At 35.5% G+C, this 53,069-nt stretch overlaps 1 protein-coding gene across 1 annotated transcript; it reads left to right on the top strand.

Moving 5' to 3' along the window:
* The first annotated feature begins 5,740 nt into the window (after nt 1-5,740).
* Nucleotides 5,741-24,488, top strand: LOC146995534 (uncharacterized). Its single transcript, XM_085824289.1, has 2 exons — nt 5,741-5,876; nt 14,143-24,488. Exons 1-2 carry the CDS (start codon nt 5,822-5,824, stop codon nt 24,165-24,167), a joined length of 10,080 nt encoding a protein of 3,359 aa, XP_085680415.1. The 5' UTR covers nt 5,741-5,821; the 3' UTR covers nt 24,168-24,488.
* Nucleotides 24,489-53,069: the final 28,581 nt, after the last annotated feature.

Consider the following 53,069-nt stretch of genomic DNA (forward strand, 5'->3'; position numbering starts at 1 on the left):
TTCCATTTGACTCAAATAAATGTTAATGGAAGGCACCACGCGTGCTTAATAAAAACAGCCAACCGTTATGACTAAAGTCAAAGATAAAGAATTTGACTTGACTAAGTAATAGTAAGTTAGCCGTCAGCATGTCTTATAAAGTACCATAGAGGCAGAGAATATAGTGTAAAACAACCCTTTCCATTTGACTCAAATAAATGTTAATGGAAGGCACCACGCGTGCTTAATAAAAATAGCCAACCGTTATGACTAAAGTCAAAGATAAAGAATTTGACTTGACTAAGTAATAGTAAGTTAGCCGTCAGCATGTCTTATAAAGTACCATAGAGGCAGAGAAAATAGTGTAAAACAACCCTTTCCATTTGACTCAAATAAATGTTAATGGAAGGCACCACGCGTGCTTAATAAAAACAGCCAACCGTTATGACTAAAGTCAAAGATAAAGAATTTGACTTGACTAAGTAATAGTAAGTTAGCCGTCAGCATGTCTTATAAAGTACCATAGAGGCAGAGAAAATAGTGTAAAACAACCCTTTCCATTTGACTCAAATAAATGTTAATGAAAGGCACCACGCGTGCTTAATAAAAACAGCCAACCGTTATGACTAAAGTCAAAGATAAAGAATTTGACTTGACTAAGTAATAGTAAGTTAGCCGTCAGCATGTCTTATAAAGTACCATAGAGGCAGAGAAAATAGTGTAAAACAACCCTTTCCATTTGACTCAAATAAATGTTAATGGAAGGCACCACAAGTGCTTAATAAAAATAGCCAACCGTTATGACTAGAGTCAAAGATAAAGAATTTGACTTGACTAAGTAATAGTAAGTTAGCCGTCAGCATGTCTTATAAAGTACCATAGAGGCAGAGAAAATAGTGTAAAACAACTCTTTCCATTTGACTCAAATAAATGTTAATGGAAGGCACCACGCGTGCTTAATAAAAACAGCCAACCGTTATGACTAAAGTCAAAGATAAAGAATTTGACTTGACTAAGTAATAGTAAGTTAGCCGTCAGCATGTCTTATAAAGTACCATAGAGGCAGAGAAAATAGTGTAAAACAACTCTTTCCATTTGACTCAAATAAATGTTAATGGAAGGCACCACGCGTGCTTAATAAAAACAGCCAACCGTTATGACTAAAGTCAAAGATAAAGAATTTGACTTGACTAAGTAATAGTAAGTTAGCCGTCAGCATGTCTTATAAAGTACCATAGAGGCAGAGAAAATAGTGTAAAACAACCCTTTCCATTTGACTCAAATAAATGTTAATGGAAGGCACCACGCGTGCTTAATAAAAATAGCCAACCGTTATGACTAAAGTCAAAGATAAAGAATTTGACTTGACTAAGTAATAGTAAGTTAGCCGTCAGCATGTCTTATAAAGTACCATAGAGGCAGAGAAAATAGTGTAAAACAACCCTTTCCATTTGACTCAAATAAATGTTAATGGAAGGCACCACAAGTGCTTAATAAAAATAGCCAACCGTTATGACTAGAGTCAAAGATAAAGAATTTGACTTGACTAAGTAATAGTAAGTTAGCCGTCAGCATGTCTTATAAAGTACCATAGAGGCAGAGAAAATAGTGTAAAACAACTCTTTCCATTTGACTCAAATAAATGTTAATGGAAGGCACCACGCGTGCTTAATAAAAACAGCCAACCGTTATGACTAAAGTCAAAGATAAAGAATTTGACTTGACTAAGTAATAGTAAGTTAGCCGTCAGCATGTCTTATAAAGTACCATAGAGGCAGAGAAAATAGTGTAAAACAACTCTTTCCATTTGACTCAAATAAATGTTAATGGAAGGCACCACGCGTGCTTAATAAAAACAGCCAACCGTTATGACTAAAGTCAAAGATAAAGAATTTGACTTGACTAAGTAATAGTAAGTTAGCCGTCAGCATGTCTTATAAAGTACCATAGAGGCAGAGAAAATAGTGTAAAACAACCCTTTCCATTTGACTCAAATAAATGTTAATGGAAGGCACCACGCGTGCTTAATAAAAATAGCCAACCGTTATGACTAAAGTCAAAGATAAAGAATTTGACTTGACTAAGTAATAGTAAGTTAGCCGTCAGCATGTCTTATAAAGTACCATAGAGGCAGAGAAAATAGTGTAAAACAACCCTTTCCATTTGACTCAAATAAATGTTAATGGAAGGCACCACGCGTGCTTAATAAAAACAGCCAACCGTTATGACTAAAGTCAAAGATAAAGAATTTGACTTGACTAAGTAATAGTAAGTTAGCCGTCAGCATGTCTTATAAAGTACCATAGAGGCAGAGAAAATAGTGTAAAACAACCCTTTCCATTTGACTCAAATAAATGTTAATGGAAGGCACCACGCGTGCTTAATAAAAACAGCCAACCGTTATGACTAAAGTCAAAGATAAAGAATTTGACTTGACTAAGTAATAGTAAGTTAGCCGTCAGCATGTCTTATAAAGTACCATAGAGGCAGAGAAAATAGTGTAAAACAACCCTTTCCATTTGACTCAAATAAATGTTAATGGAAGGCACCACGCGTGCTTAATAAAAACAGCCAACCGTTATGACTAAAGTCAAAGATAAAGAATTTGACTTGACTAAGTAATAGTAAGTTAGCCGTCAGCATGTCTTATAAAGTACCATAGAGGCAGAGAAAATAGTGTAAAACAACCCTTTCCATTTGACTCAAATAAATGTTAATGGAAGGCACCACGCGTGCTTAATAAAAACAGCCAACCGTTATGACTAAAGTCAAAGATAAGGAATTTGACTTGACTAAGTAATAGTAAGTTCGCCGTCAGCATGTCTTATAAAGTACCATAGAGGCAGAGAAAATAGTGTAAAACAACCCTTTCCATTTGACTCAAATAAATGTTAATGGAAGGCACCACGCGTGCTTAATAAAAACAGCCAACCGTTATGACTAAAGTCAAAGATAAGGAATTTGACTTGACTAAGTAATAGTAAGTTAGCCGTCAGCATGTCTTATAAAGTACCATAGAGGCAGAGAAAATAGTGTAAAACAACCCTTTCCATTTGACTCAAATAAATGTTAATGGAAGGCACCACGCGTGCTTAATAAAAACAGCCAACCGTTATGACTAAAGTCAAAGATAAAGAATTTGACTTGACTAAGTAATAGTAAGTTAGCCGTCAGCATGTCTTATAAAGTACCATAGAGGCAGAGAAAATAGTGTAAAACAACCCTTTCCATTTGACTCAAATAAATGTTAATGGAAGGCACCACGCGTGCTTAATAAAAACAGCCAACCGTTATGACTAAAGTCAAAGATAAGGAATTTGACTTGACTAAGTAATAGTAAGTTAGCCGTCAGCATGTCTTATAAAGTACCATAGAGGCAGAGAAAATAGTGTAAAACAACCCTTTCCATTTGACTCAAATAAATGTTAATGGAAGGCACCACGCGTGCTTAATAAAAACAGCCAACCGTTATGACTAAAGTCAAAGATAAAGAATTTGACTTGACTAAGTAATAGTAAGTTAGCCGTCAGCATGTCTTATAAAGTACCATAGAGGCAGAGAAAATAGTGTAAAACAACCCTTTCCATTTGACTCAAATAAATGTTAATTAAAGGCACCACGCGTGCTTAAAAAAAATAGCCAACCGTTATGACTAAAGTCAAAGATAAAGAATTTGACTTGACTAAGTAATAGTAAGTTAGCCGTCAGCATGTCTTATAAAGTACCATAGAGGCAGAGAAAATAGTGTAAAACAACCCTTTCCATTTGACTCAAATAAATGTTAATGAAAGGCACCACGCGTGCTTAATAAAAACAGCCAACCGTTATGACTAAAGTCAAAGATAAAGAATTTGACTTGACTAAGTAATAGTAAGTTAGCCGTCAGCATGTCTTATAAAGTACCATAGAGGCAGAGAAAATAGTGTAAAACAACCCTTTCCATTTGACTCAAATAAATGTTAATTAAAGGCACCACGCGTGCTTAATAAAAATAGCCAACCGTTATGACTAAAGTCAAAGATAAAGAATTTGACTTGACTAAGTAATAGTAAGTTAGCCGTCAGCATGTCTTATAAAGTACCATAGAGGCAGAGAAAATAGTGTAAAACAACCCTTTCCATTTGACTCAAATAAATGTTAATGGAAGGCACCACGCGTGCTTAATAAAAACAGCCAACCGTTATGACTAAAGTCAAAGATAAAGAATTTGACTTGACTAAGTAATAGTAAGTTAGCCGTCAGCATGTCTTATAAAGTACCATAGAGGCAGAGAAAATAGTGTAAAACAACCCTTTCCATTTGACTCAAATAAATGTTAATGGAAGGCACCACGCGTGCTTAATAAAAACAGCCAACCGTTATGACTAAAGTCAAAGATAAAGAATTTGACTTGACTAAGTAATAGTAAGTTAGCCGTCAGCATGTCTTATAAAGTACCATAGAGGCAGAGAAAATAGTGTAAAACAACCCTTTCCATTTGACTCAAATAAATGTTAATGGAAGGCACCACGCGTGCTTAAAAAAAATAGCCAACCGTTATGACTAAAGTCAAAGATAAAGAATTTGACTTGACTAAGTAATAGTAAGTTAGCCGTCAGCATGTCTTATAAAGTACCATAGAGGCAGAGAAAATAGTGTAAAACAACCCTTTCCATTTGACTCAAATAAATGTTAATGGAAGGCACCACATGTGCTTAAAAAAAATAGCCAACCGTTATGACTAAAGTCAAAGAAAGATAAAGAATTTGACTTGACTAAGTAATAGTAAGTTATCCGTACGGCTACAGATTTAAAGTAACGCACAAGTTGGCTCTGGCCTAAAGGTCAGTGTGACAAGCCTAATAGCGAGATATTAACGCAACGCCGCAGGATTAGTAACTTGCTAAAGAATCAAATTGGTAACGTAGCCGTCAGCAGGCAGAGCACGCTCTGATTCTGCCCTCTAAAACTTCCCTTTAAATACTATAGCGTGTTTACCTCATCACGCGAAATAGAAATTTACATTTTGGCAGGAAAATGATACCGGTTAATAAACTAAACGAGACCTTATAAAGTAGAAATGTAGAATTGGAAAAAAACTGCTAAGTATATGGATATGTACTTATCATGTGTAAAATAAAATTTTGTGCTTGGTATACTGTAATGATCTGTGTGTCTGCGTTATGTAGTCTACTTTCCCACGTAATAAAAGCTAATAACTTACAGTGGAACATCTACATATCCCCTGCTGTACTTTACAGTAATACAGCATAATTCAGTTTCCATATAAAATTCCTCCATTTTGTCAGAAAAAATGGAAAATTTCTCAAAGATCTGGTCTAAAAATTTCCTCTAAAGAATAGATTTAAACAACCATATTTACGTTATTGGAAACGAAAAACGAACAGCTGCAGAATCTGAATATATTTGTTTTTTACCCTCATTTTCTATAGACGTAATTTCCAAGGATTTCCGAAATATGGCCGCTGGAATGTTCAAGCACATTCTTTTCTTCCAATCGAATTAAAATGCGTATAAGTTTACAAATCGTTATGATTATTATCTGAAACACAATGCAAAAGAATTTAAAAATCGTGCCCATTAAAACCTACATTGCATCTAACTATGTTTGAAGATCTACCTAATAAGTTGATTTATCGTTAATTAGCCTTCGCTATTTGCTCTCATGCGAAAACGCAAACAACGTTGAGGCTTTGGAAAAACACTTTAAGGAGGATTTAGTCAATAAGGTTTGAGGTATAAATACGTTTAGAAACGGAGTTGGTTTCACAGTCATCGCATAGCTGGATTATCAGTGGCAGCTTCACTGGACATCTGCAGCAACTGGTATCCAATCTCTGAAATGGAATATCGCAAGGTAGCCTTGCGCCTTGCATTGCTGTGTTCCCTTTTTCTCGGTAAGTTATATGCTTATTCGAAAAGATATGTATTTTACCAGTGCAACATTTATTTATGCTTTCTCAATGCATATTCTAAGTACTTCTTCCCTTCTTCGTTAATGTTTTCTGGATAGCACTGGAGGCTTTGTTGTAAAGGTTACATAAAGGCTTTCCAATTTGCGTATTTGATCCTTATTCTCCACTAGCCGAGTTATAATACCAAGGAACGCTGGTAATTTGACCTGATTACCGGTTGCTTGTATGGACTTTTGTGTGTTTTCGCATGCGTATCATGAGTACAGAAGAGTTTCGTGTTTTAGAAAGTCCTTCCACAAGGCATATCTCTCGTTAGAGAGTTGTAATGTGCTTTACCATAGTCCAGAGAGTCCTAATGTCCAGAGCGTCCCAATTCCAGAGAGTCTTAATGTGATTTACAATAGTCTAAATAACATAACCCAACCCACTGGATCCTCATATCCATTGCCAATATCCTATCATAATTCGATATTAATAGTATTACAATTATTGGATATTAATGTTATGAATTATATTTATGTTACGGTGAAACACCGAAATCTGGAGAATGTCGACTTTCACCGGTGAATGTCAACATTCACATAGTCGCTTGGTGTATATCCGAAATATTTTCCAAATACTCTTATTTCTGAGTTACACCGGTGAATGTCGACATTCACCATGTACTAATGGTGAATGTTGAACATATAAGAATATTATATTTCCTTCTCCGTAATTCATTCGCGGAAAAACGCACTTGAGACTCAGAATAAGAACTTAAAACACAGAGTACATTCAAAATGAGAAAGAAAAATAATAGAAGTTATAAACTTACCAAATTATGTGATTTAAATCTTATTTATTGCAACAACTTAAACTATTATGACACTTTGAATTGCACAAGAGGCCCTTGCTTTTACAACTGCATTTATTTGTGGAACACTTCCTTTTGGAATGGCAGCGTGTACATACGAAAAGAGAGGACTCGTATAATCCTCTCTTTTCGACCAACACCAGAGCATATCTGTGATTGTCGACATACACCGGTGAAGGTCCGAATGTACAAGAATGTAAAGAAATATTCGATCTTTCACCGACGTATTTGGTGAATGTTGACATTCTCCGGTGAAAGTCGACATTCTCCAATTTCGATCTTTCACGGTAACATTTATATGACACCAGTTAAAATATCTGGGCATTTTTATTCTAATTTTAGTGTTTATTTAATGATACGAAATCAATAACCAACAGTCTCAATATCGTATTCTCGGGCAAGAAGATACATAAATATTCCTTTTGTTATAACCTATAGTTGTCACGCCAGTTCCAGAGAATTTTTTATTTTAATAAAACATTGTTGTTGTATTCGTTTATTTTAAGAAAACAAGTAGTACTTATGTTGTATTCGTTGAGTAGATAAAAAGGACTTTAGTCTTGCGTGAATGTGTCATATCTTCTTAGCTACCATTCTCCCAACTAATTACTTATGTGTCTTCATTTTGGGTTTCCACCTTTAACAGGGAACTGAAGTTATTCAAGTGCTTCGAAACAACTTCTTGGAGATTATACGCGAAATAGTGTACTTCATGAGTAATTCAAGAAAATCCTTAAGCTGAAAATCCTGTACAATACTTTCATAGTATAAGTGAATAATTCCTCATTAAAGTTAGGATTTGTGACACCATCGTTACTAGCAGGATCTCGATTACAATATACTATTGAACGTTTTATGCTGTTTGCCTGCTCAACTTTCCATGGTTTTAAGTGCAATTAATGTACAGTAAGACCCCGCTTAACGCTGTTTCGTTTAGCGCTGTTTCGGTTTAGCGCTCTTTATTTCAACGAAATCGCTCGCAGCATACGGGGATTCCACGAAATATTATGCAGCGATATTGTTTCAAATACATATCCGAAAGACTGTACTTGTATTTTTTGTTTGGTGCGGTATTGTACAGACATATTTTGAAGGGGTAAATATGGAAGATGTCGAAGAAATAATTCAAGAAGCAGCGGCTAGTCTTTCTAATGATGAGCTCAAGGAATTAACTGAACAAGAAGAAAACAAAAATGTTCACAGCAGTGATTCAGAAGAAGAGCAAAAAGAATTTTCGATGTCGTTTGTAAAAAGGAGTTTGTCTACCATAACTGAAATAATGGATCAATTCATTGAAAATGATCCGAATTTTGACAGGAGTTCAAAAGTAAGGCGTGGTGTTAGAGATGCTCTATCCGTTTATGAAGAACTTTTAAGAGAACAACGCAAAAGAAAAAGGCAAACAACATTAGATGCTTTTGTCACAAAAAGGCAGAACACGGAAAACGCGGAAGGCTAACTAAATATGACTGACTGACTTAGAATTTTATTTGTTTTTTTTTTTAAGAATATTCGTTTTGTTATTTATATTTTGTTTTTATTTTTGCAAGAAATAATAATGTGGTATTAATTTGGGCTTTAAGAAATAAATGTTTGGTTTTATTTTTATTAAAAAAACATACTTTTTAAATTTAATACCTAACCAATTTCCTAGCCATCTTCCCCTAACCCCAATATTTACATGTAAAGATAGCCTCGTTTAGCGCTGTTTCGCATTACGCTCTACTTTGATGGAACGTATCCCCCGCGTTAAGCGGGGTCTTACTGTATTAGAAAATATTCCATTTTCTTCCTTCAGACACCTGCCTTCTTCACTTCCAAAATTCCAGCTCTTCTATTGTTTTAAACAATTCAAATTCCTGATATTTCACTGCGAGAACTTTAATGAATTCTACTGAATTAACCAAACTGGGCTTTTAGCTGTAATCTTACATGACAGATGTACATCAAAATATGACAAGTGCTTGAAATACTACACATGTGCAGTTTGCAGTAGAAGGTTGTAATATTAAAGATCATTCAAGAATTAACAAACGCACGTAATGCTAATCACTATTTCAGTTAGCAAAGTATAAGCTTCGAAGCTGCCATATTAATTGCAATTTAAATGCTAAATATATAATAAAAAATATTATTATTTTGTATATGAAAGTAATGCGTTAAATGTAATGACAAGCATGTTCTAATCTACACTAAATTTATTCTTTGAAAGCGTTTAATGAAATGATAAAGAGAGAACGTACATCCTATAATTTGGTACAAGGCGTGGATTTTATAATACATGTTCTGTATCAGAAACATTAAATTTAACTTCACTTCGCAATCGTTTCCCAAAATTACACATTATCTGTTTGAGCGAATGAACAGTCAGATTTAAGAGCTCATTCATGATAGCAGTTTTCAAGTAGATACTATCAGTTTTTCTTTTATGCATCTGTAATAACAATGATGTAATCGCAATCTTTCTTCAAGGCGATCATCTATTTTCAAAGCATGAGCATCTATTGAGTCGAAATTTCAAATTTGTGAATGAGGTCGTAGAGACTTCTCTTAAAAGGAAAATTTTGTTCCGTTTCTTGAACAGATTAAAGATTTCTAACTCATAGATTATAGTTCTGAACTAAAAATATGCATATTTTTTTTCCAATATATGTTTTTTTTTCTTTTTTTATCCTGAAAAGTAAAATCTTTTTACCTCAGTTTAAAACTTTGGAAGGAAAAGGAAATCATCCGAGCGATTAAAAAATTCCTGTTGTGCTTAATTATTGAATATTAAGTCAACAGTATTTTAATCAAACTAAAAAAATATAGTAAAACTGAGTGAACCAATTTTTTTTAATATTTTTATTCTGAAATCGAACTTGTTAACTACCACACTACCAACCCGTAGCATTTCTTCATGCGATCCCATTGGAATGTAATTAAAGAAATCCGCAAACTTTCAGAAAGCTTTTACCATTTCATAATCTGGTGAATAGATTTGTTCTATATTTGTCCTGTTATGTACTATATTGTCCTATTATTTACTATATTTATATTCTGAAACCGAACTTGTTAACTAGCACACAACCAACCCGTGGCATTCTTCATATGATCCCACTGGAATGTAATTAAAAAAATCTGCAAATTTTCAGAAAACTTTTACCATTTTATATTCTGGCGAATAGATTTGTCCTATATTTGCCCTATTATTCACTATATTGTTCTAATAATTTATAATTATGCAGCTAAAGTGTTGGATACAGTTATCATAATTTCTTGCTTTATTAGCATCTAACCATCAGATTTTTTTTTTTTTTTTTTTTTTTTTTTTTTTGTCTTAGTTAAAAAAAGGTATTTGATGTAGACACCACGTGACTTCCTTCTGTAGCCTATTAAATTCTATGCATTTTTTCTGCACTTCATTTGAACTTATTTCCTCGATTTTCATTAGAGATATATTTCTTATTCAATTTATTCAGTTCTCAGTTCTCGGCAAAGGAAAAATACATAAAACCTCAGAACATCATCATTAAAACTCTAAAATACGGAAAAACTAAAAACATCAAATAGAATTAAAAATAGTTACAAAACACAATTTTTATCATTAAAATTAAAGTTTCTTTGCAAAAACAAACAATTCGGTGAGCGGGCAGGCAGCCAGATTTTTCAGTGCACAAAATTTAAAAATTTTGCTTCCACTCGGCAAAAATATACTGAAGTTTATGATCAGACTGACTTAATTCACTGTTCTACTAGAGTTCCAAATGTAAACAAATGGCAGGCTTGTTAGGCTTAGCATCACTTAACTTTTAAATTGTTGATAATTCTACAACTGTTCCATGCAGATTAACTAAAGGCAGATTAACCTTAGCCGGAACAACATTATTCCCTTACTTATAAAGCAAAACATGTACAGTTTATCAACATATAAAACCTGAGCTCACCGAACCGGTTAACGGAGTTGGTATACATAGGTGTCCCATATCTGTCCAATTCAATAAAATTAAGGTTTCAGTAAACATGAAATATGATATTTTGACTTTTCAACAAAACATTTTGCAATAAATGTTGCAGTGCTCTAGTTCAGACAGAATAGATACGTATTTTACCGGCATCTATGCATACAGTCGTGTAAATTATTATATTATATTTTTAAAAAATAATTGTAGGCAAAAATGGTAAATTCTGCTGCTTTATACGTACTGGTAGCTTATGTAAGTTATTTATTTGAGCGAGAGCTTTATATGAAAATCATATTATATGGATTAATTTTGAAATGAAGCATTTTAGGGAAATATATTATGAGCAATTAACTATTTTTAGAACAGAAAAATGTTAAGTGTGGTGTTGTGGTGTATTTAATTATGGCAAAGCACACTAGGGCTATCTGCCTAAGGGAAGGGATGCCTTCGTGGAAGGCTTTCTGAGGGAAACTGGCTCGTATACACGTTACACATGGGGAAAACCACGAAAACGCCCATGCAGCCAACCCGTTCGCGGGATTCGAACCTCGGACCGAACTACCAGTGTTCAGCGACTTCGGCCCACCAGCGACCGCTCGGCCGCTGGTGGGCCGGAAAAAAAAAATGTTAAGAGTTAAAGGACTATTTTAAATTAGGCTTAACACTTTGACTTGCTTTACTAGTTGCTTGCTTTAATTCAATTTAATTGCTTGCTAATTTAATCAATTTTTTACTTTATTTGTACATATATGTATGTATATATATATATATATATATATATATATATATATATACGAGTAAAATAAAAACCAACAAATAGATAGATAAATATGTACAATAGATAAATATCTAATCTATGATATATATATATATATAGCATTGCATTTGTAATTTTTTACCATTGTAATTTAATACAATAGATAAATATCTAATCTCTAATATATATATATATAGCATTGCATTGTACGAGAAGCAATATTTTGATTTTAAACAATCTTGTGCTTACAATTGCAATAAAGGAATAGTAACTATAAAAATTTTCTTGGAAGATTTAAAACACTCAAACATACAAACTGCTTTTATTTAGATTCTAGAGAAGAAATGCAAATCGAATATTATTGTTAGTACTTTCATATCATATTTCCGGCAATTTTCGCTTGGAATTTCGTAAAATGTTTCTGGGTTTTTAATCTTTTAATTTCCGTGCAGTCTAGCAGTGATACACAAGAATAGAATTTTTTTAAACTCTTCGAGAAAGTCGACACAAGCGTAAAAATTCAGAAAACGCTGTTGAAGCTTGCTTTTTATGGAGTTGTTTTAGTAATTCTTAAATGAAATAGTTGTTTTAACAAACATAATATGCATATGCGTACGAATGTAACATAAAATTAATGCTACGTAGAATATGATGCTGCTTCATGATGATCTTAATAACAGGCTGTCGTGAATATTTTGAAACTGTTCTTTATTTGAGTATAGTTCTCCACAGCATATAAGCATAAACACCTGAATTAGCGCAAGAGGCAACGCCCAGAGTTTTTAGCATTAAGTTTCACATTATCGTTACACATACAGCTGGCAGAAAAGAAAATTTTGTAAAATACTAGTTCATTTAGAGAGTAAATATCAGAAGAAGAGAGATAATGTTACTGACAAATTGCGAAATTACTTTACTTTTCGGTAGACACATTTTATCTTTTTTCATTATTGTTTGCTAAAAGGTTTGGTATGAATAATTTCAATGGTATTAATCATTTCATTTTCACTTACGTTGTTATGTATGAACGTCATCTACATTACGCAAAGCTTCTTTACGTGATGCAGATGATTAATGTGATGCAGATAGGTGATTTTTAAATCGTAAATGGTCCAAGCTTGAGGTGGTTTTAAAATCATAAGTGGTCTAAGCCGAGTTTCGCTGCTAGGCAATCAGACCTTGCTATATCAGAAAAAGTGGATTAATAATTTTTCATAAATAGTCTAACATTTCAACTAAAACAGCTAACCAATCACAGCGAAGCGAACATCAGTCGACGGTTTAGTTCAGCTACACATTTACGCATGCCCTGACGCTTTCTGATTTCCTGTGGCTTAAACCCTGCTAAAGAGGTGTGATTGGGCTGAATGACTTTCATGCGTTAAACTACAAATTTTTATGACTATAAAACAGTCGTCTGAAGCATTAAACCTCAATCACATTATGTTTCAGCTAAGAAGGACCTGACGTCGAAAGGGACAATTCTCAAAACCTGCAGAATTCCAGGAAACCCACGTAGCTAGGTTACCATTTTCAGTTACTACAAAGACTTGAACGCCAAACACTAATCGATTATCGCTCAGATTGAGATCACGTGATACTTCAGAAGCAGAACTTTCGTCTGATTGGTTGTGTCTACCCGGGACCCGACACATTTTCGGTGAGGTTTGAAAAAAATCCCGCGTAGCCGCAACATTGCTTCCGTAGCTAGGCGGGACTTCGCTTCAGGCGAGGTTCTTTTTTCTAGGAATCCTTCCGTTTAAACCAGAATCTCATTTTCCAGAAAAGTCCCGTCTAGCAGGGACTGTAGCCATGTGTGATAACTTCTTTAGAATCATGCAAACTGTGAAGCATTAATTCTAAAAAAATGCTCTTGGGAAAGTTTTTTTAATAAACATTTTGCTATTTTAGAACAGAAAAGGAAAATAACCACTTTAGAAGATCATAAACTAAAATTAAAATTTTATCTAGTGTGTATATAATTTTTGTAATAACCGTTCCAAAAATGCAATTTATTCTTTAACTGAAAACACAACAGACGCCATCTTTGTGCAAATATGCTTATGTCTTGCCTACTATGAACCACGGAATATGCTTTAAAGATTTTGTGTGCGTACATAACGCTTGCTGCTGATGTTGTTGTGACAAATCTCGCTTGTCTGACATTAGAACAAACCCACAAAATTCATTGCGCCTAGGAGTACATGATTACGTCTGTCGTTGGCAAGAGCCTTGGGTACCATATAGGCTACAGTATGGTTTTTCCGTAGTTCCACATCAATTTTGAGGGAAATCCACTTCAATTCAAGAGTGGGTCCGAGGGGCTCTCATCCCTCTTCACTTGCCACCAAATCTACACGAGAGGACTTTCGGCTCGCCATATATTTACAGTGCCCCCATGCCACAGAGACACTATAATATCCATACCTTCTTCGGGATTCAAGCCCTTCGGCATGCCAGTCAGAGTCACTAACCACTATCCGTTTGGGAAAGCTTACATAAGCCTTAAACTAATAAAACATATTTCTGAATGTAATACTAAATTAACATTAAAGCATATACTAAGTAAGTTAACAATAAGCAATTGGCATTAAACTTCACGATATGTTTAAACTATCTCTTGTAAACGTATAAACGTACGTTAAACTAACGTAAAATCTTATACTTTTAACAACAAATTCTTTTAAATTCTAGCCTTGTCTACAATTCAAGGAGTGGCAGCAGAAACATCAAACTACAATGAAGGGGAAAACTATTCGAGGCAAGATGTTTCTTACAGCGAAGAATATGATGCAAATAGGCAGTCGAAATATGATATAAGTGAGGAGGTGGAAAAAGAGAACGAAAACTCGGACGATGATGACTCGGAAGGTAATTTTTACGGTTCTGAATATCAAGAAAGTTGGGACTATGAAACAGAATATAGCGGCAGCAGCAGTAGAAAGAAAAGTAGTCGCAGAAGTGGCTACAGTTACAATTACAAAGAAGGAGGAGGCGACGGGGGTCGATATTCATCAACCGCGAAATCTGAAGGACGGACTCGCCAGCAAACCGACAGTCAGGATGAAGACGAATACAGAGATGGATCGGAACAAAATAGGATACAATCTGAGGAAAACAGAAAAGCCTCAGAAACGAATGACAGCGACACGTCAGACAAAAGCCCTTCAGGTTCAGACAATCAAGATACTGATGAACAAGGCAGCGGAAATAAATCCACCCAAGAAAATCAAGAAGACGAAAACAGAAGCTTGAGAGAAAGCACTGATGGTAAAAATAGTCAAACTTCTGACAATACAAAACCAGAGGATGGCTTAAAAAATTCAAAAGGCCGAGATGAAGGACATAAGAAAAATGATAATGAAAAGCAGTCTGGAGATAAAAATGATAGAAAAGAGTCAGAAGGAGTAAGTCAAAAGAAGGAGAATGCCAAACAGACCGGCGACAAAGAAGACGCTAAACAGGAAAGCTTAAATGAAAGCGATAAAGGAAGTAAAGATTCTCAAGGAAATGAGAATGGGAACAAAGCAAACAAAGAACAGGAGAACAAAAATGAAGAACTCGAAAAAAAGGAAAAGAACAATGATGTAACTAAATCACAAAATGCGGATGGACAAAATACGGGACAAGAAGGAACAGGGCAGAAAGAGGAGAGCAAGGCAAACAAGTCCGGAAATAAACCACCAAATGAAATTTCCGAGAAGGAACCTCAAGGAGATTCTTCAAACAGGGAAGAAGCTGAAAAACAAACCGGAGATAAAGAAAAGAATTCAGGGGGAGATGCCAAAGGCGAAAACATAAATGCCAACGAAGGTCCATCTGATGATGTGAACAAAAAGCGTACACAAGATACGGACAAACCAGATGAAGGAACCAATAAAGACAATAAGGAAAAGAAGTCTACAGAGCAACAAGAATCCTCTCCAGATAATGGAAATCCGGAAGTATCAGGAAAACCATCAAATGAAAAAAACCCAAAAGATACTGATGAGCCCGGAAGAAATCCAGAAGGGGAAAATAAACAAAATGAGGAAAGCCCGAATGATACCAAGAAGCCAGAAAAATCCCAGACAGATGCATCTCCAGGAACGGACCAAAAACCTCAACAAAACGAAAACCAAACTGAAGAAAATCAGAAAAACACTTCTCCATCAGAAGATAACAAAGACACAGAGTCTCCTAATCAAGAACAAAGCAACAAAAAACCTGAAAAAAACACAGGAAAGAATGGAGATGAAGATCAGAAAAAACAACAAGAAAGAGAGGATGCGAAACGAAGACATCCAGGAAAAGAAGTTAAGGGAAAGAAGCCTAAGGAGCATAATAGCGTCAGTGAAAAAGAAACCAGTGAAGAAAGCGATTCCAGTGAATATGGAAACCAAAGTTCCGGCCATAGAAGGCGTCATCACAAAGGTAGTCGATATTCGAAACACCAAACAAAAGGTGGCGAGGACGAGAACGAGCCTAATGAAGACGACGAATCTCCCAGTCATCCAAAGAAAAAACACCCTCACGGAAATAAGCATAAACACAGTGGACAATCCGGAAAGCCCGGAGAGGATACTGATGAAGAAAAGCCAGGAAAAGGAAAAGCACACGGAAGCAAACACGGTCCAGAAAACGGTAGCAATGGTAAAAAAACAAACTCACATGGAAAGCCTGGTCGCCGTCACGGAGGAGAAGACAATGAATCCACTGAAAAGACCAATAAACACCCCGGTCAAAGACGCCATACGCATCACCGAGGCCAGCCAGAGGGATCTGAAGAGACACCAAAAGGAAAACAACCAAATGAAGAAGATGATTCCGCCAGAGGAAGAAATAAAAAGCCGTCAGAAGAGGGCAAAGGAAGCAACAAAAAGACTAAAGAACACACGGGGAGGAATCGAGGGGAAGACGAAAAAGATGAGACTGGAAATAAAAAAGAACAAGGAAGAAAGGGTGGGAAAGGAAGACATTCGGTAAAGAAAGGCAAAGGAGAGAAGCCTAACGAAGATAGGAGCTACGAGAATTCAGAAAACAGTGAAGAAAGCGATTCCAGTGAATACGGAAATGATAGTTCCGGCTACAGAAGGCGTCATCATAAAGGTAGCAAGTATTCGAAACACGGATCAAAAGGTGGCGAAGACGAGCCTAATGAAGACGACGAATCTCCCGGTCATCCAAAGAAACAACACCCTCATGGAAATAAGCATAAACACGGTGGGCAAACCGGTAAGCCCGAAGAGGATAGTGATGAAGAAATGCGAGGAAAAGGACACGGAGGAAAACACGGTTCAAAAGGTGGCAAAGAGGAACCTAATGAAGACGACGAATCTCCCAGTCATCCAAAGAAAAAACACCCTCACGGAAATAAGCATAAGCATGGTGGACAATCCGGTAAACACGGAGAAGACACTGATAAAGAGAAGCCAGGAAAAGGAAAACCACACCGAGGCCAACACGGTGCAGAAAAAGGTAGCAATGGTAAAAAACCAAATTCACATGGAAAGCAAGGTCACCCTCACGGAGGAGAAGACAATAACTCCAGTGAACAGCCGAACAAACACCCCGGTCACAGACGCCGTCCGCATCACCGAGGCCAGCAAGAAGGATCTGAAACGACTCCAAAAGGAAAACAACCAAATGAGGAAGATGACTCCGCCGAAGGAAGGAATAAAAAGCCATCTGAAGTAGGCAAAGGAAGCAACAAAAAGCCTGAAGAAGACAAAGGGAGGAATCGAGATGATGACGAAAATGATGAGACTGGAAATAAAAAAGAGAAGGGAAGAAAGGGTGGGAAAGGAAGACATCCGGTAAAGAAAGGCAAAGGAAAGAAGCCTAACGAAGATAGGAGCTACGAGAAATCAGAAAACAGTGAAGAAAGCGATTCCAGTGAATACGGACATGACAGTTCTGGCTACAGAAGGCGTCATCATAAAGGTAGCAAATATTCGAAACACGGATCAAAAGGTGGCGAAGACGAGCCTAATGAAGACGACGAATCTCCCAGTCACCCAAAGAAACAACACCCTCATGGAAACAAGCATAAACACGGTGGACAAACCGGTAAGCCCGAAGAGGATACTGATGAAGAAATGCGAGGAAAAGGACACGGTGGAAAACACGGTTCAAAAGGTGGCAAAGAGGAACCTAATGAAGACGACGAATCTCCCAGTCATCCAAAGAAAAAACACCCTCACGGAAATAAGCATAAGCATGGTGGACAATCCGGTAAACACGGAGAAGACACTGATAAAGAGAAGCCAGGAAAAGGAAAACCACACCGAGGCCAACACGGTGCAGAAAAAGGTAGCAATGGTAAAAAACCAAATTCACATGGAAAGCAAGGTCACCCTCACGGAGGAGATGACAATAACTCCAGTGAACAGCCGAACAAACACCCCGGTCACAGACGCCGTCCGCATCACCGAGGCCAGCAAGAAGGATCTGAAACGACTCCAAAAGGAAAACAACCAAATGAGGAAGATGACTCCGCCGAAGGAAGGAATAAAAAGCCATCTGAAGTAGGCAAAGGAAGCAACAAAAAGCCTGAAGAAGACAAAGGGAGGAATCGAGATGATGACGAAAATGATGAGACTGGAAATAAAAAAGAGAAGGGAAGAAAGGGTGGGAAAGGAAGACATCCGGTAAAGAAAGGCAAAGGAAAGAAGCCTAACGAAGATAGGAGCTACGAGAAATCAGAAAACAGTGAAGAAAGCGATTCCAGTGAATACGGACATGACAGTTCTGGCTACAGAAGGCGTCATCATAAAGGTAGCAAATATTCGAAACACGGATCAAAAGGTGGCGAAGACGAGCCTAATGAAGACGACGAATCTCCCAGTCACCCAAAGAAACAACACCCTCATGGAAATAAGCATAAACACGGTGGACAAACCGGTAAGCCCGAAGAGGATAGTGATGAAGAAATGCGAGGAAAAGGACACGGAGGAAAACACGGTTCAAAAGGTGGCAAAGAGGAACCTAATGAAGACGACGAATCTCCCAGTCATCCAAAGAAAAAACACCCTCACGGAAATAAGCATAAGCATGGTGGACAATCCGGTAAACACGGAGAAGACACTGATAAAGAGAAGCCAGGAAAAGGAAAACCACACCGAGGCCAACACGGTGCAGAAAAAGGTAGCAATGGTAAAAAACCAAATTCACATGGAAAGCAAGGTCACCCTCACGGAGGAGAAGACAATAACTCCAGTGAACAGCCGAACAAACACCCCGGTCACAGACGCCGTCCGCATCACCGAGGCCAGCAAGAAGGATCTGAAACGACTCCAAAAGGAAAACAACCAAATGAGGAAGATGACTCCGCCGAAGGAAGGAATAAAAAGCCATCTGAAGTAGGCAAAGGAAGCAACAAAAAGCCTGAAGAAGACAAAGGGAGGAATCGAGATGATGACGAAAATGATGAGACTGGAAATAAAAAAGAGAAGGGAAGAAAGGGTGGGAAAGGAAGACATCCGGTAAAGAAAGGCAAAGGAAAGAAGCCTAACGAAGATAGGAGCTACGAGAAATCAGAAAACAGTGAAGAAAGCGATTCCAGTGAATACGGACATGACAGTTCTGGCTACAGAAGGCGTCATCATAAAGGTAGCAAATATTCGAAACACGGATCAAAAGGTGGCGAAGACGAGCCTAATGAAGACGACGAATCTCCCAGTCACCCAAAGAAACAACACCCTCATGGAAACAAGCATAAACACGGTGGACAAACCGGTAAGCCCGAAGAGGATACTGATGAAGAAATGCGAGGAAAAGGACACGGTGGAAAACACGGTTCAAAAGGTGGCAAAGAGGAACCTAATGAAGACGACGAATCTCCCAGTCATCCAAAGAAAAAACACCCTCACGGAAATAAGCATAAGCATGGTGGACAATCCGGTAAACACGGAGAAGACACTGATAAAGAGAAGCCAGGAAAAGGAAAACCACACCGAGGCCAACACGGTGCAGAAAAAGGTAGCAATGGTAAAAAACCAAATTCACATGGAAAGCAAGGTCACCCTCACGGAGGAGAAGACAATAACTCCAGTGAACAGCCGAACAAACACCCCGGTCACAGACGCCGTCCGCATCACCGAGGCCAGCAAGAAGGATCTGAAACGACTCCAAAAGGAAAACAACCAAATGAGGAAGATGACTCCGCCGAAGGAAGGAATAAAAAGCCATCTGAAGTAGGCAAAGGAAGCAACAAAAAGCCTGAAGAAGACAAAGGGAGGAATCGAGATGATGACGAAAATGATGAGACTGGAAATAAAAAAGAGAAGGGAAGAAAGGGTGGGAAAGGAAGACATCCGGTAAAGAAAGGCAAAGGAAAGAAGCCTAACGAAGATAGGAGCTACGAGAAATCAGAAAACAGTGAAGAAAGCGATTCCAGTGAATACGGACATGACAGTTCTGGCTACAGAAGGCGTCATCATAAAGGTAGCAAATATTCGAAACACGGATCAAAAGGTGGCGAAGACGAGCCTAATGAAGACGACGAATCTCCCAGTCACCCAAAGAAACAACACCCTCATGGAAATAAGCATAAACACGGTGGACAAACCGGTAAGCCCGAAGAGGATACTGATGAAGAAATGCGAGGAAAAGGACACGGAGGAAAACACGGTTCAAAAGGTGGCAAAGAGGAGCCTAATGAAGACGACGAATCTCCCAGTCATCCAAAGAAAAAACACCCTCACGGAAATAAGCATAAACACGGTGGACAATCCGGTAAACACGGAGAAGACACTGATAAAGAAAAGCCAGGAAAAGGAAAACCACACCGAGGCAAACACGGTGCAGAAAAAGGTAGCAATGGTAAAAAACCAAATTCACATGGAAAGCAAGGTCACCGTCACGGAGGAGAAGACAATAACTCCAGTGAACAGCCGAACAAACACCCCGGTCACAGATGCCGTCTGCATCACCGAGGCCAGCAAGAAGGATCTGAAACGTCTCCAAAAGGAAAACAACCAAATGAGGAAGATGACTCCGCCGAAGGAAGGAATAAAAAGACATCTGAAGTAGGCAAAGGAAAATCAGAAAACAGTGAAGAAAGCGATTCCAGTGAATACGGAAATGACAGTTCCGGCTACAGAAGGCGTCATCATAAAGGAAGCAAATATTCGAAACACGGATCAAAAGGTGGCAAAGACGAGCCTAATAAAGATGACGAATCTCCGGGTCATCCAAAGAAACAACACCCACACGGAAATAAGCAAAAACACGGTGGACAAACCGGTAAGCCCAAAGAGGATACTGATGAAGAAAAGCCACACCGAGGCAAACACGGTGCAGAAAAAGGTAGCAATGGTAAAAAACCAAATTCACATGGAAAGCAAGGTCACCCTCACGGAGGAGAAGACAATAACTCCAGTGAACAGCCGAACAAACACCCCGGTCACACACGCCGTCCGCATCACCGAGGTCAGCCAAAAGGATCTGAAACGACTCCAAAAGGAAAACAACCAAATGAGGAAGATGACTCCGCCGAAGGAAGGAATAAAAAGCCATCTGAAGTAGGCAAAGGAAGCAACAAAAAGCCTGAAGAAGACAAAGGGAGGAATCGAGATGATGACGAAAATGATGAGACTGGAAATAAAAAAGAGAAGGGAAGAATGGGTGGGAAAGGAAGACATCCCGTAAAGAAAGGCAAAGGAAAGAAGCCTAACGAAGATAGGAGCTACGAGAAATCAGAAAACAGTGAAGAAAGCGATTCCAGTGAATACGGACATGACAGTTCTGGCTACAGAAGGCGTCATCATAAAGGTAGCAAATATTCGAAACACGGATCAAAAGGTGGCGAAGACGAGCCTAATGAAGACGACGAATCTCCCAGTCATCCAAAGAAACAACACCCTCATGGAAATAAGCATAAACACGGTGGACAAACCGGTAAGCCCGAAGAGGATACTGATGAAGAAATGCGAGGAAAAGGACACGGAGGAAAACACGGTTCAAAAGGTGGCAAAGAGGAGCCTAATGAAGACGACGAATCTCCCAGTCATCCAAAGAAAAAACACCCTCACGGAAATAAGCATAAACACGGTGGACAATCCGGTAAACACGGAGAAGACACTGATAAAGAAAAGCCAGGAAAAGGAAAACCACACCGAGGCAAACACGGTGCAGAAAAAGGTAGCAATGGTAAAAAACCAAATTCACATGGAAAGCAAGGTCACCCTCACGGAGGAGAAGACAATAACTCCAGTGAACCGCCGAACAAACACCCCGGTCACACACGCCGTCCGCATCACCGAGGTCAGCCAAAAGGATCTGAAACGACTCCAAAAGGAAAACAACCAAATGAGGAAGATGACTCCGCCGAAGGAAGGAATAAAAAGCCATCTGAAGTAGGCAAAGGAAGCAACAAAAAGCCTGAAGAAGACAAAGGGAGGAATCGAGATGATGACGAAAATGATGAGACTGGAAATAAAAACGAGCAAGGAAGAAAGGGTGGAAAACAAAGACATGCAGTAAAGAAAGGTAAAGGAAAGAAACCTAACGAGGATAGGAGCTACGAGGAATTAGAAAACAGTGAAGAAAGCGATTCCAGTGAAAACGGAAATGACAGTTCAGGCTACAGAAGGCGTCATCATAAAGGTAGCAAGTATTCGAAACACGGATCAAAAGGTGGCGAAGACGAGCCTAATGAAGACGACGAATCTCCCAGTCATCCAAAGAAACAACACCCTCATGGAAATAAGCATAAACACGGTGGACAAACCGGTAAGCCCGAAGAGGATACTGATGAAGAAATGCGAGGAAAAGGACACGGAGGAAAACACGGTTCAAAAGGTGGCAAAGAGGAGCCTAATGAAGACGACGAATCTCCCAGTCATCCAAAGAAAAAACACCCTCACGGAAGAAAGCATAAACACGGTGGACAATCCGGTAAACACGGAGAAGACACTGATAAAGAAAAGCCAGGAAAAGGAAAACCACACCGAGGCAAACACGGTGCAGAAAAAGGTAGCAATGGTAAAAAACCAAATTCACATGGAAAGCAAGGTCACCCTCACGGAGGAGAAGACAATAACTCCAGTGAACAGCCGAACAAACACCCCGGTCACACACGCCGTCCGCATCACCGAGGTCAGCCAAAAGGATCTGAAACGACTCCAAAAGGAAAACAACCAAATGAGGAAGATGACTCCGCCGAAGGAAGGAATAAAAAGCCATCTGAAGTAGGCAAAGGAAGCAACAAAAAGCCTGAAGAAGACAAAGGGAGGAATCGAGATGATGACGAAAATGATGAGACTGGAAATAAAAAAGAGAAGGGAAGAAAGGGTGGGAAAGGAAGACATCCGGTAAAGAAAGGCAAAGGAAAGAAGCCTAACGAAGATAGGAGCTACGAGAAATCAGAAAACAGTGAAGAAAGCGATTCCAGTGAATACGGGCATGACAGTTCTGGCTACAGAAGGCGTCATCATAAAGGTAGCAAATATTCGAAACACGGATCAAAAGGTGGCGAAGACGAGCCTAATAAAGACGACGAATCTCCCAGTCAACCAAAAAAACAACACCCTCATGGAAATAAGCATAAACACGGTGGACAAACCGGTAAGCCCAAAGAGGATACTGATGAAGAAAAGCCACACCGAGGCAAACACGGTGCAGAAAAAGGTAGCAATGGTAAAAAACCAAATTCACATGGAAAGCATGGTCACCCTCAAGACGGTGAAGACAATAACTCCAGTGAACAGCCGAAAAAACACCCCGGTCACAGACGCCGTCCGCATCACCGAGGTCAGCCAAAAGGATCTGAAACGACTCCAAAAGGAAAACAACCAAATGAGGAAGATGACTCCGCCGAAGGAAGGAATAAAAAGCCATCTGAAGTAGGCAAAGGAAGCAACAAAGTGCCTGAAGAAGACGAAGGGAGGAATCGAGATGATGACGAAAATGATGAGACTGGAAATAAAAACGAGCAAGGAAGAAAGGGTGGAAAACAAAGACATGCAGTAAAGAAAGGTAAAGGAAAGAAACCTAATGAGGATAGGAGCTACGAGGAATTAGAAAACAGTGAAGAAAGCGATTCCAGTGAAAACGGAAATGACAGTTCAGGCTACAGAAGGCGTCATCATAAAGGTAGCAAGTATTCGAAGCACGGATCAAAAGGTGGCGAAGGCGAGCGTAATGAAGACGACGAATCTCCCAGTCATCCAAAGAAAAAACACCCTCGCGGAAATAAGCATAAACACGGTGGACAATCTTTTAAGAAAGGATTGTATTCAAAATTCGGAAGAGATAACTCTGAAGAAGAGAAGTATTCTGGTGAATTTAAATCGAAAGGAAAGTTAGGTTTGCGTTATACATATGAAGAGAAATACCGTTTCTTGTTGAATCTGGAATACAGTGATGTTCTTTTGTCCAAAAATTTTATAAAATTCTACACAATGTTCGGTTTCTATCCCGATTCCGAAGCCCTGTTTTATTTTACAAAATACTGCCATCGTCACCGTCATAAGCCATTAAACTATGCTCGCAATTTCAAAAAATGTATTCATATCTATAAGAGGTATAAAACTGATGACGTTTTGAAACATTTGTACAGATTATTTGATTTCCACTTATTCACTGACGCCAGTGTTGGGTACCATTACAATTACTCCAGATTTCCGTTCAGGTACTATTCAGAATCATACGAAGATGATGGATCAGACGAAGATTATGGATCATACGAAGATAATGGATCATACGAAGATTATGAAAATGACGACTTTTCTCGCTGACAAATTGCATCTCAAAGAAAACAGTTCCAGACATACCATTTAATATAATATACATCATTGCAATTTTCCAATGTCTGCACTCTTCGGTGAAATTATGGAGCTATAGTTAGAAGAATGTGTAATATCTTATTTACTTCCCTAGTATCGTAAATCTAGTACCCATGCTTGGTTTTCTATTTTTATTTTTGAACATTTTTCTGAAAATTCACTTTTCAAGGTAATGGTTAATGTATTTCTAGAACTGTAATGAGATGTATAAAATGTTACTGTGTAATTCAGTACTGTTAGAGTGGAAAAGCAAATAAAAAATAATGAATTTGATTCCAGTGGTTGTCTTTTTTAAGTAGACATATATTTTCGGATTTTTTTTTTTTTTTTTTAGAAATCAAAGCAAGCCTTTCCAAGGGATTTTATATTTCATCAATGAGATCCAAAGTAAATTTGTCTAACGAATTTTCTTTTCAAAACTAATTATTTATGTAATATAAATGCTCAGACATTTCTTGGAATAAGAGTTAGAAAATCAATTAATATTAATAAACTGATGAAAAAAAATATTAATGCAAATTTAAATTTGAAAATCGTCAGAAGCACCAAATGAATGCAAACTAAAAATATTTTTAAAAGTATTCAAACAGACTTAAAACGTAATTGGTATACATTAAAACAATATCAAATTCAGACAATTATGGAGCTCAAAGCTCATCTAACTAATTAATCTAATGGTGAAAATGTTTAGAAAGATTGTACCATCATAGTAAAATATAAATTGCGCCAAAGTGACATGTTGCAAAATAAAATAATTTTTAACAAGTACGTATATTACATTTAAACTGCTGTGCTTTTTATTCCTACTGTTATAACTTGAACAAATATTTAAGGAACTTCTGCCAAAATATTGGCAACAGCAGTTAGAACCGGCGATTTGTCGAATTCTTATGGAAGATTAATAATTTAACGATTGGATACAGTAGCGGGTAAAAGAGGATTTATAAAAAAAAAAAAAAAAAATCTGATGTGTATACCACATGACTTCCTTGTACGGAATATTAAATTATACGCATTTTTTCTTGAATTTCATTTAAATTGATTAGATTGAATTAAATCTACTTCGTTGACAGCGCATAAACCACAAATAGAATAAATGCACTCTTTAAAATTCACTATATTTGTTTACTGTAACGACATTCTGAATGCACAAAATTTATATCATTTGAAGAATTATCGTTGCCACATGTTCTATTCAAATACTATAATAAATATAAAACGATGTATGAAAGAAATCAAGAAAACAAAACAGAAAAGAAACAATTTTTCACAGACGATTTAGTATTTCTCATTCAATTAATTCAGCTCTCACTTCACGACAAGGCAAAAATACATAAAAGTCAAAATATCTGTATTAAAAATTACGAAGTAAATCTTAAACACTTATTTCCTCGAAAAAATTCCAGAAAGAATTAAGCTTGATTTAATTCGCAATAATAAATGAAGGCAAGCAATGGCCGCCATCAAAAAATTATTAGGCTTAGCGGCACTTAAACAACTTTTAAATTGTTGATAATTCTAAAACTATTGCATACAGATTTACTAAAGGCATAAAAACCTTAACCGGAAGATAAAAAAAATATAATTCAATCCTTTTTAGAGCAAAAAATGTACAATTTACAAACATATAATCACTGAGATACTGAGATCACTGAGCCGGGTAATAGAGTGGATATATATATAAATATATTTATATACGTTTGCTGCGGCCGATTGCAACCAAAATACGAGGTGTACATCTACATGTTATAGCAATCCTATATACAAAATTTCAACGTTCTGAGGCTACTCGTTTTTGAGTTATGCGAGATACGTACGCACGTACGTACATACGTTCGTACAGACGCCACGAAAAATTCTCTTCAGAATTAATTTTAAAGCAGTTTTATAATTTTTTTTGGAGGAAAGGTGTCTTTTATTCTGTCCTGACGCACAGATATCACGCAAAAACATCGTTAAATTGCATTCGACAGCAGTAAAAATGGATATTTTCGTTGAAATATGTTGCCTGAAACTTTTCGCGATTACAATACTTCCTTTTTACTTCGTACAAGGAAGTAAAAAGCCTCTTGGTAAACCTAGCGGTAAATTATTTGGGGCCTCTAAGAAAGTATTTATGTACTTTATACGCTTAAAACGCAATTAATGCTGAAAATGTGCAAATAAAACATTATTCATATTTTAATAAAACTGCGATTTAATATTTTTATTTCTAAATATTCTTTATTTTTTCCTTCCGCATAACAAGACCAAAATACATACAAATTTAAATATCAGGAAATTAAATAATCTATTAGAAAGAAAAGTAAAATATCAAGTTCCTAAAATATTTTATGAAGTACTTTAAAACTAAAATAACTGGTTATTAAGTAGAAGGTTTAATAAATTTTTCCGTCACTTCTTTCTAGCAAATTCATCAATGATTTTCGAAGTATAAATGTTATTCAATACTTCCTTATTAAATATTGAACAGAACCATACATTTTAATCTTTCTTCTGATACCGCACTTCTTAAGTAGTTTTGAACCCTTTTAGGCCAGAGAAAGATCGTTCTTGAGATTCATTGGAAGATGGAATAGTCGAAAAGAAATGCTGTATTAAACATTTCTCTGGTTCTGTATTAAAACTTTCTCTGATTACATGATATGTTCTAGTGGCAGAGCTAAAATTATCATCTCGTCTTAAAAAGAATAAAAACTGTTCCTTTTAATCACCAAGGAACATAACATCTATATGATTTTATAAATTTGTTTTTTCTTTTAACTTTTCACACAGACTTTTAATATATAAAAACATTTCACTGTAACGAAATAAGTTCATTCTTTCCAACCATCAACCAATTCGTAAATATTTTTTGTTGCCAAACCAGGAAATAAAACCTTTTCACACATCAGATTAATATGTATCATAACGTCATGATTTAAATTTAATATAACAACTTTTTTCTCAATATCAATAAAGAAACTAACATGGCAAAAACATATGTCAGTTACCGTAACCGGAAATAAACAACAGCAGCTATTTCATTAAAATTCTGAGATTAATGAAATATTTTCAACATTCTATGACGTCATATGCAATCGCTTGCTACCTTCAACGTCAGAATAGGAGCTTGTGTATGTACGGATTACTAAAAGATTGGATGCACACAGATTCGATGATAGGTTAGTCAAGTTTATTTTTATCAAAAGAAACACTTCAAAATTCTGGAAATTTCCACAGGTATTCTCGTACAGGTGTTCACAGTATCACAGGTGACAGGTGACAGCAGGACAGGGCACCCGGACGGCTTTCTATGACTACTCGTGTGTTACCCTGGCCCTGCAACCATCTAGAGACTTCACAGTTGTAAGACGCTTAACAGATGTGTGCTCAATACATGCCACGTTACATCTACAGTATTATATGTGCACTGTCCATTACTGTGCTAATAGCCTTGAACGGCACGTCGGCCTTGTGGATAACTAAAAACAGTTACATTTCCGTACTACGGATACACATACCATTGCTGTACTAGCTACTTTAGTAAGCTTTGAGAATCGTTATGCCAATTATGTTTATTGCATGTGCCCTATTCCGGCCTGTAGAGGTCTATGCCCATTTTTTCTAGCTTGTCCATCATGCTTTTAAGCTTTTGCCACGTGCCTCGATGTTTTATGAGGAGGCGTTTGAAAGGCAGAACATTGGTGGTTGGGAATTTGATGTGCCATTCTGCTGTTAAGGGGCACTCCGTGACATAGTGGTCTGGTGAGCCCAAGTTGTCACAGACACACATGTTAGTTGTTGCTAGGCCCCTTTCTGCAAAGTACGTCGGAAAGGAGCCGTGGCCTGTTATATATCGCTTGAGGTAGGGCGCTGAGATGAGCCGGTCCACCTCTACCTTGGGCAGAAACTCATATGCTCTGCGGCCTTGCGGGATTTGGTCCCATTCTTTCTGCCAGTTTTCAATGGCGGTCTCCTCTATTTGCCTCTTTAGGCATGACCGGGGCATGCAATCAGGAATTACACTTCAAACTACTAACAACGTTAAACGAAACGCAATGTAAAACGCATTTAAAGAGAAAGGCGATATCTCAGTTCACGCTAAATCAAAGACTCGCAACAACAATAATTGAGAGCAGATACTATGATACTAGTCTTTTAGGCTGGTTTGTCAGCCCGAATTTCATCGCGCTCTTACCAGCACCTCATTTGCCCCATAATGGGTATACCACGCGTGTATAACCTTATTTATTTCCTAAGTAGCATTGCAACGTCGTAACGACGTTGCAAACTGGTCGCGGATGTCGTTGCAAAAACGTTGCAATATGTCGTCTTTAAGACGCACAGATGTCCGCGAAACTCCACTGTTTTGCAACCGTTGCAAAGACGTGTTTATTACGTCTTTGCAGATAAGGTTTATGCTGTATAGACGTCGTTATTACGTCTTTCTCCCGTTATATTTTGGCTGTGAAAGCATCGTATCACGACGTCTTAACGACGCCTAAATGTTCGCAGAATTCAATCTTTTTGCAACAGTTGTGAAACGTCGTTATGACATCCTTGTGTTACATATTCATTTATGCAGAAAAATAAGCTTAATAATTAATATATTTTTCTTTTTTTTTAATTTTGTATTCCTTGTATTTTTCTAATATAATATAGCAGAAGGAAGGTAACAAAACCAAAATTTCCAATTAATAAAAAATATTTGCGCTTTTTTAAATAGTAAGCAATTAAAAGTGCTATAATTATGGATTGCAGTATTTACTAGTAATGCTGATGTTTCTTAAGTCATACAGTGAGTAAAAAAAGTATTTGCACACCTACATTTTTTTTTTTTTTTTTTTTTTTTTTTTTTTTTGCAATTCATAAAAAGAAGCATTAAGAAATTTAAAAAAATTGGTATTGACAAATCAGAATAAGTTTAATCATCCAAAACAAACAGAAAAATTACAATAATATAAATAACAATGCTTTTTTGTAACAAAATTAAAATATCTCGTATCAAAAAAGTATTTGCACACCTGCATGAATACAAAAGAAATAAAATATATAAGCAAATTTCAAATAACTAATATTTAGTATGCATGCCTTTAGCACCTATTACTGCTTGTAATCTTGCTGGCATTGATTTAATTAAATTTTCTGTAACAGTAGGCTCAGTATTCGGTCACCCTTCAATAAGGGCTTGCTTAAGGGCAGATTTGCTTGAAATCTTCCTTTTTCTTATTTCTAAATCCAAAGAATTCCACAGATGTTCCAAAGGCTTTAAGTCTGGTGATTGTGGTAGAGCGGCAAGTTTACTGGGTACATTATAAAGCAACCACATACGAGTTATACCGGCAGTGTGCTTGGGATCATTGTCTTGCTGAAAATAGTACGAATTACCGATACCCAATTTTATTGCACTTTGCGGCAAGTTATCTCGCAACACATCAATATAGGTTCGATCTGTCATATTCCCATCAATGAAACACAAATTACCAATTCCTTTGCTAGCCATGCACCCCCAAATCATAACAGAACCTCCTCCATGTTTAACTGTAGGTAACCTATTTTTGGTATGAAAAACAGCACAAGATTTTCTCCAAACTAATTTTCTGCCATCTGATTTAAAGATATTGAACTCACTCTCGTCGGAGAATATGACATTTTTCCAGAAATCGATTGGCTTATTGATATATTCCTTAGCGAATTCAAGTCTCTTCAGTCTGTTTCGTTCAGTTAGGAGAGGTTTTTTCCTTGGTGATCTCCCATAAATGTGTGCATCGTGCAGGACATTTCGAACACTATGGGCACAGATTTGAACTCCAGATGTTGAAGCGACATCATTGGCTAAAGTAATTGCACTAACAAATGGATTTTTCGATGCTTCTCTTATGATTTTTCGCTTCATTCTCAGTGAAAGTTTCTTTGGGCGTCCAGAGCGCAAGTTATTTGATGTAGATCCTCTTTCTTTATAACATACCAAATAGTAGAGAAGCAAACATTTACTTTTTTACCTATTTCTTGATAACTAAGGCCATTTTCACGTAGAGAAAAAAAAATTTCTCGCAATGAAATCGACAATTCAGATTTCTTAGGTGCCATTACAATTTGAATCGGCAATCAACTGATAACGTTTCGACAACACCTCCTTTTATAGTCGTCTTACATATATTATTTACTGCGGGATGACTGTCAAATAATAGCATAAAATGCAAATTTGCTAGAGTTGAGTTGAGTGTGCAAATACTTTTTTTGACATAAGCTATTTTAATATTGTTGCAAAAAATGTTTTTTATTAATATTATTGTATTTTTTGTAATTAATTTAAATGAATAGGCTTATTCTATTTTTTAAATGCCAATTTTTGTATTTATTAATGCATTTTCTTATAAATTGTGAACAAAAATGTATGTGTGCAAATACTTTTTGTACCCACTGTATGTTAATGTATTTACTTATTTTTAGTTTCTACACTTTAGAACAGTGGTAGATTACAATAATTATTTCATGCACTCTATATAATCAATAACTTTCCTTTTGTTATTGTACAGAAATAATTCAAACAATATAGTATACGATAGTAAGCTATAAGTATGCTAAAGTAAGCTCTTCGTTAAATAGCAAGTTTAAATATCTTATCATTACTTGAAAACCAGAAGATAATACAATTTTTCCTCTTTAGACTAAATATGCATAATTAATAATAATCTTGATTATTTTCAGTACTTTAAACTATATTTTTTAAATAAGTTAAATTCTAAGTTACGATTATTTTATATTTCATCATTTTTTTCTTAATCTTTTAGTATGTAAGTGAGAGTAATTATGAAAGTGGTTATTATAAATATATAACAATAATAGTAGGTTTTAAGTAAATAAACCTCAATCAGACATAAATAAAAGTAAAGCTATATAAGTGGGTAAAGAAAAAAGTGTTTCTTATTATAATAGCATTATCAGATTTATTTCTGTTAAATCTCAGAGACAATGAAAATTGCCCGTCTTGATAAATTAGGAAGCGTAAGGTAACATAATCAGTATTTTACCTGAACTCAAGTATAAATTTATTCGCGTTTCTTATTAAAAAATATAACCATTAACTTCTATACCTCCAAGATATGCAAATGAAAGACTGCATACAGCAGTTAATAAATGTGATCAAAAATATTTCACACAAAAATATACCTAAAACTAATAACCAAAAAAAACTTCCCATATTCATATCTAAAATAAAATAATAACCTAACAAACAACATACATGACAGAACTATTTAAGAAAAAACATAAACTAGCAGTGTTTGAAAGTATCAATAGCAGAAGGAAGGTAACAAAACCAAATTTCCAATTAATAAAAAAATATTTGCGCTTTTTTAAATAGTAAGCAATTAAAAGTGCTATGGACTGCAGTATTTACTAGTAATGCTGATGTTTCTTAACACCATTTCTTTCGATCATATGTTAATGTATTTACTTATTTTTAGTTTCTACACTTTAGAACAGTGGTAGATTACAATAATTATTTCATGCACTCTATATAATCAATAATATTCCTTTTGTTATTGTACAGAAATAATTCAAATAATATAGTATACGATAGTAAGCTAAGTACGTTAAAGTAAGCTCTTCGTTAAATAGCACACAATGAAACTTTTTGTTTCTATTTATTGTGAATTTCTTTGTTATCACAAGCACATAAAAAGTAGGCGAAGAAAATAGAATATACTTAAATTAGTAAAACTAAAACCTAATTTCCAGCATTCATTTATTGAGATAATCTAATAGACATACATAACAGCAATATTTAAAAAAACAAACGAGAATTACACAGTGTTTGGAAGAATAGCTACCAAACGACAAGTAATAAAACTGAAATTTGCAATCAATAAAAAAAATATTTAGTGTTTTTTAATATTACACACTTAAATATTGCATAATTATAGATTACAATATTTCATAGTAAACCGAATGTTTCCTTAACACTATTTTTTGATCATATGCGGAAAGTCTGAGCACCAACTTTTTCGTTTAATATGAGTGATATACGATACAGCACTTAGGACGTTATAATCGAATCCGTATATCCAAATATTGCACAGCTGGATCACTGAAGATTAGAGAACACCACCATGTAAGTTTAATCACCAGAAACATAAACACTATTTCACTGTATGGACGATTTTAGCACGTTGCATTGTAGAGCAGATATTCACAAACAAAATAAGCAGAAATTCGGCTTTACCACCATGATTTCTCTTCAATTCAAAATAAACTGCCATCATTATATTCTTTTCCATCGTCCTCTTGCTGTATTGAAGCTCTCCAGTATTTCATTTCGAAGGTGAATTACAAAACCGTGAAGAGAATATTTCTGAAAATAAGATGGAGTCTGAAATTATTGCACCGTTAACTAACTTGTTCGAATTTGGCAGCTAGCCAAAAGCACGCAAGCCTCGAGCTCAGATGTTCGTTTATATAATCATCCAGTAAATAATATGTACATGGAATCTCAAACTCTCGAACAGCAGTTCAGTCTAAACTTTTCAGCGGTTTATACGATGGCATTATACCTTTCGACGGTTTTTCTGATAATTTAATAGAAACTTTTTTAAATGGCATAGAAGAATTATTTCAACTGAATAGAATTACGAACAATGTTCACAAGATTATAATTGCAAAATATATTTATCGGGCTCGCTAAAACATTTGTAATGTCAATATCGCCAAATCACGAGTGTATCGTATACTAGTAAGTTATCAAAGCCATTAATTTTGTCGTTTTCCATTAAAAGTGTTAATATTTCTATCTCCTTTTCCATTATTTTTTCCGTTCTGCTTCTCCTGACTATCAGTGAGTTTTCCGTCAGATATATTGGACAGCGGTTAAATATGCATGGATATGCAACGTCTTTTAATTGGACGTTTTCACAGAATTTCTAAAATCGCCCCATTTATAAACGTGAATATATCTTCACGCACAATCATATCTTCGCGAAAATTGTACTTTTTGCTCTGTATGCGGTAAAATGTTTCATATTATGTAAACATATTAATTCAAATAAATTCGTCCTTACTTCAAAAATAATAAAGTTATATTTCAGCAGTGAAATAATTGATAATATGTGATTTGCATTGATTTCGGAAATATGATTTTTTAAAATATATAAAATGCATAACTTAATAACTCACTTTGTAGATTAGTTTTATTTTTAAATATTTTGCTATAATATTTATAAAAATATATTTTAAACATTAATTATTTTAACAAAATTTAACAATAATTTAGCACGTATTTTTAGTACTAATTTAATAATTCAAGTATTTATACTAACTTTATATTTCATTAGATGAATCTACCTTAGATTAATATATTTAGATAAAATAAAGTAATGAAACATTGCAAAATAAATCTTATACGGACTTCAGATTCTTGAAAGGGCAGATTTAGTCTCTTTTTATTCTAAAAGTAACGCTGATGAACTATGAAAAAGATGCTAAAACGACCACGTCTAAAAGCGGTCATATCATGACGTTTCAGCGATGTCGACAAATTGCCAAGATGCAACGGGCAATTCTGCGTCTTCGCAACGTTGTAAAGACAGTGTAAAAGTTACGACGACCACTTTGCAATCTCTCGCACCAGTCTGCAACGTCTTTACGACGTTTCCGTGCTACTTGGGTTTGCCGCTAATGGGTTAATTTCCTGAGGAAGTGTATAAAATAAGGCCTTTGCCTGTATGATCTATGTTGGTGTTGCACTGAGATGTGAGGTTATGGTAAGATTAAATGTCAAATGTAAATAGATGAGGGGCATATGGTCTTAAGTCGCAATCTTCGTCAAGCAATTCATATTTAAATTTGTTTGCGTAGTGTACGGTGTTGTTAGTGGCTGCTTTAGTGAAAAAAATCTGATGTGTACACCACATGACTTCCTTGTACAGAATATTAAATTATACGCATTTTTTTCTTGCATTTCATTTAAACTTCTTGGATTGAATCAAATCTACTTCGCCGACAGCGCATAAACCACAATAGAATAAATGCATTCCTTAAAATTCACTCTATTTGTTTACCATAGCGACACTCTGGGCTAGGTTCACTTAACAGTATTATATTTCGTTCATATTATAACTCAGAATGCACAAAATTTATATCATTTGAAGAATTATTTAATCGTTGCTACATGTTCCATTCAAATACTATAATAAAGCAAGAACGATGTATAAAAGAAATTAAGCAAACAAAACAAAAAAGAAACAGTTTTTCACAGACAATTGAGTACTTCTCATTCCATTAATTCAGCTCTTCACGACAAGGCAAAAATACATAAAAAGTCAAAATATCTGTATTTTAATTACTAATTATTAAAAATTAAATTACTAATTATTAAAAATTAAGTAAATCCCTAACACTTATTTCCTTGAAAAAATTCCAGTAAGGATTAAGCATGATTTAATTCGCAATAATAAATGAAGGCGTTATCTTTGTTGTTGCGAAGCTACGTTTCTCTAGATTGGCAACAAATGCACTACTCTGCTGTTTCAAATGTAAACAAGCAATGACCGCCATCAGAAACATTATTAGGCTTAGAGGCACTTAAACAACTTTAAAACTGTTGATAATTCTAAAAATATTACATACAGATTTACTAAAGGCATAAAAACCTTAACCGGAAGATAAGAACAACATAATTCAGTCATTTTTAAAGCAAAAAATGTGCAACTTACAAACATATAAGAGTAAAGAAACTGAGATCACTGAGCCGGGTAACAGAGTGGATATATACATAAATATATTTATATACGTTTGGTTCGGCCGATTGCAACCAAAATACGAGTTGCACATTTACATGTTATAGCAAATACAAATTTTCAACGTTCTGAAGCTACTCGTTTTTGAGTTATGCGGGATACGTACGTACGTACGCACGTACATACGTTCGTACAGACGCCACGAAAAATTATCTTCAGTATTCATTTTAAAGCAGTTTTATAATTTTTTTGGAAGAAAAGAGTCTTTTATTCTGTCCTTACGTAGAGATATCACGCAAAAACATCGTTAAATTTCATTCAATAGTGGTCAAAATGGATATTTTCGTTGAAATATGCTGCCTGAAACTTTTCGCGATTACAATACTTCCTTTTTACTTCGTACAAGGAAGTAAAAATATTATTTATCCTTCCGATGTGAGATTTTATATCTTCAATTTTGAGGTTTTTACGCGAATCGTCGTTACGAATAAACCAAGGTACACCTGTGATCTTTTGTAAGAAGTTGTTTTGAAATGTTTGTAGTTTGAGAAAGTCCGTTTCGGAGGCAGTAGACCAGGTGATTAAGCGTATGTCAGAATAGGCCGGAGAATACTTGTATAAATTCTCTTTTTCCTTGCTAGGTCTAATAATGATGATGGCTTAATAATTGAATTAAGCTTTCGAGCAACCCCAGTTGCTTTTCCGATGGCTATGGAGATATGTGGGTTCCAAGTCAGGGTGGAATTAAAGCGATTAAATAGGTTGCTTTGCAGACTTTTGGAACTGTTTCATTGAATATGGTCAGTTCGACATGAACATTTTTCCTTCGGTGGCGCCCTAAAAGTAATAGTTGGGATTTAGAGGCATTTTATACTAATCCGCCACTTTCGACATCAATGCTCTATTTCATGCATCCGCCTCTGTATGCGTTTGATGGCATTTCTCAGATTGAGAGAACATGAGAGGATGGCTATATCATCAGCATAACATGCTGTGATACAGTTGTTATTATCATCAAATAACGAAATCGAGAACAGATGCTCTGTCCGGCCTTATATAGTTTTCAACGGGCTACTGAAATATTTCTAGTACTTTATGCTTCTCGAAATTTATGCTTCTGAAAAGGAAGACAAAGGTGGAATTATGGTTGCAGCTAATATGGTGATTAACTGCATTTATTCAATTACAATACTTATTATGTTGACAAAGGGACCGAATCAAAATGGCGCCAAATGGTCGCCAAGCTTGGCGACTTTTGACGATTTTTCGCTAAATTAAGTTGACAAAATAAGTCGCCAAAACCGCTGCCAGCAATGGCGGTATCTCGCCAAATTACTTTGATACCCATTTACTCAATGTTAAATGCACGTGCCCCAGTATTCTTATTTTCCGCATATGTTACATAACACAGAAAAATATAACTATTATATTTACACTAAAATAACATATATAATTGCACTAAAATCTTCTATGTACAAAATTCATAACAATATATTTGATATTTGGCAATGCTATTTTTATTTCATATTTTGTGAAACTTTAAAAAAATATAAATAATACTAGTAATATTTGTTCTTTCTTTACGATTTGAAAGCGAGCACTGGTAATACTTTTCGAAATAAAGTAGATTTTTACCTCCAGCGCTCGAGACTGCTGCCGCTCGGAAAAAAATGAGTACGAAAATTAACGTTTTAGAGAATTTTAAATTAATATCTGGGCTGTTTAAAGCCGTACGAAGATGAGAATGGTCAAAATGATTTTCGACGAATTTTTGGAATTTCTCTGGAAGCTCAACTCTCCACCGTTCCGGAGGAGATGATGCCACAAACAAACAAACAAGCAGAAGCGTCCAGATTTTAAATAATATAGAATTTTAAGATGTTCAGTGTTATTTTCTTATGCTTCATTTCTCTTAGCAGGTTCTACTAGTATATTAACTCAAATAAGGTTACAAGAATTTAAATAATTTTCGCGCTTTGAAAGCAATTTCTTTCCATGAAGAAGCCTTCATTACTTTCACATTCTTTTTTCAGTGGCCTGCGATTCTGCTCTTCAAATGTCAAAAATGTAATAGCAATATTCCCCTTTTTACTTCCTTGTACGAAGTAAAAAGGGAATATTGTAATCGCGAAAAGTTTCAGGCAGCATATTTCAACGAAAATATCCATTTTGACCACTTTCGAATGCAATTTAACGATGTTTTTGCGTGATATCTGTACGTAATGACAGAATAAAAGAATCTTTTCCTCCAAAAAATTATAAAACTGCTTAAAATGAATTCTGAAGAGAATTTTTCGTGGCGTCTGTACGTACGTACGTACGTATTTCGCATAACTCAAAAACAAGTAGCCTCAGAACGTTGAAATTTTGTATATAGGACTACTATAACATGTACATGTGCACCTCGTATTTTGGTTGCAATCGGCCGTGCCAAACGTATATAAATATATTTATATATATATCCACTCTGTTACCCGGCTCAATGATTTCAGTTTCTTTACTCTTATATGTTTGTAAATTGTACATTTTTTGCTTTAAAAATGATTTAATTATATTGTTCTTATCTTCCAGTTAAGGTTTTTATGCCTTTAGTAAATCTGTATGCAATATTTTTAGAATTATCAACAATTTTAAAGTTGTTTAAGGGCAGCTAAACCTAATAATTTTTTTGATGGCGGCCATTGCTTGTTTACATTTGAAACAGCAGAGTAGTGCATTTGTTGCCAATCTAGAGAAACGTAGCTTCGCAACAACAAAGATAACGCCTTCATTTATTATTGCGAATTAAATCATGCTTAATCCTTTCTGGAAATTTTTCGAGGAAATAAGTGTTTAAGATTAACTTCGTCATTTTTAATACAGATATTTTGAGTTTTTATGTATTTTTTGCCTTGTCGCGAAGTGAGAACTGAATTAATTGAATGAGAAATACTCAATCGTCTGTGAAAAAAACTGTTTCTTTTTTGTTTTGTTTGCTTAATTTCTTTTATACATCGTTTTACCTTTGTTTATTATTTGAATAAAACATGTGGCAACGATTAGATAATTGTTTAAATGATATAAATTTTGTGTATTCTGAGTTATAATATGAACGAAATATAATACTGTTAAGTGAACCTAGCGTCAGAGTGTAGCTATGGTAAATAAATAGAGTGAATGTTAAAGAATGCATTTATTCTATTGTGGTTTATGCGCTGTCAGCGAAGTAGATTTAATTCAATCAAACAAGTATGAACGAAATGCAAGAAAAAATGCGTATAATTTAATATTCCGTACAAGGAAGTCATGTGGTGTACACATCAGATTGTTTTATGTTAAAAAATTCATGACGGATTCTTTCAACAAAATTCCCAGAGATTTTAATAGGACGCACTTAATTGATTGAAGGAATTTCCTAGAATTCAACTCTTATTAGAGTAATGCTCCAAGTTATTGTCATGAATATCGCTTCACATTTCCACATTTAAAAAAAAAAAAGAAAAGAAAAGAAAAGAAAAGAAAAAAAGAAAAGACATAACTTCTACTAATATCACTTTCTTTTCCTAACTTAAAACACGTATGCCAGATAAAGCTTCTTTAATACCAGTGCGCCCCCGATTCCTTAACGATTCCAATAAGCGAACGTGGAAAATTCGCTTCAGTATAAATCGCTTGGGAATGAAAAAGGGGTAATTGAAAAGTAGAGAATAAATCCAACATTAAAGTTGTATATTCGTTTTGAGACTTCGTATGAGAATAAAGATTAAACGAAAGCGGATCAATTATTTTATTGTTTTATTTTACGGCATTACCCGAACTTTGCGTAATAATGAACAGTAAAGTGAACAAAATAAATCAACTTCTGAAATTAATCAAAATACTCAGTATACGCAAAGTTTCGAGTTGCTGCGTCCAAACAACAGTTTGCTCTGAGTGCTGAGTACTTAAATATCACAGGACCTTCACCAGGCTCACAACAGTTTGCTCTGAGTGCTGAGTACTTAAATATCACAGGACCTTCACCAGGCTTTGTGATTGATAAAATCTACATATGTAAGATTGTCTCAAATTACTTTACTGACCGTAGTTACTAACCTTGTAAGGATTTTAAGTTTTACTACCGTTTATTTTATTTTAAAACTTTGCTATCCTCTCTTATTTTCCATTTCCGGCCAAAATAAGCGCGAGTAGGAATTGTTTATGCTAATGAGGTTGCGAACTTTATAGATATTTAAGAAGTGGCTTTTGGTCAAGAGAAGAGAGAGCCTTCTTGCTGCCCTGCTACGCGCGGGCTTTTCAGTCAGTTCATGTCTGCCTTTAAGGCCAGAATTTAGTTCCTGCTGATATACTAACACGTACTGTAGTATTTACATTTAGCTCACTACATATGTAGTGTCAGAAGGCCAATCTTCGCGCTAATAGTCTCCGTGAAGCATTCAAGTTTAGTTCTTATTTAGTTTAGTTTGTGTCATAATTTCTACGTTTTAGACCAAACATGCTGGTCTCTGCACCCCGAAGTGCGGGAGCGGTCGTACGCTGTTAAAAATAAAGGATACAGTTAACCCTTCTTTGTGGTGTATCTTCTACGCACACACCAGCATAGTTTGAGTAAGCTCCCTGTTCCTACTAAGGACTCCAGTAAGGTTTCCTAAGACAATTAGAAGGAATAGCAGTCCTGACAACCTTTCAGATAAATACTGGATTGTCTGAAAAGTCTGATGCATTTTGTCTATGTTCTACAAAGGTCCCTTATTCATATGAAAAACAATGGTTAGTCCAATAGTACATTGGCCGCTTTGTTCGATAACATTTAGCTTTCTTTTAATGAGCTTGGTAATTCCTCATTCAGAAAAGAACTTAGATTTATCAGCAAAAACCTGAACAAGGTGCTATTTCCGGCCTAATCTGAATTGAATATTATACCACGAAAAAAATTTCGAAGAGATCAAAACTAATGAAAATTGAAAGGCACAAGATCAGGAAAGTATGATACGCGTGGCAACACTTTTCATCTTTGTCAAAATAATTTTTGTCAGGTGATCAAACTTGTACGTGGTCTTGTTTTCAAGATTCTACCAATAAAACAACAAATCAGTTCGAATGTATGCGGTCGCCAACTAGACAGTCTCACCGAATCCATATTTCAGAAACTTCCAGAGCTCATTAATCATACAGGAACTGCATTCCATCCAGACAACAAGAGACAACTCAGAAGTTTGGTCACTTGCCAAAACTTATCCGGTTGAGACAAAATCCTATACATTTGGGATTTGATAAAACAGGGTATAGCGTAAACGTGTTCATATGTGCTTTAAATTCAAATGACTAACCAAAGTACTTGTGTCCAGTCCAACGTTCAACATCTGTTTCCAATTCCCAGTGATCTATCTCGAACAATTCGTTGAAACGTTAATATCGATGCTAACTCATCGAGCTCAGAAAGAGAATTAAAAATTTAATTGTCTGCCCAGTGGTCTTTCGCAGATTATTTTTTATTACACTCGTTTTCGAAAACGCTATTTGTAAACGTAAACATTGATCAGCTAAGGGTGTCCAAGCCACACATTTTTTCTCTTTGTCTTTCTGAATCATATTAAAAAGGATACTGCTATCACTGTGAACGCTGAAAATAATAACTAAACAATTACTAATGCAGGTAACTCATGCTCTAAAGCTCATTCATCTCATAATATCGTAAAACTAACATAATAACAGTTCGCAGAATGCAAATTGTAACAATAAGGCTTATAAAATCCTATTGATTGTATGGTGGGTGCTTGGGTGCTCTTAAATTCCATCAAGCCGTAAAAGAACAACCACCTGAATCATCTACAAATCAGACAGTTACTTAACACCTTTGTCAGAAATTTGACAATCCAGAATTGTTCTCATAAATGAGTTAAAAGTTGCATCAACACCTGAATGGCACATTTTAGTATGAGAATCATAGATAAGTAGCTCAACAAATTTATAATTTAAATAGCAGCTTCGCTGCCAGCCTTCGTCTGGCTTTTAAATGTACCGGAAAAATGGCTGAAGGGAACACCAAACGTTAAATTTAAAAACTGCACAGAATTTTACTCTGCAGAACAACTTCATAAAAAAAAAGTTATTACGTATAACAAATTACAATGAAATAAGCAATATTCCTTAATACAAATATTAATTATCCTAATAAGTAAATTAACCAACTTCCCTTTGCAAAATCTTAAGAACTCAAATGGTATAAAGGAGGTTAAAAACTTTGTTTCCTAAAAAAATCACTCAAAACTTTTCAGTATCTTAAAAACAGAGGTACAGAGCAGATTTAGGACTGCCAGAAAATGGTAGGGAGAGCCAAGGTCGCCAGATTTGTCGCGAAATCGCCCATTTGGTGACAAAATTGGTGATATACCATAGACAGAGCGAGAACATTTGAAATGTTAACGGTTTTCTGAAAGCAAATGTTCTCGAAGGCAGGTCAAAAGCTATACAAACCCTGCCTGTACGCGGAGTAGCAGTGTACGTTGAGTTCAATAGTAGTGTCTTGAGCTCCGAGAGCTACCGAACCGAGTCGGGAGCTTAGGGCTTTGACGTGAAGCTGTCTTTATCGTTGCAGCCTGAAGGCTGTGTTACTGACTGTTTTTCGTAGTTTTTCGACGACTGTAATGCGTCTTTGGAACTTTCCTTTGAAATACTGACGAATAAATTGTGTTTTGGATTCTTCATCAGGTGTTGCCATCAATCACCCCAAATCCACCAATCCAACAATGTTCTAAAATAAAATTTCAAGTTTGTTTGATTAACAGAATTTTATAAAAATGTGCCTAGATATTAAAAAAATCTCGCTTTTAGAAAAACTCGAAAAAAAACAAACAAACAAACCGCTTTATAAACTACATTGTTCAATTTTTTAACTTCTTTGTACAAAAATGCCATTTGATGACTATTCTTGCAACTATTCATTCCGTTTGTCTTTTAAGGATTTTTGCTTCCTGGATGATTTTTCTGAATCATTGTTAGAACTTTGGAAATCGATTTTGTTTATTTTTCAGAGCATCCACTCAGTACTACTAATTCTCCCGGAAGCCTTCAGCACTTCAGTTCGACAAAAAGTGCCTTCAAAAAAACAATAACTATATCCACCTCTCAAAATTTCAACATACATATTTGTACCAAAGGACTTACTTTTAGAAGTTTTCGATGCGTCTATGTGGACAAGGTGATTTAAAAATATCTGGCAAAAAGGTAAAGGCGGTTGGAGTGGATTGAAATAAACATATTTTGTAATGGAATACGTATGCCAAAATGGTGAATTCAGGTGGTTCAGGTCGGTGCTGGCGAAAATCGTCATTCCCCGCGCGAGTTTGGAATAGTTGCTCAAGGATCACATCTTCTGAACCTGCTTCGGGTATCTTCTCCGTCTTAGTCGCAGCCCCATAGATAAAATGCATGGCGGCGAACTCCAGTGCATACTGATCAAAATTTGCATGGGTAATGAGAATTTACGCCAGCAGAATGCTTCCACCTACCGATTGAGCAATGTTCAGTGCCACCTTAAGTCGCCATTTCTGCTCGCACACACATTTCATTAAAAAATCTGCTTATTTCAGTCCCTTCTCCCTGCCTTTACATTGTTGCCAGATGTTTTCGAACCGTCCTGAATATCGAAGTAAATATTCCTTCGAACTCAAATTTTTAAAAAACGTTTCATTACTAATTGACATAATTCTGAAATGAAATGCTTATGCATAAAATTTCTGACATATATTGAACAAAATAATTAAAAAGAATCTCGATCTATCTAAATTAAATCTATTTAAACGAAAGCTTTTAAAAACTGCCTCTCTCAAAAACGGACGTGGCTCTGTTAATTTTACATCTCTAAACTTAATGTAGTAGCATTTTATATTTCAAATATAGCCGCCCAACCGGGATAGTGCCGTAATATCGGGCCTGCGTTTGGGCTTGCGGTGAAGGCATGGATGTTTCTATATGTATAATGTTTGCGCGGCATGGGAGTACTCTAAGCATGCAACGTTGAAAGTCCTCTTGAGAGGTTGGTGGTACGGAAAGAGAGGGTGGGAGACCTTCGGAACCGTCTGGGTGCTGTTCTTCAAAACTGGGAGCAGAACTAATGTATCATCATCATAAGGGCACAGCCACGATCCTTCAAGTCGGCACAAGCCGGCCATGTGACCAAAAACGTGGGACTGGTCAGTCTAACAACAAACGAAGAGCCAACATAGCGGCCGTCCTCTTCGTTTAAAAGAAAAAATTTCATGTGTACACCACATGACTTCCTTGTACGGAATATTAAATTATAAGCATTTTTTCTTGCATTTCATTTAAACTTATTGGGTTGAATTAAATCTACTTCTTCGATAACACATAAACCACAATAGAATAAATGCACTCTTTAAAATTCACTCTATTTGTTTACCATAGCGACACTCCGGCGTTAGGTTCACTTAACAACGTTATATTTCATTCTTATTATAACTCAACATGCACAAAATGTATATCATTTGAAAAATTATCTAATATTTGCCACATGTTCTATTCAAATACTATAATAAATCTATTGGGTTGGCAACTAAGTAATTGCGGATTTCACTCATAGATGGCTTCAGTTGAATTTTTAGGATTGCAGACGTAGTACAAATGTACAACACATTTTGTTATTTGATAGTTGGCAATTCAGCTGTCAATCAGTAAAAAAAGTTTTTTGATCGGTTGCGTAGTTTTCGTTTGGCGTTCGTTGAAAAATGGAAAATCAAAAGGAACATTTTCGTCGTATTTTGCTTTTTTATTTCCGCAAAGGGAAAAACGCATCGCAAGCTCATAAAAAGTTATGTGCTGTTTATGGTGACGAAGCCTTAGAATGGCAGTGTCAAAATTGGTTTGCCAAATTTGTTCTAGTGATTCTTTACTCAAAGATGAAAAACGCTCTGATCGTCCAGTTGAAGTTGATGACGACCTAATCAAAAAGCAATAATCGATTCGGATCGCCACAGTACAACACGTGAGATTGCAGAGAAGCTTCATGTATCGCATACATGCATTGAAAATCACTTAAAACAATTGGGCTATGTTCAAAAACTCGATACAATGGGTTCCTCACGAAATGAAAGAAACGCATTTAAAGCAACGCATTAACAGCTGAGATTTGCTAAAGAAACGTAATGAAAATGAACCATTTTTAAAACGACTGATAACTGGCGATGAAAAATGGGTTGTTTACAACAGTATCAAGCGGAAAAGATCGGGGAGCAGGCCAGGTGAACCAACTCAAACAACATCAAAAGCTGATATTCATCAAAAGAAGGTTTTGTTATCAGTTTGGTGGGATTACAAAGGAATTGTCTACTTTGAACTCTTACCACCCAACCGAACGATCAATTCTGATGTGTACAGTGAACAACTAACGAAATTAAACAATACAGTTGAAGAAAAGCGGCCCGAATTGACAAATCGAAAAGGTGTTCTATTCCATCATGACAATGCAAGGCCGCACACATCTTTGGTCACTCGGCAAAAATTATTGGATCTTGGTTGGGATGTTTTGCCACATCCACGATATAATCCTGACCTTGCACAATCTGATTACGTTTTGTTTCGATCTTTACAAAACTCCTTGAATGGTAAAAATTTCAATAATGATGATGATGTCAAATCGTACCTGATTCAGTTTTTTGCTAATAAAAACCAGAATTTTATGAACGTGGGATTATGATGCTGTCTGAAAGATGGCAAAAGGTTATTGATCAAAATGGGCAATACATTACAGAATAAAGTTATTTAGTTCCATGAAAAAATTGTCTTTGATTTTCTAAAAAAAATCCGCAATTACTTAGTTGCCAACCCAATAGAACGATGTATAAAAGAAATTAAGAAAACAAAACAAAAAAGAAACAGTTTTTCACAGACAATTCAGTATTTCTCATTCCATTAATGCAGTTCTCACTTCGCGACAAGGCAAAAATACGTAAAAACTCAAAATATCTGTATTAAAAACTACGAAGTAAATCATAAACACTTATTTCCTCGAAAAATTCCAGAAAGGATTAAGCATGATTTAATTCGCAATAATAAATGAAGGCGTTATCTTTGTTGTTGCGAAGCTTAATCTCTCTAGATTGGCAACAAATTTACTCTTCTGCTGTTTCAAATGTAAATAAATATGTCCACCATGTTATTTAAAAATTACGCTTAACCGCACTTAAACTGCTTTTAAATCGTTGATAATTTTACAAATATTTTTTGCCTTAACCGGAAGATAAGAACAACATAATTCAATCATTTTTAAAGCAAAAAATGCTCAATTTACAAACATATGAGAGTAAAAAAACTGAGATAACTGAGCCGGTTAACAGAGTGGATATATATATACATATATTTATATACGTTTGGTGCGGCCGATTGCAGCCAAAATACGAGGTGCACACCTACATGTAATAGCAGTCCTATATACAAAATTTCAACATTCTTTGAGGCTACTCGTTTTTGAGTTATGCGAGATACATACGTACGTACAGACACCACGAAAAATTCCCCTCGGAATTCATTTTAAAGCAGTTTAGTTTTGTTTTGTTAGGGCGTAGCCCCGTCCAACTTGCAAAACAAAGTTTGCCATATCACTCTATGCGGGCTACGCCAGTACAAAAATCACCACACAATTATACAAATACACGAATCAAACAATGCCAATGGCTTTCTTATTGTTGTTAATAATCTTCATAATCTTATGCGCTATTCCTCTTGCCCTAAGTTAACCATTTTTCATAAAATCTATGTTCGCTCCATCAATGCATCTGGTTAACTTACATTCTGTAATAAAGTGGACATAGTCTCCTACTTTTGTACATACTTTACATAAATCATTATCTTGAACATGGAATCTTTTCAGATAAAAGGGAAATCGCCCATGACCTGTAGTTAACTGTTTCAAGTCAATGTCATTGTTAATATTCATATTTTCCTTAGGAACAAAAATCTTCATGAATATATTATTTTTAGCAGAGTTTTTCCCATTGATTCTGCCATTTATCTACAATGTGACACTTCATAATGTTAATGCATCTTCTCCTGGAGGCTTGTACATCGACAGTTTCAATATCGTTACTCATTGTTGCCTCCATTGCTAAGACATCCGCCCTCTCATTGCCCAAACAACCAATATGGGCTTTAACCCAATTAAAATTCAATTGATGCCTTACCTCCAATTGTATCACCAATTTTTTAATAATTTGAATATTTAAATTTTGCTGCTCGGGGTCAGAGAGTGCTTGAAGAACTGACATACAATCAGAATGTATTGTAAGTATATATGATTCATTTGGATTTCTTACAAACCACTCCAAGGCTTTTTGTGTAGCAATCAGTTCGGCTTGATACACCGAATTATAATTTTCGAATTTAAACTTCGCATGTTCAATCTCCAGTCCATGATAGAACTTTACAAATGCTAAGCCAATTTTTCCATCCAACCCCGAGCCATCCGTATAGACATCAGTATCATTAAATACAGGAATGTATCTATTAAAAGTAATTGATCTTCTTTCCTTTGGATGCAAAAGATGACAATTAAAAATATAAAGGCAGTGTTAAAAACAACATCATCTGTATATGTATAAAAGTCAATCTTATTTGATCTCAATAAAAACTTTTTATAATAAAAGTCATAGGACAACGAGATGGGCGTGATGCCCTCAAGTATATTAGCAATTTCCGTAGGAGCAGTTCTAAAAAGTCTTGTGATTGCCAGCAGGCAGCCTCTCTGGATAGAATTCAATTTGTTCCTTAGTCTCAGCAACTCCGCCGCCCTAGAGCTCCAAGCTCCAACACCATACATTATAATAGGAGCAATAACACATTCGTAAATTTGTTTCATAGTCCTACTCTTAATGGCTAAAATCTCACCACAGAAGGATCTCTTATAAAATTGTAAAATAGTATCCGTTTTTTTATGTACCATATCGAAATGATCATTAAACGATAACTTATCATCAAAAATAACTGCAATGAACTTTAAATTCCTTCCTAGCTTTACCTTCTCAACTTTATATCGCAATGTGGGATATCTAGTATGTTTACCTCCCCGCGAGAAGAACATAGCCTTGGTTTTGGTAATATTTAATTTCAATTTTCTATTCAAATGCCATTCTTCTATAATATCCGAAATTTTAAAAAACGTTCTTTCAATCTTCTCGAGGGAGGACTCAGCCATCAAAACTATTAAATCATCAGCATAGCATATAAATTTTGCATTAGTAGGTAACTCCATATGTAATAAATCGTTAATAACCAGATTCCAGAGCACCGGAGAGCTATTCGATCCCTGTGGGCATCCTTTTTTTATCTTGAAGTAACTATAACTATCCAGATCAGATCTTACTGAAAAACCAATCGTCCTATTCTGAAAATAGTTTATAATCATACGATAGCAATCACGAGGAATTCTAAGTTGCGAAAGTGCACGCAGGAGGGAGGACCAATCCACTGAATCAAATGCTTTGTGGATATCAAAAGATACCACAACGACATGGTCATCTATTCTTCTTTCTCTAATATAAGTACTGAGTTCAAGCAAAGCATCATATGCAGAAAAGCCTCTCTTAAATCCAAAATGATTTTTGGATATCAGATTTCTCTTAACAACAAAGTGATTCAATCTTTTTAAGATCAAGATGTCTAAAACTTTTGCATGTGTCTTAAGAAGACAAATCGGACGATATTTCTTACTCTCTTTTGGTATAAGAAGAATTTTGCCGACTTTCCACGATCGCGGAAATACACATAATTTAAGACATTCATCATACAATAATAAATAAAATCCTGTAAAATTTAAGAACAAACTCTTTAACATAAAAGAAGTTATATTATCAATACCTGGAGCACTCTTGTTCTTTTTTTGGAGTAAAAGAGTCTTTTATTCCATCCTTACGTACAGATGTTACGCAAACACATCGTTAAATTGCATTCGCTGGCGGTCAAAATGGATATTTTCGTTGAAATATGCTGCCTGAAACTTTTCGAGATTACAATACTTCCTTTTTACTTCGTACAAGGAAGTAAAAACATGTAAATTCCAAAATCTGAGTCTCAGGGCCGAATTCCAATTCATTATTTGTTCGTATTAATAATCTTCATTATTGTCTCTCCAAATGTGGGTAGTTCCTTTCAAAATCTTCCTTAAAATTCTTTCTATATTTCTCTCATGCATCCCGAGTACATTCATCGACGAAGTGCTTGACGTCCCTTATAAAATATTAAGCATATATCATTATTCTGTAGATGGAACCGATTAAACTAAGCCGCTAAAAGCCCATGTTTAGTCAGTATCTGGTTTATATCAGTATTATTTATAATACCCATCTTCTTCTTTAACTTTATATTTTTCATTAAATCTTTTTTCTTATTGGATGACTCCCAACAAATACTCCATTCTGTATAAATCCAGTTTTCCATTTCAGTAATGGTTTTTTTTTTTTTTTTTTTCCCTTAAATATTGAACATCAAAATTACCCACATAGCACAAAAACATCCTTGGGATATCCTCAGGATGTTGCTCGCGGTATAGGCGCACATCCTCAGGACATCCCGGAATATCCCTCGAACCTCCTAAACACTCCCGAGTGCTTCATATCACACCCCAGTATATCCTCAGGACAACCTAACTAAGTCCCATCGACAGCGTACGGGATCTTATTAGGATCTGAACTCCTACATACTACATCCTCAGGACATCCCGGGATATCCCACTAACCTCCTAAACACATCCCATTATATCTTAAGAGCATCCTGTCTATGTCCCATCGACAGCGTATGGGATATTATTAGGATTTAAAGTCCTACTTACTATATCCTCAGGACATCCCGTAATATCAAAGTCCTTCCTGGGTGCTTAATGTCACATCCCAGTATATACTTAGAACATCCTATCTAGGTTCCACCAACAGCGCATGGGATGTTATCAGGATTTGAAATACTAGTTACAATATCCCTTTAACCTCTTTAATACATACTCTCAACTGCTTAATGTCACATCATTTTTAAACATCCAATAGCCCAAAACTGAAGTATTCATTAAATTATTTTACAAAATCAGTTTCTAATTTAATTTAATTTGTATTAAAAATTCAATAATAAAATTAGCCATTTAATAATCTTTACAGATTAAATGAGTCATCTTTCTTTAAAACATTTAAAGAATTTTTAGTGTTTTGATGAGACTGTTGGGAAATTGTTAAAAGGAATAGATTGTAATTTTAAAACTAAATCAATTCCTATCCACAGAATAAATAAATATGATCCCATTCCTACATATCGATATATAGATACTATATAGAGATCCCAATCCTAAGTACCGCCATTTTAGCAAGAATGTATGTCTTCTCATTTCCGACAATTTCACTGTGTGCTTTTACTCAGTGTAATTTAACAATATGTTTTCTTTCAAGCCTTTTTAAACAAGTCTTTAAACCATGCTATACATTTTTCGAATCAAAAACGTTCCCTTTATTTTTACTTCCTTGTACGAAGTAAAGGAAGTAAAAATAAAAAAGGTTTTTGATATATAAGAAGTAAAGGAAGTACTTGTAAGCGCAAAAAAATTCGGCTATTATACTTCAACGGAAATATCCATTTTGTCCGTTCCCGAATCCATCTGGACAATTTTTTTGCGTAACGTCTCTACGTACGCACATATGGCTAATAAAACGGATTTAAAATGGATTCAAAGAGGATATTTTTCGGGATGTACGTACGTATAGTGATCACGAAAAATCTTACTAAGTTTGAAAAAAAAGTATTTAATAATTTTCCTCCAAAAAAATTATTTTTGACAAATAACGAAATTTAATATTTAATTACGATCCCCCGGTTTTTATACTTATATTTGTCAAAGATTTATATTCTTTATGAAAAAAAATTAAAAGCTTGACTCCTGTATGACAAAAATTGATCGGGATATTTAATTTCAAAATTTGCAGTTTTGATGTCATTTTCAACTTCCCTTAAGGAATCGATTATTTAGGTAAAAATAATTTGACAAAATAAGTTTAATTAAAGGGCAGCGAAAAATGTGCATAATTTAATAGGCCATGCAAGAAAGTCATCTGGTGTCGACATCCGATTTTTTTAAATTAAAATAAGAAAATCAATTTTTCGGTGTTGAATTTGGTGTTACTCCTCTTATATAGTGCGTTGCAACTGAGCTGATACTCACACATCAAGAAGAACAGAAATTACGCTACTGGAGAAAATATATGAAATTTTACGAGTTCTCTCACATTCCGATTTTACATATTCTCTGTAGACTTAATAATCTACAGTAGTGTTTATAGTCAAAAAACATGTGTTTTGAAATAGCACATATATTTTTTTTCCTTTTGATTGCTCTATATCATAAAATACTAGTAATTACTGCGAAGATATTTCAGCTGGAGAAGAATGAGTTAAATTCACCATTTGACATGCAAACAGCTGGCAAGTAAAGTAAATAATATCTTCTGTTTTTTGCTCCGCATCTTATTTTGGAAATGGCGAAGTTCGAAAATTTTTGGAAATCTCTTCCAGACTGGGAAAAAAAAAAAAAAAAAAAAAAAAAAAAAAAAAAAAACTTAAAGCGCTTGAGAATAAATAGACCACTAGATGACTTTTAGGTTTTACAATGAATATATTATCATAAAAGCAGAGAAATTTTCCTTTGAACTCTGGTGTGGTTTTAAAACAGTGGAAAAGTGTAATTTGATTTACAAGTATTCATGACAGTAATTTCGTCATTAACAGTTTCAGACAAGAGAAATAGCTGTTTGACAAGATTTTTGTCCGCGAATTACTGAGAGTTTAATTTGAATTATGATTATTATTAATAACAATTGCATTATTAATCGTTTCGGACAACAGAAATAGCTGTTTGACAAGATTTAAGTCTAAGAATTACTCGTCTAAGAGTTTAATTTTAAGTATGATTATTTAAGACACTAACTACATCATTAACACGTTTCGGACAACAACAATAGCTGTTCGACAAGGATTTTTATCGACGAATTACTCAGAGTTTAACTTGAATTAGGATCATTTATGACAGTAACTATATCATTTACCGTTTCGGACAACAGAAATAGCTCTTGGACAAGGTTTTAATCTAAGAATTATTGATTTTAATCTGAGTTATGATTGTGTATGACAGCAATTGAACACCACTATGGAGACTCCTGATTTAAGGATACTGCCTACACAGCTTAGACAGTTCTATATTACGGAGACATTGCAGGTGCAACGTTGCCGGTTCCTTAAATTAAGCCCAAGGGCACATGACATAATTAATTCAGGAAATGATAAAGATCTCGGATGAGAAAACGGAGAAAGGAACAGTGAGAGAAAAAAAAAGGAAAAAGGCCAAAGGCATCTAACAGAACTTGACAAGATGAAAAAAATCCAAACGGATCCTTCACATTTCAGAGAAACGACAAATGCAAAACATGGTTCAAAATGCTATACAACAACAACAAAAGTTCAATACTACGATAAAACTACACAAATTCAACCCGTACAACAGAAAATCAATACACAACGACTGTTACAACATCATACTAGCCATTCAAACAACTTAGAGTACAGCACTGTCTTTATCAGATAAAATGAAAGAAATTACCGCCTCCAATTGAGGAGCAAGAGAAGAAGCAGAAATCTCATCCCATGAAGGTGTGAACAGCAAGTGGTCTTATACTGCGGTATTCATTGAGTATTTCGCAGTTGAAGACTTGGGAATAGTTCACATAGTCGCATTGGACAGCTTTAGAGAAGAATTTCTTATATGTTCTTTTAATAAATTCTGTGATGGTTTCAAGCTTAAGATCTCTATGAAGAAGTTTATTTCGGATGAGAAAGTCAGCATCAGTGATGTTACGAAGAAATTTATTCTGCACTATTTGAAGTTGATGTAATTGATTAGGAGAGGCAGTATTCCAAGCTGGAGATGCATAACAAAGAATAGGTCGGATTACAAGTAGTATAAGTACGTCTCTTGGTTCATAGGCTAAGGTTCGAAAATTTTCCAATTACTGGAAGAAATCTGCACATAATTCCAACCTACACAGCGGCCATCCCCCTAAATTAGTATGAAACTGAAAAGAGCCTAGCCCCTCCCCCTAGCACACTGCAGATCTCACCTTACCCAATAGGACTTCTCCTCCGCAGCCGATAGTTCGGATAGAAGTAGTATAAATACGTCTCTTGGTTCATAGGCTAAGGTTCGAAAATTTTCCAATTACTGGAAGAAATCTGCACATAATTCCAACCTACACAGCGACCATCCCCCTAAATTAGTATGAAACTGAAAAAAGCCTAGCCCCTCCCCCTAGCACACTGCAGATGTCACCTTACCCAATAGGACTTCTCCTCCGCAGCCGATAGCAGACTTCCAAGCTCCTGGTTACTTTCTGACTGCTGAACAAGTTCCGGGTCTTCACCACTTCTTCAACTTTTTCAGGGCTTCTCTTCAACTTAATAATTGCCATAAACTCAATAATTGCTATGAAATATGCCATTACTTCTGAATATGTCAAAACTGCTATCTCTTCACGCCTCAACTGCTCACTGAATTGCTATTTTCTACGAACTTGTTCAACGCTATTTCAAACGTTCGAAAAACGATACAATTACTATACTGGGATAAGGCTACGCCCAGGAGCTCACTATAACTGAATGCTAGTTAATCGAGGAAAGAGAACTACTAACCAGCTACCGCCACCGCCAAGCCGAATCTGGTGTCATTAATTATACGTTCAAAGACAAAAATATGGTTTTTAGCTATTTCTGAATAATGTGATCATCTTTGCACTCATGTGCGACATAAAGACAATTTTACAATTATTAGTACGTGATCAATCATACAAGGTACACTGCTAAATTAAAAAATCAACGCTAGTGAAAAACGAGAGTGGTAAGGTGAACAATATCGCATAAGTTCTAAATATCAGTTCAAATCATTTCAAAAAGATTCTGTCTGCTGTTTGTAGGATATGGAATATCATCAAATATACGTGTGTCATGCTATGCAAATACAATATGGCTCAATAATGTTATATCAGAAATTTGCCGTAATATGCCATTACAGATCTAGGAAACTTTTGAAACTACAGTATAATAATATCGAAATATATGGAATTGT

The sequence above is a fragment of the Stegodyphus dumicola genome, chromosome 9 (genome assembly GCF_044657685.1).
Source record: "Stegodyphus dumicola isolate Sdum_Otavi_A_Nest chromosome 9, ASM4465768v1".
NCBI lineage: Eukaryota > Metazoa > Arthropoda > Arachnida > Araneae > Eresidae > Stegodyphus > Stegodyphus dumicola.

Coding starts and splice junctions, on each gene's coding strand:
- LOC146995534 (XM_085824289.1), top strand. CDS start 5,822: ATGGAATATCGCAAGGTAGCCTTGCGCCTTGCATTGCTGTGTTCCCTT. Junction 5,877..14,142: donor GCTGTGTTCCCTTTTTCTCG/GTAAGTTATATG, acceptor TTTAAATTCTAG/CCTTGTCTACAATTCAAGGA.